General features: G+C 38.5%; 1 protein-coding gene across 2 annotated transcripts; it reads right to left on the bottom strand.

Moving 5' to 3' along the window:
* Positions 1-8,340: 8,340 nt before the first annotated feature.
* LOC127423288 (anti-sigma-I factor RsgI2-like) lies at positions 8,341-51,491 on the bottom strand. Of its 2 annotated transcripts, none has more exons than XM_051667467.1 (5): positions 49,856-51,491; positions 47,516-49,741; positions 42,384-42,459; positions 41,007-41,105; positions 8,341-16,213 (listed from the first exon to the last, which is right to left on the bottom strand). In XM_051667467.1, exon 5 carries the CDS (start codon positions 11,457-11,459, stop codon positions 9,939-9,941), a length of 1,521 nt encoding a protein of 506 aa, XP_051523427.1. In that variant the 5' UTR covers positions 11,460-16,213; positions 41,007-41,105; positions 42,384-42,459; positions 47,516-49,741; positions 49,856-51,491; the 3' UTR covers positions 8,341-9,938. The 2 variants fall into 2 exon arrangements, with proteins under 2 accessions (XP_051523427.1, XP_051523426.1); XM_051667466.1 differs by having other exon boundaries at positions 47,516-49,720; positions 49,856-51,489.
* Positions 51,492-64,305: the final 12,814 nt, after the last annotated feature.

The raw sequence follows: 64,305 nt of genomic DNA, 5'->3' as shown, positions 1-64,305 counted from the left end.
GAGCCGTGACCGTAACGTTCTGATGGGCATGTTCTTGCAATGAGAACATAACCCTCCACGAAGGCTGCCTCGGAGTGCTGGCACCCCAAGCACTCGAGACAGATTTCATGGCTGTCTGGAGGGGAGAGATAACGGCCACATCCAGTAGCGCAAACGCGGAAGGACATCTTTATAAAGACAGCAAGCGTTTGCACAAGCTCTTTTAGAAGGAAATATACTCTTTTGAAAATACTCTTTTAGCACCCGCAGACTCAGCCGCCGAAGCGTCCAGGGGAAGCACTACACTCGACCGTGCCAGGGTGACCGCTGATATGTGCCGTAAAATCCAGCAGTGTAAGTGAAAGGACAAACACATTACATGCATTCGGCTCCGAATTCTCCTTTTATACCCGTATGTCCAGTGGCGGAGAGTGGCATGCAATTCCACTCACCAATTCTCATTGGCCTTTTCTAATTAAGGCAAAGGTGATTGGGGCTCTCAAGATCGAACCCCTAGTGTCACTATATCGACACAACGTCGAGTGAGTGACAGACAGGGAACACAACATTAGACATTGAAATGCATCTATTCTTCCACAACAAAATCTTCAGACATGTTCTGTTCTCTGGTTTGTGTGTAGCTATGTTGTGTTTTCTGTTGTTAATATCGCTGGTGGTCCTGTTGAAGTGAAGCAACACAAGTTTTTTCTTGAATGCACTATCTCGCGTGTGCTGCATAACTACTGTTGCTCTCGTGCAAAGAGCTCTAAAGCTCTAGTGAACTATCCCTTTAATATTAATACAAGTGCTCCATCTGGGGCTAAATAGTCTCTGGTTAAACCCAATTAAAACTCCATTGAGAGGCAGTTTCATTTCAGAATGCCCAGACACCATCACCTACAGTTTGCATCAATGGATTTAACATTAGATATTGATTTGTCTTGCTAGTAGGTAAAGGGTGAATACTGTCATTGAAGAAATGAGTGGTATGTGGTATCACACATGTGGTATCAGAAAACCTCTGTTGTGTCTTGGATTTTAGCAGTCTCTGCAAATGTATCATTACCTTAGATTTTGGGGTGCTTCACATAAATTGATCATGGAATACATAAAAATACATTTTATTCAGCTACAATAAATATATAAAATGAGCATGTGTTTGACTAGAATTTAATTGATGGGAAATGTTGTCTCTCTTACTTTACCCTGCTTTTAGACAGTTAAACATAGATGCAAGCTGTACTATGTGAAATTTTAAACCATGGACCTCACAGGAACAATTGTGATGTTTACCGAGAACCAGATATAGAAAAAGAATATTGCAAAATGTCAGTGGGGTCGAGGTGCAGAGGGTTAAAATTTTCAGAGTTAAAAGTGCAGACAGAAATACATTTCTCCATTACCAGCACTCGCTGAAAGCACTTTCTAAAGCAATACCAGGCACCAGTGTATTACTCTATAATACAACCTGGAAAAAAATATGGAAAATGGATACTGTGTGATGATGCACACACATATACACACCCCATTCCCCTATTATTTCTTGCAGTTTGTTTGTTTGCTACAAGATGGGATCAATATGTCTTACTTTGTGTTTTATTACAAGAATATGGAGTTATTGTAACACTAATAGCACTTACCAGGAATCCATTAAGAGCTTTGACTTTGTGCTGTTCTACCTCAAAACATCAAAAGAGTGCAAAGAAACCAAACACACAACTGTATTCATGTGTGACCCTGAGCCACAGTTATGATGCTAATGTAGTGGTGACCCTGTATTATTAGGAGTGTGCCTGAGCAAGATTATTACAGATATGGAATCTGTTAAGTATTAAGCATATATAACGTATGTAGTAAATATATACTAATATATAAGACTTCAAAACAAACCCGTTTACTGTGTAAAAGAGACAGCACATCAAAGCTATGTAATTATTGTTAAACATAGTTACATGTTAAGACCTAGGTCACCATTACATGAAAGTTTGAATTTAATGAGCTGTTTTAATTTACAGTGTGCTAATTATAAACAGCAAGAGTAGCATGTAAAGTGTCACTCTCTTTTCAAATCATATACTTGAATGTTTTTTATAATGTGCAGAGATAGTCTTATAATAGAATATTAAAAGAATCTGCATTTACTGTGCGATCCATAAAATAGTGATTTCTTCATAAAATTCCAAATCTCCCAATTTGGAATGCCCAATTCCCAATGTGCTTTTAAGTCCTCGTGGTCGTGTAGTGATTCGCCTCAGTCCGGGTGGCGGAGGACAAATCCCAGTTGCCTCCCAGTCTGAGACTGTCAACCTGCGCAGTCAACCTGCGCATCTTATCATGTGGCTTGTTGAGTGCATTGCCATAGAGACATAGCACGTGTGGAGGCTTCACACCATCCACCAACCATGCTCAACTCACCAAGAACAAACCACATAGCGATCACGATGAGGTTACCCCATGTGACTCTAGCAACCAGGCCAATTTGGTTGCTTAGGAGACCTGGTTGGAGTCACTCAGCACGCCCTGGGTTTTGAACTAGTGAACTAGCGAACTAGCGAACTCCAGGGGTGGTAGCCAGCATCTTTACCATTGAGCTACCCAGACCCCCATAAAATTTCCAAAAAACATTTTGTTTAGCACATGTATAGCACTGTACACATACTGTACATTATACATTGTTATGTACATTTATACATTGATATATACATTACACATTGTTACTTTGCCATAGTGAGCCTTTTTAATGGTGCTCACATAATTATATATATTAATGAGCATTTATTAGGAATTTAGATGGGGGCATGGGGGCATAAAAATCCACTTATTTTCTGTAATTAGGAACCCACGAGTTAATGCATTAGGTATGCATTAGGTGAACTAAGAAAGAATAAAAATGTTTACAGCATTTTGTAATCTTGTTTAATGTTAATTTTTAACCTTGTGTTCGCTATACAAAATGCATAATTGAATTTAATTTAAACTGACTGATCTCAGTTCAGGACACTCTGGGCTGTCAGTAAAGGGTCGTGTGACAAAACAACATGGCACCGATCATAGCGGAATTTGTCTTTGAGAGAAACACCAACAAAACTACATCTGGTAAGAAACCTAATTACATTTTTATATTGAAACCTATATTTTCATCTGATATGCCATTTTTTTTATTATTTGAGCAATTTATCAGGAAACGCCACACTGCTTAACACAGTGTACACTAATGTGTACTTCTTTAGCACATTTTTTGCTTAGAAATCCTATATTTACTGTGCATTATCAAACTGAGAAAAAATGTTGCTTTCAAAGGCTTTATATGGAGTTAGGATGAAATTACAGTGCATTTCAAACTGTTCTGAGACTAGTGCAGACAGACAGCACACTGAAGGTTAAGTCATACACTAATTAGGGAGCATCCTATAGCTTTCCTATGAAACCAAGTACATTCAATCCAAACTTCCTATCAAAAGTTCAGTTTCAGGCTGCAGATAATGTTTGAACCACTCAATATATTTGGCAGACAAGGGGCAATGGTAATCAGTACATAGATTCAGAGTTTATAATGTTGTTTTAACATGGTTTGCAGTGACTGGACGATGCTGGCCATTACTTGTATCAGAATTAATTATGCTAATTTCTGATTGGTAAAATGCTTCAGCACTGGCTATTACTTGTTTGACAATGCAAAGACAGAACATTGAGATTTTGTTGCCAAAGTAGAAAAAAAAACATTGTAACATAAAAGTAAAATCAGGTCAAATCATTTAAATAATACAGAAAATCAGCTGTAATGTCTGTAATGTCACAAAAACATGAATAACCAAAACTCCTTGAAACATAATAAACAATTTGATTAAAAAAAATCAGACTTTCTATTGCTTGGTATTATTTAAAATTTCATAGCTTACAAATCAAAAAGGGAAATGGAAAAAGCACACAGCAGTCACGCTCAGGTCTCAGGAGGATAAATATACTATTTTTATGTTTGTTCATAAAGCATAATGCTCATGTTAACATACTTTCTAGAACTTTTAATGTTGAAAATGCATAACTATATTCAGAAATTAACATTAATCAAGATTATTAAATTCTGTAAAAGTATTTTTCATTGCTAGTTAATTTTAACCATTGTGTAAAGGAATGTTAATGTATGCAACCTTACTGTAATGTGTTAACAAGAGGAATTATATATTTTGTATGTTATGTGGTAAACAAATTTTGATGTGATTGCTTGCATATGCACCCCAATGGTTTAGTTGATCTTAGTTGGTATTCTTGATCAGATTATCTGTATTTGCCATTCTGGCATTAGATTGAATGGCCAATATATATCCTTGGTCTTTTTTAATCAAACACAGAAGAGAAACTATTATGTTTAAACTTCAAACTGATTTCACAAATGGTTTGAATGAATCTCTGCTTGTCCATCTGAGTGTAGGATGAAACACATTTTTTTTTTTTTTACCATTTATAATGAATAGCATAGGTCCATTCAGTGACAGATGTGATAAGTCTGTATACATTTTTGTGTTTCTTTCCCAAGGTGTGTTGTAGTTGAATATAAAGCATATGATGAATTAGTAAATTAAAATGTGTATTGCTCACTACAATTGGCAGGTTTTAATCTGTTCTGAGCATCTTGTGTCTCCAAGGCCCAATATGGTTGACTGATACAAAGCATATGATGATGCTAAGATAGGAATCCAGTGAATATATGACAGCAATTTAAGAGCAAAATCCTCTTAGAAATATAGCCCACATTAAACTCTGACAATGGAGAAAATATCTATATTAATGGGGATCCAGAGAGCAATTGTTACTACAAATATAAACTAATTGAATCTACTCTAAAGCAAGCATCTATGTTGGACAATCATTATAATAATTTGAAATTAGTTAAATCCTTTTAATTAAAATATGTTCATAAGCTGTTAAGTCAAAAACTCAAATAAATACAATGAAACAATATTAAACATTTTAAAGATTAAATCTTTTAATTCAGTCATAAATAATTTGTGTTACAATTACCCCCAACTTCACATCTGTGATAAAGTCTTTTGTGGTAGCTATACCAGCATCAGTGTAAGCATCATGTGAACCTTAGACAACAACTTAAAAGTTTCTGATAAAACAGAAAGACATTTAGTGTAACAATTGCCTCCAGTCTCCCTATACTAACAGGTTAGATATTTGACTTTGAAACTGTCACGATCGTAGGGAATGATAAGGCTCAGGACCCAAGAGCAGAGATGAAAAAAAAAACAAGGAATTTATTTATATATAAAAATAAATAAAAAAACAAACCAAAAACTCCCACTAGGGGGAAACAAACATAAATAACCCTGTAGGGGGAAACATATAAACCAGGGCTGGGGCAGAGAAAAATGGAGAACCAGGACCAACCAGACCAGACAGGGATGGGATGAAGAACAGGACCAACAAACAGGCAAGACCGACTAACTAGACCAACTGGAGACACAAGACCGACTGAGTAACACAAGACGAACTGGCACTGGATTGCACACATGAGGAGGCTAAAATAGGGAGAGAAATCAGCAGGTTAACAAGACAGGGCAGGTGTGACAAATAAACTAATAATCGGCAAACAAGAAAGCGGGGTATGACGTAAGACAGAGAGACACGCGGCGATACAGAAACAAAACAAAGACACGTGCTCTCACAAGACAACAAAACACCTGAATGGCATGAGCGCACATTGCCAAGACAATAAGGCAATACACGCTCATGCCAACTGACAAACAAGACGAGAGAATACGTAGCAATGCCAATCAAAGCAACACCACGCACTCTCACACTAAATGAAACCTGAGCATACATTGTGAGGCAAAAGCCACGCAATGCACACAACAGGTGACAAAAACAAGACAGGACAAAAACAAGACAGGACACCTGTGTGAGAGTTCGGCCACACAAACCCGAAATCTCAGACCGAAATGACTAAACCTCAGCACCACGTGAAGACAGCTCGCAACCCGGATGTGCAGCGCAACGCAAGCACAACGCGAGGTGCACCCATGTTCACGAGAGACAGACATAAACTATTGATGCGAGTGCATGCTGCCAAGATGGCATAAGCACGATGCACCCAAGCCAATAACAGACAGAAAACGGAGCATGAGTGTCCAGATCCCGACACAGACCAAAACCGAATCAGACAGGAAGTCAGGATCCAGACACCATGCTCTGGACATGAAACAAGACAGACCGAGAAGCACACGGCAGGAAATACAACTGAAACTGTGCGCTCACGCAAAGACATACAACGAAACACAAGACAGACATGGGACGATGATGCCACAGTTCTGTCAGACAAAAACCCAGACTGACAGAGTGACAGGACCATGACAGTACCCCCCCTCCCGGCATTCCAAAATGGGAACATCAAACAATACACAAGACAAAATAAGCACTAACAGAAAACAAAACAGAAAGGGAGGGAAGGAAGGGAGGAAACAAGGGAGGGAGCCTGGGGTGAGGCCTCAGTGTGGAGGCAGGGTCTGGCAGACTGGAAGGAGGCCTCAGGGTAAGGGCAGGGTCTGGCGGCCTGGGAGGAGGCCTCAGGGTGGATGCAGGGTCTGGCAGGCTGGAAGGAGGCCTCAGGGCGGAGGCAGGGTCTGGCGGACTGGAATGAGGCCTCAGGGTAAGGGCAGGGTCTGGTGGACTGCGAGGAGGCCTCAGGGCAGAGGCGTGGTCTGGCAGCCTGGGAGGAGGCCTCAGGGCAGTGGTGGCACAGTACTAGGTGGTGGCTGCTGGACAGGGGACAGAGAAATGGACGGTGGCCGCTGGACAGGGGCAGTGAACTGGACGGCAGCCACTGGACAGGGTTCAGGAGGGAGTGGCTCAGGGGGCGGAGCCGTGGAAGGCTCGGGCACTGGCCACAGCAGGGGAGTGGCCTCCGTGGCCATGAATGCTGGTAAAGACTGGGGAACGGCCTCTGTGGCCATGAGAACTGGCAGAGACTGGAGAACGGCCTCCGTGGCTGTGAGAACTGGCAGGGAAGGGGGAATGGCCTCTGTTGCCATGGGCACTGGCAGTGACAGAGAAATGACCTCCGTGGTCATGGGCACTGGCAGTGATAGGGGAATGACCTCCTTGGTCGTGAGCACTGGCAGTGACAGAGGAACAGCCTCAGTGGCTGTGAGCACAGGCAGTGACAGGGGAATGACCTCCGTGGTCATGGGCACTGGCAGTGACAAGAGGAACAGCCTTTGTGGCTGTGAGCACAGGCGGTGTGGGCACTGGTAGTGACAGGGGAATGGCCTCCATGGCCGGGAGCACTGGAAGGGACTGGGGAATGACCTCCGTGGCCGGGAGCACTGACAGTGACTGGGGAACGGCCTCCGTGGCCAGGAACGCTGGCAGAGACTGGGAGCAGCTCTTCTCTTCCTCCTCTTCTGGGCGGCCAGGAGCTCTGCCATGGGAATGACCTTCGTGACCAAGGATGCTGGCACTGGGACAGCCGTGGCTTCAGGTGCTGTTTCTGGGACAGACGAGGCTTCAAGCGCTGGCTCTAGGACAGACGAGGCTTCAAGCGCTGGCTCTGGGACAGACGAGGCTTCAAGCACTGGCTCTGGGACAGAAGAGGCTTCAGGAACTGGCTCGTTAACCGTGGCAGGCATGGGCACTGGCACGTTGACCGTGGCAGGCGTGGGCACTGGCTTATTGATCGTGGCTGGCGTGGGCGCTGGCTTGTTGACCATGGCAGGTGTGGGCACTGGCTTGTTGACTGTGGCAGGTGTGGGTGCTGGCTTGTTGACCATGGCAGGCGTGGGTGCTGACTCGTTGACCATGGCAGGCATAAGGCGCTGGCAGCGGCAGGGGAATGACCTCCATGGCCGTGAGCGCTGACAGTGACAGGGAAAAGGCCTTCATGGCTGTAGATGCTGGCAGTGGCATGGGAACGGCCTCCGTGGCCGTGCACGCTGTCAGCGACTGAGGAGTAGGTGCCCTCTTCCTCCTCCAGGTGGAGGGAAGTACTGTTGCTGTGACAGCCTCTGCTTCATAGTGGTCAGCAGCAGGAACGACCGCCGTCTCATGGCAATCAGTAGTGGTGGAATCGGGCAATGGCCGAGGCATCCACCTCCGAGTGGGGAGTGCCCTCATCCTCAGATTGGGATGAGGATGGGAAGTCACCCGAGGCACCAGCTGTGATAATTTCTTTCCATTTAAGGGCTTGCCTGACTGCCTTGAGAAAGTACTCATCCTCACCCCGTTCTGGGACACAGGATCTAATAGGTTCATTCAGACCTGCCCAAAAAAGATCACTTAGGCATGTCTGATTGTACCCGAGGACAGTGACAAAAATTCTAGGGCATATCCCCAAATGGACTTGTCCTCCTGCCTTACCCCGCGCAGCCTCTTGGCGTGCTCTGCATGCTGGTGAGCAGGAGAACCATAAAAAAAAAATCTCTGCTGGGTCCATCTTGGCCAGTTCGTTCTGCCATGATCGTAGGGAATGATGAGGCTCAGGACACAAGAAAGATTCAAAAAATGTATTTATATATAAAAATAAATAAAAAAACAAACAAAAACAACCCCGTCGGGGAAAACGAGTAATCCAGGGCTGGGGCAGAGGGAAATGGGAAACCAGGACCAACTGGACCAGACAGGGATGGGATGAAGAACAGAACCAACAAACAGGCAATACCGACTAACTAGACCAACTGGAGACACAAGACTGATTGTGTAACACAAGACAAACTTGCACCGGATAGCACACATGAGGAGACTAAAATAAACAGAGAAATCAACAGGTTAACAAGACAGGGCAGGTGTGACTAATAATTCTCAGGGCCACCAAAGCCTTCTCTGCATCTAATAAACAGATATTTTTTCATCCATTCATTCTCATTCATCTTTTTTGCTCATTTATTTTCAATAGATTTTTCACTCCTAATTCATATAAAAATTAATAGCAAACAACGAATAGTTTATCAAATCAGAATTTATTCCTTGATCCTTACAAGTGAAGCGTGATGACTGTGTCACAAATCTCATGCCCAAAGCAGAGCGCTTCTGTAGCAGCGCGTGAATCTGAGCTCGTAACGATGCTGGCAATGACAGGCAGATGATGAAGACGATGATGTGTGATGAACCCAAGTGCAGTTTATTATCAATCGTGAAATCCAAAAACCGTAACTCCCAATGTGAAAAAAATTACAAAAACATGAACTTGACTTGACTTGACATGACATGAACAATCCAACAAAGTTACATTCACAATACCTGACAATGGACAATGGCAAACATGAGGCTTAAATACATGGACAAGGGAGAAACATGACAATGATAACCAATGACAAGACAGAACTGATAACAAGGTAACAAGGCAATAAACCAATGAAAGCAAGACACATGAATATGGAGGGAACCATGACATCACATGATCTGAACAGGAACAGGAAATAAACTTTAAAATAAAAGACATGAACAAAAACACATCTAGACGTGACATATCCCCCCCTCTAGGGGCGGCTCCCGACACCCCAAAACAAAAACACAGAGTTCAAGATGGAGCTGGAGGGAGGGGGGCATGGCGACTTGACGTGGCTACATGGCATGACGTGGTAACATGGTACGGCAGTATCCTGACTTGGCTATGGTAGGCGTGGATGCTGACTCGTTGGCCGTGGCAGGTGTGAGCGCTGGCTCGTAGAGCAGAGGCGGGCCTGGACCGTGGAGCAGAGGCGGGCCTGGACCATGGAGCAGAGGCGTTGCTGTGACATAACATGGAGCAGGCTGAGGCGTTGCTGTGACATGGCATGGAGCAGGCTGAGGCGTTGCTGTGACATGGCATGGAGCAGGCTGAGGAGTTGCTGTGACATAACATGGAGCAGGCTGAGGCGTTGCTGTGACATGGCATGGAGCAGGCTGAGGCGTTGCTGTGACATGGCATGGAGCAGACTCTTGCATTGCTGTAACATGGCATGGAGCAGACTCTTGCGTGGTTATGACATGGAATGGAGCAGACTCAGGCATGGCAGTGACATGGCATGGAGCAGGTTGAGGCGTTGCTGTGACATGGCATGGAGCAGGCTGAGGCGTTGCTGTGACATAACATGGAGCAGGCTGAGGCGTTGCTGTGACATGGCATGGAGCAGGCTGAGGCATTGCTGTGACATGGCATGGAGCAGGCTGAGGCATTGCTGTGACATAACATGGAGCAGGCTGAGTCGTTGCTGTGACATGGCATGGAGCAGGCTGAGGCGTTCTGTGACATGGCATGGAGCAGACGCTTGCGTGGCTGTGACATGGCATGGAGCAGACTCAGGTGTGGCAGTGACATGGCATGGAGCAGACTCAGGTGTGGCGGTGTCATGGCATGGAGCAGACCCAGGCGTGGCTGTGACATGGCATGGAGCTGACTCTGGCGTGGCTGTGACATGGCATGGAGCTGACTCTGGCTTGGCTGTGACATGGCATGGAGCTGACTCTGGCGTGGCTATGACATGGCATGGAGCTGACTCTGGTGTGGCTGTGACATGGCATGGAACAGGCCGAGGCATGGCTGTGACATGGCATGGAGCAGGCTGAGGCATTGCTGTGACATGGCATGGAGCAGGCTGATGCGTTGCTGTGACATAACATGGAGCAGGCTGAGGCATTGCTGTGACATGGCATGGAGCAGGCTGAGGCGTTGCAGTGACATGGCATGGAGCAGACTCTTGCGTGGCTGTGACATGGCATGGAGCAGACTCAGGCGTGGCGGTGACATGGCATGGAACAGGCCGAGGCATGGCTGTGACATGGCATGGAGCAGACTCTGGTGTGGCTGTGACATGGCATGGAACAGGCTGAGGCCTGGCTGTGACATGGCATGGAGCAGACTCTTGCATGGCTGTGACATGGCATGGAGCAGACTCAGGCGTGGTGGTGACATGGCATGGAGCAGACTCAGGCGTGGCCGTGACATGGCATGGAGCTGACTCTGGTGTGGCTGTGACATGGCATGGAGCTGACTCTGGCGTGGCTGTGACATGGCATGGAGCAGACTCAGGATCCGGGGCAGAAGGTGGCACAAGCTCTGCGACCATGACGTGGGACCCTGGCTCGGCGACAATGATGTGGGACCCTGGCTCGGGGACCATGACTTTGGACCCTGGCTCGGCGACCATGACGTGGGACCCTGGCTTGGCGACCATGACATGGGACCCTGGCTTGGTGGCCATGACGTGGAACTCGGGCTTGGCGGCCATGATGTGGAACTCTGGCTTAGCATCCGTCTCCCCCACAGTGAACATAGAACAACTTATCTGCAGGGCAAGGTCAATATACTGAGCCAGATTGAGGGGACTGTGACCACCAGGCATCAGGGAAGAGATTGGCTCATTCAGTCCCACCCGGAAAATGTCCTTGAGGGCGACTTCATTAAAGTCCACCTGGCAGGCCAGTGCGCAGAAGTCCTCCACATAATTTTCCAGGGATCGATTCCCCTGGTGAAAATGAAGAAGCTGGATTGCTGGGTTCATTTTGGTTGGTCAGGTATTCTGTAATGATGCTGGCAATGATAGGCAGATGATGAAGACGATGATCTGTGATGAAGTGCAGTTTATTATCAGTCGTGAAATCCAAAAACCGTAACTCCCAACATGAAAAAAATACAAAAACATAAACTTGACTTGACATGACATGAACAATCCAGCAAAGGTACATTCACAATACCCGACAGTGGACAATGGCAAACATGAGGCTTAAATACGTGGACAATGGAGAAACATGACAGGACAGAACTGATAACAAGGTAACAAGACAATAAACACATGAAAATGGAGGGAAACATGAAATCACATGACCTTAACAGGAACAGGAACTAAACTTTAAAATAAAAGACATGAACAAAAACACATCTAGACGTGACAGAGCTCCACCCCGTTAAGCCTTCAGAATTTCTACAGAATCCCTCAGTAGTGCAGTGAAGAGGCGTCTAAAGTCAGATTGTCAGATTCATCAGCCAGTCAGATTGATTTATTTGTTCTTGTGGGTGAGGTCTTTAGGATATGTCCCAGTCCAGGGGCACGTTCAGCCCCGACAAAACATAGCAAAATGTTTATTTAAACAGAAACGGTGGTGCATTGAACACCCTGTTGTGTTACGCAAGTGTTGCAACTATGGCAGCTGAGAAGGCCATTCTTTGCATTCTTTTTGAAAAATTTTCGGAGCCTGATGAAATCAATTTAAATACGTGTTTAATACTACAAAATATGCTCGATGTTACAGTCACTGCCCTTGCCATCCAGAATAGCAGAGAACATCCCAATCGAACATCTACTTCAATGATTAAACCACAGACAGTGAAGATAGACTAGTTGAATGCACTGGAACATCGCAATGTCATCAATCAAGCTATTAAATAAGGCCATTTAGAAAGAGATAGAGGAACATCACAAGGAGATTTCTTCCTCCTGGCAGGGGAAATTTCAAACTCCTTTCGTGGAGTCTTTAGTTTAACTGGAACTTTATTCCAGAAAGTGTCTGGGTTTGTTTAATCAGAGAGTTCAATTTCTGTGCTCTTTTCATGAGCGCTGAAGTCGGCGTTCAGCCTTTAACTTATAACAGGGAGGTAAATATGAGCTCTAGCTCTCTCATTGTCATGACAACAAACCAACACATAATATATACGTCACAAACGCGGAACTTCTGTAGTTTCTCTGTTCTGTTTCTGGATTCAAAGGAAAGAATGACTGTGTATATAAAACGACAAATAACTAATTTAGATTTTTCCCTGCATTCTCCACCATTATTATGTAGGGAATATTGGTATGTGTAAGTGTACACGGGATAGGTTAAAATGCCCATGTACCTTCACCAATATATGTAGTAATTTTCAAAGAAAATAATGACTGTATAAATGTACACGGGATGGGTTAAAATGCCCGTGTACCCCCACCATTATATGTAGGGAAACCGTATGTGTGAGCTAGGAATTAATTTAAACTGTTCGTATTCTACATTATTATGTAAGGAAATGTATAATGGAATTAGTCACGTTCGACAACCATTATAAATTAGATAAATGACAAATAAATAGATTATTTGTCTGAATAAAATTCTCCACCATTAAAATCGTAATACAACGTTTTGTTGTATCTGCTCACAATTTCTATTGTAAGGAATTAGCTTTAATAAGGGAATTATGATTAATTATCTTATTGGAGTAATATTATTCTCATGGCTTATTGAAAATAATATTACACATATTTAGGTATGGCTTTGAAGCGAAATCTTTTAAAAACAGGGATGAGATTATTTATCAAAATATTCCACAGTCAAATTATCTTTGAACACAGACAAACTTTATTGCTATTCTAAATATAAAACTAATCTAACACATATAACATGAAACAGGTTGGTGAGTAGTGACAGAATGTGAAATAAATGATCAATACAGAGAAAATGAACTTTATGGAGTCTGTTGACAATGCCTTAAGAACCATTTACCCTTCTTTGAGTCTACATCGATTTGCAGTCAGATTACCCAAAGTATTTAACTAATACACCAGCACTTTGAGCAAAAGTCTGGAGATGTACTTGCATGTCTTTGCGTTTCCTTGCGTTGCTTGGTTCTTTGGCTCTTTGTAGAAAGTTCGTTCCGTCGATGCTTTGGACCTCTGTTATGAATGCTGATAGTTGTTGTCTCGTTGGATGATGAAGTGGGCTTTGAAACGAGGCCTTATGCAAGGAAGACTCGCAACTCATGTTGGGTGTGTGACCCGTAGAGCAGAGAGTGAGAGGCTTCCTCGGGACGTATGTGTCCTGAGTTTTCCTTGGACTCTACATGGCACGGAGGATCTGGAAGAAGCACAAGGGCCGAAGAAGGAGGAAGAAGAAGGGCAGGAGCGGCAAGTGTAAGAGAGAGCGTGTTCTTCCTGTTTAGGACTTTTGAACTGAAATTGGCTGCACCCCAAAAGGTGTTCTGAGCCAATCAGAAGTGGCTGTTCAAAGTCACATGGTCAACTGGTCTGTCCTTTTCAAAAGTGATTTACAGTCCTTTGTGTGGAGAATTTCCGCTCAAAATAGTGAATGTTTAATCATGAACTTTTATATCTTGAAAACGTTACAAGAAACATGACATTTGTTGACATCAAAATTCTCTATGTTAACAAGCAAACATTTACATACCAAACATAACACACTTTCATAAATATTATACCTTGAATAGTTACCATTCTTAGTAGAATGAGATGAATCATACAAGATTGATGATTATAATCACCGATTTGTTAGTTTGAAGTGATTACAAATCACTACATATATTTTAAAAAGGTACATCAGGCTATAATCATTAATTTGTCAATTATAAAAGTAATCACAGGTTAAAGTAATTATCTAGCCAGGTGTATATCTCGGTCCAAATGCACTCTGTGCATTCCAGAGGGTTAACTTCAGTAACGTACTGTGACTTTGTGTGAAATGTTCCTGGATTAAGATGAAATGTCTTAGTATTAGAATCATGCAAATCTGAGGGTCTTTGCAAGGAAACCTTTCAAAGTGAATCCTGTTTTAGCTCTGTGTGGAAGTTCAGAAGGTCATGCTGAGGGGCCTCTCTGACCAATTACCTTTTTTCTTTAAATCATGCCGTTTCAGTCTCTTTGACCATTTTATTGTCCAAAGGCAGGCTTCACTAGGTTTGTTGGTGCCTAGTCCTTTAATTTATGACATCGAGGAATTTCAGGATTAAAAGGCTGATTTCCCTAGATTCAAATCATATTGCTGCAATTATTCTGCCTCTCATATCCTACACTGCTGATTGGGTAACACCTTTGACACACCCACCAAACGAGAGAAAACGTACCTCAAAGCTCTTTGCACACCGTTTCACACCGTTTCAAGGAAACATGTCTTTCAACCCAGAAACCGTAGTAAAACGGTGCACACAGTTTTGAGATTGAACATGCCCCAGGCCTTCTAGCTGGCATTCAATGACACAATCACGCTTTAAATGATGCAAGTAATTTGAAAGCGAAGAGCGCGAGATCTTGCTGACAAGTCGGCTGTCATCACTGCTGCTATCATCATTGAGAAAGAGATCCTTGTGGATTTAAAAACCTGAGATGTAAACAGGAAAGGAGGGCTGATTTTCTCTTCAAGTAAATTGGTAAGTGCTTTGTTATAGCAACATCAGGAGTTTTCTAAGTGTAAATTAGGCTGCTGGAGCATTCAGTGTCGGATCAAGTTTTGAAAAGTAACCGTGTACCCTGACGAAACAAAATTTATTGCAAGCAACATTTAGATCGCAAATATTTTTAGAGCTTTTTCCTGGAATTAGACCTTCTTGGTTTTGGCTTTAGTGCGTGGATGTTTTAAAAAAATGTCAATTGGTATTATTATTTGGCTGCGATGTAATGTATGATGTCCATAGGCATAGGGTGTCTTATTCATTGTGAAACAGTTTTTTCTTAATGGCATGAATCACACTGAAGGCCAAGATTTAAAATGCATGGGCCACCACTGTAAACTAAAAATGGGCAAACAAGGAGGCGGGGTATGACGTAAGACAGAGAGACAGAAAAATGTCTTCTGTATCGAAAGGCTGGTGTGATCAGGTGGTATGACAGAAATATCTGACATGTGCTTGTTGTAAATCATGTTGACACAGATCCAAATTCTGTTCCCTCAGTGGAGCTGAGACAGGACTGAAACCAAAGACACATTAACAAAAATCAACCTACATTACAGAAGCCATGAGAATTTTAACTTCGTTCTTTTACTATGGATATTTACTATGTCCTTTTTTCTGTATTCTACAGCAGTTGCATCAGACCAAACAAGCAGTTAAATTCGGCTGGATGAAAAAGAGTCTTTCTTTCTTCAAACCTAGCCATTCACTTTAAACTTAATTACCTCAAAATTTAAATATTCTACAAGTGTGTAATTTAATTTATCAAGACAGAATCATCTGTAATCATAACAACAGTTTCCTGTTGAGTGAAAGATGAGAAGATAAAAGGAGAAGGAAAAAGATTATGAAATACAGTTAACTTTAAAAGGATTATAATAGACGCAGAAAACAGGCAATAATGTGTGCAAAGTGAGTACCCAAGAGGAAGAGTGTAGTTTATTCAAAGAGAATAGGCTTACATTATTCCATTAAGATTCACATACATACCATAAAATTACAATTTGGTGAAATTCCCAGATTTAATAAAGTGCTAACTATGACACAGCTCGCTGATTCATTCACACCTGTGTAGGTTTATTAGGGTCTGCTCCCACAGCCATGAGTCTTAAAGAGAAATTAAAATAAGCTTTAAAAAATAAATAGACTATTACAGCCATATGCAAAAGTTTTAATAGATATATTTCAAGGGTATAAAAGAAAATATACATATTTAAAAGTATTTATACAATATACACTGAAAAAAAAAAAAATGTGCCTTATGTGATAAAATGTTATTTAACATCAATGAATAAACCTGAATACTTAAGGTTACACCAAAAAAACTAATTGTAAGGGTTAGATCAAGTAGAAAAAGCTCTTTAAGGTAACAATTGCAGATTACCAATTTTACAGTATTGTCTGATAAAGCATATACTAATATAAGTATATATTATATATAAGGTCATTATTTATTTGCATTTATATAGTGTACTTTAGGTCTCAATTTTCACACATGTAAATAACTTTCTTTTTTTTTTTTCTGTTTACTCTGCCTAGCTGTTTATCTTATAATGTATGTGTTCAGAGCTTCTGTAAACCTAAAATTCCATGTACAGTTCTGTTCTGATTCAAAATTGATAAAGTTAGCAAAATAATACAATATAAATAAAAAAAAAATAAATAAAAAAAACATACTTTATTCAAAGGTTTCTTTTGTCTCTTTATTATATATTTTTTATATTGTCTCCATACACCATTCGGGTGTTTATTTGTGAACAGTAGAGTATACAGTATGTTAAGAGTCAGTCACAGACAGTTTGGACAGGCCATGAACTGTTTATCAGGAGAATTATTCATGATATTTCTTCTCTTCAATCTGTCCTCTTATGAACAATTCTGGTTTAATTTCTGCCAGCTACCAGAAGGCAGGAAACATGGTGTTTTGACTATATATCATCATGTTCCAACACTTTTAACTAAATCTTGATCAGTGGTCTAAATACGAATCGGGATTTAATCATTATAGTATGTATACAATTATTCTCTGGTATTAACACAAAGTTTTCAACTGCAGATGTTTGTAAATCTTACAAAAGTAGTGTTAGCCACATATGCAATATGCACTTATTACTTGTGGAGTGTGTGTGTGTGCGTGTCTGTGTGGGCAGGTTTAAGTGGTTTACAAGGACTTTTTTTTTAGGTTACAAACTAATAATTACAAGGGTATTATGCTATAAATGTGGTTTATGAGGACATTTCTAGTGTCCCCATAATTCAAATCACTTAAAAAAAATACTAAACGATGTTTTATTGAAAATGTAAAAATGCAGAAAGTTTTTTGTGAGGGTTAGGTTTAGGGGTAGGGTTAGGGTTAGGGGATAGAATCTATAGTTCGTACAGTATAAAAATCATTATGTCTATGGAGAGTCCTCATAATGATAGCTGCACCAACAGGTGTGTGTGTATGTGTGTGTGTGTGTGTGTGTGTGTGCGTGCATATTATTTAAGAATAATGAGCAACAACAACCACATGTCCAAATAATGCCAAATCAAGAGAAAAAGTGAGTTTAGTAGATTATTTTGTTTATTTATTTTGCAAATAGAAGATGGCACTCACAAATCGACTACTGGACAAATATTTTGGCCAAAACAAATATATTCAATAAAACCTTTGTAGTGCTATGCAGTAAAGTAACATTAACTCAGTAGACCAGCATTAGAAGTCTGTGTGCTTGGTGTCTCAAAGAATATCCTAGACTCTAAGAATGAAGAGAGTTACATTCATAATTCACATAAAAGCCACTCATTTGTGACCTTTATCACTGCTTGGTAGTCTGTGCTTTCTGCTACCCTCAATCAAAGCCACAGCTCAATCAAAATAGCTTAAAAATAAAAACATTCTCAAAACATACTTGATTAAAGGAACATGAAGTGATACATTATATTGGAAGCTCCAATAATTAGTTGGACTGGAGAAATATGACATTTGGGACTTGAAAACATTTTGCACCACACTGAATATCTGAGGGATGGATGAGTTGGGGAATGAGGAGACAATACCGAGCCCATAATGCTTCCATAGCGTATTGTTGAGAGCTACAGAAGCATTAGGATTTGACAGCTGCAGTCTGTCACAGTATAAAGACAAAAAGCCAATTAAACAATGAGCAATAGTTAACAAATGCAAAGTCTACCCATTTTGCATGTCCTTTTTTGTGGAGTAATGAGATGCATACAGTGTGAGTCAGGCTTTTCAGAATGTTAGTCTTTAAATACTTTTAAAGTATGGGGCGGTGTTGCTGGCTGGTGTTTTTGTTTCTTTGCACACTGAAAAGTGTCATTAAATGTCTATGTGTTTGTCAAGTCGGTCTTAGCTTCCTCTTTATCTTCTTAATTGCTACAGAGACCTTATATAGACAGGTGTGTGCTTTTCCAAATTATGTTCAATCAGTTGAATTTGGACTCCAGTCTAAGTGTAGAAAAATCTCAAAGATGATTATTGCGAAAAGCATTATACAAATAAAAATAACTTGACTATATAATATTGTAAAGTAATTCTGGTACTGCTGTGAATGGTGGAATAGGGAGGGGCTTAGTTGTCATGAAAATAATGTCACAATGTCCTGAAATTCTCTTTAAGCAAAATATAATTTCTTATTTCTTTCTGCTGATTTTAGGGTGAAATATAACCCATAATGTTCTTGACAGGTTTCATGAGATTCACCCAAAGAATGAAGAGTGTGTACTGTGTAACTTTATGCAGAACGATATAACAGTTGCTGTGCATTCTGTGCATACTTGGCCGGTGTCCAAGGAGATGAGATGAGAGCAATACAAGATAAAAGCCCTGTCATTCTGTGTTCTTTCCCTTATACATGAAAGAACACAGAATGCAGAAAGGACATTGTAATAATGACTGAAAACACAATGTAGTTGATATAATGTAAAATAAGGTCAAGAAGCTCTCAAGACATTGCAATTAACTCACGGTCCAAGTCACTACAAAACCAGAACAAAGAAAGCATTGAGTGGTAGTGAAATCTGAGCCAGAGGAAAAGTAATTTTACATCGAGCTGATTTAAATGCACACTTGTTGCTTTATTGATTCAAAGAGAAGCAGGGGCTTCTCTTAAAACCCTTTTAATCTTATTTGCTTCTTTTGTTGTGGCTATGCCAGAAGCTAGATTGACTCCTTTTCAATTCAGTTGGCCTATAGCACAAGATAAGGAGAGAGGCAAGGAATACAGAAGAAAATCCAATCCAGTAGCACCATATATCAGCTCATCCTACAAAGGAGCTGGAAGTAATGTGATTGACTGCTAATGCCTGGGGGCTGGACAGATTAGATCAGTGCACTTACAGGAGTTGGAATGTGGGAGGCTAGATTGGCTATCAGCACTGTTTAACCTGTGAGTCTGCCCATCATCAGAAATCATTACACCACCACAGTGAATATTGGCAATGGATGTGAAAACACATTTCAGATGTCTTCTTGTAGTTTTAACCCCAGCATGCATAACAAACTTTCCACTATATTATGCATACTGAATAAAATATAGATGCATATTTTCTATACTTGTTCTGTCAATGAAAATCAATTCTAAATTTAAATTGTGTGTGTGTGGGTACCCCCACCCACACACACACAATTTAAATTTAGATTTTTAGTAAAGGGGTATAGTAATATAATATTTTTTTTAATGTGATAACAATGTTATGTATTCTTATTCGCTATTTGACAGCATGGTATTTACTTTCTTACTAAATATAAATCTGAACATAAACATGATATTTAACATTGCAAATATAGGTAATTAAAAATATGAAATGTACAAAATTAAAATTAAAAGATACAAAATTAAAACAAAATTTACCACATATTGTATGTAAATTAGGGGTATTAATATAAACTTCTCTACAATTTAAAAACAGGAAAGTAAATGTGAAAACAATTAGTTTGTATAATCAAAGACCTTAATTGAGGCTTTCCTAAAATGTCAGATAAAAACACCACTTCATGTAAATAATAGTCAAATAGCCCCTATATTTTGATCCATCCATGCATTTTAGGGTTTTATAAAAGTTTTATACTACAAGAAGACATGTGTTTTATATATTGTAATGTGCTTTGAAAAACCTAGACAGATTGTTTTCATTTTCATCCAGAGGTATCGCTGAGTAATGGCTTAATAACACAAGATCATGAGATCACTGATAAGCAGGGGTGTAAAATTGCATTGATGCATCATGATGCCTCAGTCTTACAATACAAATTCAATGCAGCATCAATCACGGAATTTAAAGGTGAAGCGTGTAATTTATTATTATTATTATTTTTTTTAATTTTTTTTTTATGTGTTCTCTTATCCCAGCTTAATATGTAGAGACAACTATAGATAAGCCATTCATAGGTTGATTCCCCCGAAAAGTGTAAACTTGTAATGTATTTGGTGGCTTTGTGTGCTTTTGCTTTTTGTGTATGAACTCTTATTTATAATATGGACTCTTATTTTGATAGTCTTGTGTTAACTGTTCCCCGAGTTCCTGTTTCCTGTCTTTCCATTGCCCAGGTGTTTCTAGTTTGTCATTAGTTTCATGTGTATTTAATCCCTCTTGTTTCCGTTGTTCATTATCTGGTCTTTTCTTTTATGGCTGTATCGTTGGTGTGTGTACATTGATTATTGTTTAGTTCTTTGTGTTGTTGATTATTGTCTTTGTGTAATAAAATCTACTGCATTTGGATACTAACACCCTTCTTTCTGAATACCCATGTTACAAAACTGTGGCACTAACAAAACATCGCTCTGTTTGTTAGAGCATCCCAGCCAACGCCACACTATTACATTGGCTCAACCAATGGCGTGAGTTTTGGATGGGATTTGTTCATCCAATGGGAGAAGGGGAAGATTATTTGGGAAACTGGTTTAAAAACATGTTTTATTTTTGCAATTACATTAGTGAAGCCAGTGACACAGAAATTACACACTTCACTTTTAATAATAGATTATTACTATTTGTAATTATTATTATAATCAGTTACAGTTATTAAAGCAATATTACATGTGCTATATGGCCCTATATCAGCACCACTGCGATTACCTGCACGATTGTGAGTGTGATATTGCTTTTATACAACATTTCAACAAACAATTAAATAAAAAAAAATGAGGAAAAATGCACTTGTGCATGGAACTACTTTCTTACGCCATGGATCAGGATCTGCCGTTGCTAATTCAAAAGAAGTGTGTGTTTGAGAGAGAGCGATTTTAAGCATGTGCGATTACCTGCAACTGTCGCAACTCCCAAAGCTTTAGCTGTTTAACTCTCTTCCTCAGCTGTAGTATAGTGTTAGCCAGCTTGCAGAAGATAATGGAATTTTGGTCAAATACATCCTATTATATCTGTCTAAAAATAGCCGTCCACTCTGGGGGTCCCCCCTGAGTATTTCGCCATAGCCGGTTTGCAGGTGTCATTCACTATACAAACCATTCTCCGCCATGTGTTTAAAGTTTGCATCTCCTCCAAATGCAGAGAGTCCTGAATATGTCTGATTACTTAATCTGTTGTGTCTCTCAGCTGTGATAAGCATTAATGCTAAAGCTGTTAATTTAACTCTATTTCCCAGCTGTAATGCAGTAGTAATCGTAGCGATAATGGAGAGTGTGCTGAGGTGGGTAGGAACGCCTTTCATTTACTCCATTACATTTACTCGAGTAATTTTTGGTGGGTACTTTTCACCCTTACTTTTTTAATTTTTATTTTCGTTACAATGGGCGACGTTCCTGTCGTTACATTACTGGTTTTCATTTAATTTTAATGGTTAATAAATGCGTAATTTATTGAGAGATTTTTGAATGGGACTTTTACAACAGCGGAACTGTACAGCTGTGCTCTGTCACTCCAGTCGAGCTCATCACTGCAGTTGGAGCAAGCGCTTAAAACAAGCACTTTCTTTGTCACGCGATGCTTTCATTTTACACCGAGACAAGTGGATATTTCAAGATTTAAATTGCAGCGTGGTAAGTGTTGGTGATTAATGATAATGCGGGATTGTCTGTGTCATGGTCATTTTTAGGGTGATTCTGTAACTATGGGCTCTTATGACCTCGGTTTATAAGTATACATTTTACATCAGTGCTGCAATATATAAATTCCTACTATATAAATCCATGTAAACATCCGTGTTGAGTGTAATGTCGTTTGCTCTGTCGATTGCATGTTTGACTTATGGAGAGCTGACAATATCTGCGAGTGCACAGCATTCCTGCTTTGACAGATGCGGAGTGTTTTTCTTATGGACAACGGAAAACAAGCTCTGAACTTAAAATAAGCCTAATACGCTTTCAAACACGAGATAAGGTGTAGTGTACAGAACTAATTATCTAAATTCTTTCGACACCAAAAATACTGTAACTACACTGAACTAAGATCCAATTAAGACTTTAAAAATGACAGGACTTATGAAATAGTGGCAGTAGGCATTAATAAAGCATGATCTTGCTACTTTTTTCAGCATTATATATTATTGGGCCTGTGGGACATTGTTCATGTTTTTCACCATAATAATGACTAGAAACTGGTTTCCAAACTTAACTTCTAATTGACAGATTCGTCCAAATCTGACAAGTGTCCTCAAAGTAATAGTTCAGCTTAAATTAAAGCTGCACTATGTACAATTTTTAGGTTAAAAATGAACAAATTGCCATTATTGATTGAGTACATCAATCAGTGTTCAAAACAATGTTCTTACCTTACCCCAATTTACTACGGTAAGCCTATAAACATTTTTTGTATTTTGAGCTGTTGGGTTCGATTTGGCAGAAAATCGAAATCGCTGGCTTATGAAGTACATCCTTATGTCATTACGTCATGTCCGTGAACATAGGAAAGAAGAGCCGGCTATCTCGTTCCCATGTAAACAGTAGATGGTGGTAATGCACTGTTTTAGTTTACGAGCAGCCATTAAAAAGAAGAAAGAAACTACAGGTCAGTTCATTCACACTCACACTGTTCTGGACAGCATCGCAACAATCTGGGTGTATGTTTACCTGTTAACCATTTGGCGAACCTGTTATAATGCTTGGATATTTTGTCTGGTAGGGCTGTTGAAGCTTATATTGCTGCTTATACTTGTATGAATCAAAGAATACTCATGTGTTAACTGATCGTGTTGCATCTATGTTGTCGGGGAAGTTACTGTGACATGTTTACTAATATATATGACTTCTGAAATTGACTGTTAATTGTTATATTGCCTATTTAAGCATATTATTTTCATGTTTAATAAAGTATATTTTATCCCCATCATTACTGAATCCTCGTTTTATGTTTTTTGTTTACTATGTTATTATGAGCATTGCATAGACATACTATTTTAGTATTACGGTTCACTTGTATTATCAACTGAGGCTGAACAATATAAAAATAAAGTCTTCCATTGAACTCGTATTAGCCATATCACAAGTTTCACCTCTTAAATTTATAAGTATAGTACAGTACAAACATTAATAGTAGATAAAACACTTGAAAATCTTTATTAAAATATACTTTTATTGATTGAGATGATTCTTTATGTAAAAGCGCTTTGAGTGTTGTGTCAGAATATAGTGGCACTATAAGTGTAAAATTCATCCATTCAAAATATGTAAATAAAAGTGTGATTATCTTCATCAAAGCAATTAATATTTCAGTGTTTAATCATATAACATTATATCAGAATCAGAATGAGCTTTATTGCCAAGTATGCTTACACATACAAGGAATTTGTCTTGGTGACAGGAGCTTCCAGTACACAACAATACTAAAACAGCAACAAGACTTTTAAAAAATAATTAAAATTGAATAAATATATAGAATACACAATAGACAATATATACATATATATATATATATATATATATATACATACACATACATACATACATATACACACACATACATACACATACATACATACATATACACACACATACATACATACATATACACACACATACATATGTAGGGCTTTACTGGTTGTTTAGATCAGTGTTACTATCAGAAATAATTAATAATTATTTCTGTAGTTATTAATCAATATTTAAATTAATTAATTGGATCTAACTCATTAAAACCTCATATAGGACTCCAGTAAATGTAGTGTGCTACGTTTAGGAGCAAGTTTGGTTATTAGCAATAATTAATAATTATCAAAGATAATTATTAATTATTAAAATCAATAGAACATTGATGAGAATCAATGTTAGCTTTTTTTTAATCCTTTAAAATCAACACTTATCAATTGTTAACATCGAAGAAACATTAAAATTAACACTAGCTTATTGATCATTCTAATTCAATCAAAGATAATTATCAATTATCAAAAATCAATAGAATATTAATAAGGATTAACATTGACGGGGCACCACCCTGAAATCAGGGGCTAATAACCGAATATTAAAACAGTCTCAATATTAGATTGTTTTCTTAGGAAAATCGACATCCGAAGAATATCGATTTTCGAATAAAAAAAACAATGAATGAAGGTTTGAATCCGAGCACTGACATCCCGTCAGCACGACACAGGCGTATGCAAAACAAACCAAAACACTTCTCTTTGTAATATAAACAAAGTTTATTTATGCAGTAATATCAATTAATAATTAATACAATGCAGTCAATAAACTTCCGACTTACAACTACAAACTAAACAGTGATATGATTAGATATGGAAACAAAAATAATCCTATAACACAAGGTGTGTGTGTGACAGTGTGTGTGTGCGTGTCAGTGTGGTTAGTGAGAGAGAGAGAGAGAGAGAGAGAGATGATTAAGTGACAGCCCGAAAGCTGATTTCGCGATAGCTGGAGATGAAGCAGCCGTGTTCATCACTCAGAGACGCGGTTTTACGAGCGGGGCTCGTAAAATTCCCTTGTTATTTGACTCTTTAATAGATGAACTCAGTTGCTGTCTCACCCGCGATGGCGAAAATGCACAACAGTCCAATTTGGTTGGACTACAATACAGCAAAACAAATTCGTGATAATTAATACCCTGAGTATTAATAATTAGCGGACATGGCGGTCCGTAAACTGTACAAGCAAAAACCTTGAAACACAAGAATAACACGCTATAATATTCTATCTCTGCCCAGACGTAAACCTCTTACTTGAATCGTATGAGGACACAGGTAGAATGTGTTTTCCTCCGTCCTTTAACTCTGACCCGGTTTCTTGAGGCTCGTGTGATGACTAGAGCCGTTTCCTCGCGCTGTCGGCGGCCGGTACGGCTGTTGATTCTCAGAGGGCGGTACGGCTGTTGATTCTCAGCGGGCTGGCGGAGAACTCAGAAATGTCGACTTGATTGAAGATGGAAGAGAAATCTTTAATCTCTTCACTTCTGTAGGCCAACGGATGAAGATGCGAATTGCTCGGCGGTCTCCTTCGGATCCGTTAGAGTGTTTGGTTGAACACAGAGTAATCTCAACTCGTCCAGCGAGATGGAGATTGTATGGCTACAGTTTCAAGTCGGACATTACTTCCTTATGCCACGAGGTTACACCGGAGAGCAGCAAAAAGCTACGTCCGTATTCGGTGAACGAAGTAGCCGGAAGCAACTTTGGAAGCATTTCAGAATTATTTGAAGTCCGGATGATGTCATGTTCGAGGGACGTTCTGTTGTGTGCCTCATCCAATAGGAGTTGAGTGCTCGATCCTTTAGTGGGCAAGGCTTCATGGATCTGTAGTCTGTTTAGGACTCCCTTTGTTTGATTTTGGCGCGATTTTATCAGTAAGATTTATGACTTAGAAGGAGGGGGCTTGAGGAATGTTTTTTATGACTGTTAGGCCTGCCTTTGTCTTCTATCTGAATACATGAGGCCCAACACATACATATATATATATATATATATATATATATATATATATATATATATATGAATATATATGTATATATACATACACACACACACACACACACATACACATACGTAGTGCAAATCTAAATACAAATCGGTTATATATAGTGCAAGGGAATGTAATGGCAGAAGAGGTAGGATGTGTTGGATAGTATAAAAAGACTAAGCTGTGTATTGCACATTAATTATTGCTCAAAGGGGCAGTTTTAACTGTTCATGAGATGGATAGCCTGGGGGATAAAACTGTTCCTGTGCTTGACAGTTCTGGTGCTCAGTGCTCTGAAGTGTCGGCCAGAAGGCAACAGTTCAAAAAGGTAGTGGGCTGGGTGAGTGGGGTCCAGCGTGATTTTTCCATCCTTTTTCCTCACTTTGGAAGTGTATAGTTCTTGAAGGGAGGGCAGGGGGCAACCAATAATCCTCTCAGCAGTCCGAACTGTCCTTTGTAGTCTTCTGATATCCGATTTCATAGCTAAACCAAACCAGACCGTTATAGAAGTGTAGAGGACAGACCCAATGACTGCTAAGTAGAACTGTATCAGCAGCACCTGTGGCAGGTTGAACTTCCTCAACTGGCGAAAGAAGTACAACCTCTGCTGGGCCTTTTTTGCAGTGGAGTCAATGTAGGTCTCCCACTTCAGGTCCTGTGAGATGGTAGTGCCCAAGAACCTGAATGACTCCACTGCTGCCACAGTGCTGTTTGGAATGGTGAGGGGGGACAGTGTTTGGGGGTTCCTCCTAAAGTCCACAATCATCTCCACCGTTTTGAGCGTGTTCAGCTCAAGGTTGTTTTGACTGCACCAGAAAGCCAGCTGTTTAACCTTCCTTCTGCATGCAGACTCATCGTCATCTCGGATGAGGCCGATGACAGTGGTGTCGTCTGCAAACTTCAGGAGCTTGACAGAGGGGTCCTTGGCGATGCAGTCGTTGGTGTAGAGGGAGAAGAGTAGTGGGGAGAGCACACATCCCTGGGGGGCACCAGTACTGATTGTACAGGTGCTGGAAGTGAGTTTCCCCTGTCTCACAAGCTGCTGCCTGTCTGTCAGAAAGCTGGTAATCCACTGACAGATAGACGTGGGAACAAAGAGTTGGTGTAATTTAGTCCAGAGAATAGCTGGGATGATGGTGTTGAAAGCCGAACTGAAGTCCACAAAAAGGATCCTTGCATATGACCCTGGTCTGTCCAGATATTGCAGGATATGATGCAATCCCATGTTGACTGCATCATCCACAGACCTGTTTGCTCAATAAGCAAACTGAAGGGGATCTAGAAAGGGTCCAGTGATGTCCTTCAGGTGGCCCAACACCAGTCTCTCAAATTACTTCATGACCACAGACGTCAGGGCGACAGGTCTGTAGTCGTTAAGTCCTGTGATTTTTGGTTTCTTTGGGATCGGGATGATAGTGTAACGTTTGAAGCTGCATGGGAATTCACACTGCTCCAGTGATCTATTGAAGATCTGTGTAAAGATGGGGGCCAGCTGGTTAGCACAGGATCTAAGCCATGCAGGTGAAACACCATCTGGGCCCTGTGCTTTCCTTATCCATTGTTTTCGAAAGACACGGCACACATCATCTTCACAGATCTTAAGTTCCATTTGAGTAGCAGGAGGGGGGAGGAGGGGGGTTGCAGGAGGTGTTGGTGTTTCTGTGAAGTGAAGGTCAGAGTGGGTGTGGGGTGTGAGATTGGGCCTTTCAAATCTACAGTAGAATACATTCAGGTCGTCAGCCAGTTGTTGGTCCACCACAGGGTTGGGGGTAGGGGTCCTGTAATTCGTAAGTTGTTTAATGCCACTCCACACTGATGCAGGTTCGTTAGCTGAAAACTTGTTTTTCAGCTTTTCAGAGTATCTTCTTGTAGCCACTCTGATTCCCTTATTCAGTGTGTTCCTGGCCTGATTGTACAAGACTTTATCCCCAACTCTGTAAGCATCCTCTTTGGACTGATGAAGCTGCCTGAGTTCTGCTGTAAACCATGGTTTGTCATTGTTAAATGTTAAATAGGTCCTAGTAGGAATGCATATATCCTCACAGAAACTGATATATGATGTTACAGTATCTGTAAGCTCATCCAGATTGGTGTCTGCAGCTTCAAAAACACTCCAATCAGTGCAGTCAAAGCAGGCTTGTAGTTCCAGCACTGCTTCATTGGTCCATCTCTTTACAGTCCTTACTACAGGCTTAGCAAATTTTAATTACTGTCTGTAGGTTGGAAGAAGATGAACCAGACAGTGATCAGATAGTCCCAAAGCTGCCCTAGGAACAGAGCGATATGCATCCTTTATTGTTGTGTAGCAGTGATCCAGTATATTTCTGTCTCTGGTTGGGCATGTAATGTGCTTTTTGTATTTGGGCAGTTCACGTGTCAGGTTTGCTTTGTTAAAATCCCTAAGAATAATAATAACTGAGTCCGGGTATTGTTGTTCTGTGCCTGTGATTTGATCAGCCAGCTGTTGCAGCGCCGCATTCAAACACGCATTTGGCGCGATATACACACTCACCAGAATAAACGACGAAAACTCCTGCGGCGAGTAGAAAGGCTTACAGTTAATAAAGAGCACGTCCAAATTAGGACAGCACATCTTCTTTAACGTTGTTACATCTGTACACCAACTTTCATTGATGTAATAGCATGTTCCACCGCCTCTCGTTTTTCCCCGTTATCTCCACAATGCGATCCGCTCTGAACAGCCGAAAGCCCGGCAGATGTAACGCGCTGTCCGGAATGGCTTCACTCAGACAGGTTTCTGTGAAGCACAAGGCAGCAGAGGTTGAAATGTCCTTGTTTGTGCGGGTGAGGAGATGTAATTTGTCCGTTTTGTTAGGGAGAGAGCGGAGATTCGCTAGATGAATACTCGGCAGCACTGTTCGAAAGCCGCATCGATGGAGTTTGACCAGCACGTCGGCTCGTCTCCCTTGCCTGCATCTCATAGCGCGTTTAAACAACACATCCATGCCTCTGACTAAAATGTCCAACAAAACGTCTGAATATTCAAAATCCGGGAAAAGATTGACTGGTATATGCTGTCGAATGTTCAGCAGTTCGTCTATGGTAAAACTGACTGGAAAAAGATTACTAAACACAGGACAAACAAACAAAAACTACAAAACAATAGGAGCGCTCCATACCGAGGCGGCCATCCGCAGTGCCATCATGATGTAAATCTAAATATCAACATGAAAATAGCACGTTATGACTCCAGCTCCAGTCATGATCACACACAGGCGATGTCCAGTGTTGGACCTCATGTATTCCGACAGAAGACAAAGGCAGGCCTTACACAGTCGTAAAACCTAACACAACCCCCACACACCAAGTCGTAAATCTTACTGATAAAAATCGTGCCAAAATTAAACAAAGGGAGTCCAAAACAGACTACAAATCCCATGAAGCCTTGCTCACTAAAGGATCGAACTCTCAACTCCTATTGGATGAGGCACACAACAGAACGTCCCTCAAACCATGACATCATCAGGAGTAGAAATACCTCTGAAATGCTTCCGGGATTTGCTTCCAGCAACTTTGTTCACCGTGTATAGACGTAGCTCATCGCTGCTCTCAGGTGCAACCTCGTGGCACAAGGAAGTAACGTCCGACTTGAAACTGTGGCCATACAATCTCTATCTCGCTGGACGAGTTGAGATTACTCTGTGATCAACCGAACACTCTAACGGATCCGAAGGAGACCGCTGAGAGAAGAGATTAAAGATTTCTCTTTAAGATTTCTCTTCCATCTTCAATCAAGTCGACATTTCTGATTTCTCTGCCAGCCCTCCGAGAAACAGTCAGCCGTACGCCCGCCGACAGAGCGAGGAAATGGCCTCCCGTCATCACCCGAGCCTCAAGGAACCGGGCTGGATTTAAAGGACGGGTGAACACACATTCTGCATCCTCATGCGATTCAAGTAAGAGGTTTACATCTGGGCAGAGATAGAATATTATAGTGTGTTATTCTTGTGTTTCAAGGTTTTTGCTTGTACAGTTTACGGGCTGCCATGTCCGCTCATTATTAATACTCAGGGTATTAATTATCACGAATTTGTTTTGCTGTATTGTGGTCCAACCAAATTGGACTGTTGTGCATTTTCGCCATCGCGGGTGAGACCGGCAAACTGAGTTATCCATTAAAGAGTCAAAGAACGCGGGACTTTTACGAGCCATCCACCGCGTCTCTGAGCAATAAACTAACTTTATTCCGCCGTCACTTTATTCTCTCTCTCTCTCGTACTGACCACACACACACACACACACACGCACTCGCGCTCTCACACACACACACACACACACCCTCATGTGTTATAGAATTATTTTTATTTCCATATCTAATCATATCACTGTTTAGTTTGTAGTTGAAAGTTGGAAGTTTATTGACTGCATTGTATTAATTATTAATTGATATTACTGCATAAATAAACTTTGTTTATATTACAAAGAGAAGTGTTTTGGTTTGTTTTGCATACGCCTGTGTCATGCTGACGGGATGTCAGTGCTCGGATTCAAACCTTCATTCATTGTTTTTTTTTCCCCGAAAATCGATATTCTACAGATGTCGATTTTCATAAGAAAACAATCTAATATTGAGACTGTTATACTATCTGGTTATTAGTCCCTGATTCCAGGGTGTTGCCCCGTCAATGTTAATCCTTATTAATATTCTATTGATTTTTGATAATTGATAATTATCTTTGATGATTGTTGAATTTGAATGCTCAATAAGCTAGTGTTAATTTTAATTAATGTTTCATCGATGTTAAAAATTAACGATTATCTTTGATAATTGTTGATTTAAAGGATTAGAAAAGCTAACATTGATTCTCATCAATGTTCTATTGATTTTAATAATTGATAATTGTCTTTGATAATTATTAATTATTGCTAATAACCAAACCCACTCCTAAACGTAGCACTACATTTACTGGAGCCCCATATGAGGTTTTAATGAGTTAGATACAATTAATTCATTTAAATATTAATTAATAACTAAAGAAATAATAATTAATTATTTCTGATAGTAACACTGATCTAAACAACCAGTAAAGCCCTACACCAGGTAAGCTCAAATCATGAGATTCATCTGCCAGAAGAGCAGTGCCAAAGCATGACTTACATTTAGTGTTCTTCTGCAAATTGCTTGCAATTAACTTTCAAACACAGATGTGGCTAGAGAGCACAAAGTTACTAGTGCAGCTTTAATGTTCTTTCATCATTTCCCTGCCCTGATGTTGTTCCAAACCTGTGTGACTTTGTGTATTTTGTGGAACCCAAAAGATGTTAGACAGAAAGTTAGGGACTGACAGTCTCAGTCACCATTCCCTTTTAAAATATGGTGGAAAACATGCAGTGAATGTAAATGGAGACTAAGGCTAACATTCTGTCTAATATCTCCTTGATTGTGGTGCATGGAAGAAAGAAAGACATATGGTTTGAAACAACACGAGGGTGTATGATGACAATTTCCAATAATAATAAGAAGTAGTAGTATTATTATGCAATACATGTTAAATGTGTATTATGTAATGGAATACTGGGGTGTAAATGCCCATTATGGTATATGTGGAAGTAACTAGTTACTCGCTACTTGAATTTTCTTTTAATTGGATACTTTCTTACTCCTACTAGTAATTTTTAAGATTACCACTTTTACTTCTACTTGAGTAATTTTTTTAAGTAATTGTACTTTTACTTGAGTAAAGATTTTGACTACTCTACCCATCTCTGAATGAGAGACAATACCATGACTTCAAAGAAACCGCATGCTGACTGGAAGCACTGACTCCATGAAGGTCAGTCGTCAACTCAACTGGCTCATAACACAAAAATGGTCTTGTCGCCACCTGTTGGCTAAAACCTTTAATGTCACAGGAATAAATGAAAAGACATCTATGCAGCTCTTACACTTTAGATTAGAATGCCACGAACACAAGCGGAATGATACAAACAGTAAAGCTAACAAGTGCTGCTGTTCTGAGACATCAGCACTTTTGGAAAGTCTCTCGTCCAATCAGTTTCAAAGACTGGATCTAACTGTTGTATAATAATCATATAATAATTCCAACTGTATTAAATGTTCATATCTTATCTGCAATACAATTCTTGACCTTTATTTAAGTTGTAAAATCCACTAAATGTAAATCCTTGATCTACTTCAGATGCAAATGCATTTGATTACCTCCATTAACATTTGTGTCTTCAGCATAGTTTTGAAAATAATTATAATTTGTACCACAATAGTCAAGCAACACTAAACAAATTGTGTCTAAATTTCAGATTTCATTATGCATTAGTATTATTATTTAGTAAAGAGTCGTAAAAAATAAAAATAAAATTACGAATGAATCACTGAGCAAATTTACACTCCTATTGATAAGCATGTCATCAATGCTAACATGTGTGCCTCTCTTCTGTGTCTCCCACTGCATTTTCCCAAAATGCCCAACCCACATCCACCCTTTCTTCCATGCTGCCAGCCAGCCATGTGACATGGCTAGCTATACAAAAAAAAAAAAAAAAAAGAAAACACTCAAGTGTGGGTGTGATGTGGAGAAAGAGCTGATATGGCTTTTAGATCAATGTTCTAATAGTAAGGGTGAGCAGTGGTGTGAGGGTCAAAATAAAGGAGACTTTAGTGAGGGAGTGGTCTAACAATCTGGCTGGAAGATTGCTGTCATAAACATCCATAAACTCGTCACCATCTAGAGTAAATGGCAGGGGTACACCTTGGAATGATTGCGTACAGGAAGATATATTAATCTGGAGAATGATATGGATATTTTTGCAAGGCTGTTAGACACTGGCCTTTGTGGAGATTTTCAGGGTCATGAAAATGTTAAGATGAATAAAGCATGAAATATAAACATCAGCTGTAAACTTGAGAGACACTAATTACCTCTTTCCTGACAATCTCTCTCATTTTATTCACATAGATGAACCATGGGCTCATGAAAAGCAACTTCCTGTTGCTGCAATTGTAGGGACTGAGCCTGTATGCTTGTGTGTGTGAGGGTGTTTTTGCACGCAACAATGGTTGGTGCGCTTTTTCTGCCTTAATTACTAAAATTACAGCAGGCATGATTAGTGCTGTGGTAATTTTGATGGAAAGCAATCTTTTTGCAGTAATGTTAGCAGTATCCGGTAAGAATTTGTTTATTGATTAATTTAACAGGGCACTTTACATTTCTGCACAAACTCATAAATTATGTTTTTTGTTGTTGTACTTTATCAATTAAAGATGCTCATTCTACCACCTCAAAATGTAATAGCTATCAAGTTGAAAGTATGAAAGTTGTGTAATGTCTATTCTCCAAGCAATAACCACTCTCCTAAAATTGATGTCAAAACTATAGCTCAGTTATAGCTCAGTGTTTCCTCATTCTGGTCTTGGTATTCATTGGGAGCACAAAGAAAATAAAGTTACTTTTGGTTCTGGTATTAAAATGCTGTAATAAAATATGTAATGAAAAAAAAAAAATCTCATCTGTGCTGCATCTGAACAGCAAGTTTTACCCTCTCAGTAGCTGGTGCAGTCTCTGAAATTGCTATATGTAAATGTATTTGTCTAGAAATGGCTTGTCCATCTTTCTTGGAATCAAATGTATCTCAGCATTCCATATGGCACATGCTCAGACTTGCTGAGGCTTCCACTCTGTGAAAGTAGGATGTAGGTAGTAGTTACTAGCCATTCCCATGGGTCTGATCTGAGCTCAATGGTTCAGGGCATTTCTGTTGTGGCTGATAACAGGCTAGTACTTAAAATGTAGATGGTCAGCATAAACCCATGATCTTGTGACTCTTGCTGCTAGTTCTTTGAGTTACAAAAACATCTATATTTTGGCAGCTGGAACCAGCAAATATTAAGTAACATAAACTGTTCCACTTGACTTCTATAATTTCAGATTTGAACTGATACATTTTATTGGTGTTTCATTTCACAAAAGTTTGAAGCTTTGTGAACAATAAAGTCTCTTGAATATGTGAGCAAACAACGTAAAATATACGTCTTCCACATGTAAACACACGTATCAGATAGACATCTGGGTTATGAATGTATGCTATCAGGGTATTAAAACAGGAATTTGGGGTGGAACACAGAATCCATTCATGAATCATCTGCAGTATGTCTATAAGACGTATGTCAATAAGTATGTCTCGGACGTAAATAAGACATTCAGCAGCTTTTAGATGTTTCTGATTTGGAATGTTTGTAAATCTGATCTTTTTAAGATGTTTAGCAGATGTTAATTAGATTGTGATGCTTTCAAATGAAAAAATCAAAAACGGATATCTTGGAGATGTGCGTGTGCAATCTGGGTAGGAAATATGTCAACACAAAAAAACGGGTCTTTAAATAAGAAATAAATGTATTTCCAGATTAAAAACAAATAGCTAATAGTTTATACTGTATATTGATTTTGAACAAAATCCTGACAAAAAGGTGTTTTTGAGTTTGTTGTGGTGGTTCGAAAATGCTTGCCAGCGTGAACTTTCAGGAAAACAGTCGGTACAGAGTTAACACCTTGCTGCCATTGGTCTACTACACGTCATTGGTGGGTGTGACCTGGTGCTCCACCTACTTTAACACCAACATTTTTTTCCATTTAATTACTTCACTCAGTCAAAATCAGTCTGTCTAAAGAAGAATAAATTGTTTTTCTGTAGATGGACTAATGGGAATTTTATGGGAGTCTGATTTTATGAGACTGATTATTCTCTCCCTAACCAATCATGCTGATGGATAAAAAAAAAAATCAGGACAGGGATGTAGCGAACACAGACAGAGGGAAATAGCGCAGTAAAAGTAAAGTTACTGCACTTAAAATGTACTCAAAGTACCAAAAAAATCTATTAATTAAAGTAATGAGTATTTGTAATTCATTACTTTACACCCCTGATCATACCAGTCAGGACTGCAGTTTGAAATACATGAAAAAGAACTTAAACCTAAAAAAAAAAACTGAACCATCCATATTGTTTTAGGAACATAATCAGCTGTCTCACAAACAATTGCAGCTTCAAATCAAGAGGGAATAAAGGGTCATTTTAAGTAACTGTATTTAGTATGCAGACATTGAAATGAATGCTCCCCAAAGTTAGTGACCTTATGTGCTGAAACACATCATGTGCAGAGGGGGTGAAAGGATGGGGACAGAGGCGAGACAGTTCAGCACAGACGACAAGCTGTTTTGTTTGAAATTCAATGGAAAACCTAAACCAGGTACGTCATGACATGTGATGTTGATTCAATGTTAATTTCAAACCCGGAAGATGAAAATAGCCCGAAAAATCCATAAATTAACACTTTTCCTCTTTAAATTTAAAATAACGAATGTTGACATTCTCTGCCCCTGTGTGCAAGACAAATATACCTGTTAACATCTCAAAAAATTTGTTGTAGTGTTTCATGACCCATTATGCTCAATTGACAGCTTTTGTGGCATAATGTTGAATACCATAAAAAATAATTTAGACTCGTCCCTCCTTTTCTTTAAATTAAGCAAAAATCGAGGTTACAGTGAGGCACTTTGGAAGTGAATGGAGCCAATATTTGGAGGATTTTAAGGCAGAAATGTGAAGCTCATAATTTTATAAAAGCATACATTAATTCTGTTAAAACTGGTTTATTATTTGAGCTGTAATTTTGTTTAAATCATAATTTTTACAGTTATTTTATGGTTTGTTAACATTTCATTGCCATGGCAACGAAGTTGTGACATTGGCCATAACTTTACACAGAAAAGATTTGTATGTGATTTTATCACACTAAAATCATGTTAACATGCATATTGTTTGTCTTTTGGCTATACTTTTAAAACAGCGAGTATTTTAACGTTAACAGATTGGCCCCATTCACTTCCATTGTAAGTGCCTCACTGTAACCCAGATTTATTTTATTTTTTTAAAGAAAAGGAGGGGCAAGACAAAATTTATGTTTGTGGCAATCAACATCATGGCACACATGCTGTCGATTGAGCTTAACTTGATTGAACCCGTAATATTCCTTTAAATGTATGTGTTCATACAGAGCTATATATATAGTGCATTCAGAAAGTATTCAGACCCTTTCATTTTTTTTCAAATTTTTTTATGTTGCAGCCTTATGATAAAATTCTTTTTTTTTTTCACATCAATCTACACTCCATACACCATAATAACAAAGAAACAACCAAATTTTTGATAACTCTATTTAGTTGAAGCACCTTTGGCAGCGATTATAGCCTCAAGTCTTTTTAGGTATGATGCGACAAGCTTTGCACAAGCTTTCTCTGCAGATCCTCTCAAGCTCTGTCAGTTTGGATGAAGACCGTCGGTGGACAGCCATTTTCAGGTCTCTCCAGAGATGTTCGACTGGGTTTAAGTCTGGGCTCTGGCTGGGACACTCAAGGACATTCACAGAGTTGTCCCTAACCCACTCTTGTGTTGTCTTGGCTGTGTGCTTAGGGTCATTGTCCTGTTGGAAGGTGAGTCTTCGGCCCAGTCTGAGGTCATGAGCGCTCTGGACCAGGTTTTTATAAAGGATATCTCTGTATTTTGCTGCATTTGGTTTTCCTTTATCCCTGACCATTCCCCCAGTCCCTGCCGCTAAAAAACACCCACACAGCATGATGCTACCACCACCATGCTTCACCGTTGGGATGGTATTGCACAGGTGATGAGTGGAGCCTGGTTTACTCCAGACATGACACTTGGAATTGAGGCCAAACAGTTCAATCTTCATTTCATCAGACCAGAGAATCTTGTTTCTCACAGTCTGAGAGTCCTTTAGGTGTTTTTATGTGTCTTGCACTGAGGAGAGGCTTCCGTCTGGCCACTCTGCCATAAAGCCCAGATCTGTGGAGTGTTGCATTGATGGTTGTCCTTCTGCAAGTTTCTCCCATCTCCACACAGGATCTCTGGAGCTCAAGCAGAGTGACCATCGGGTTCTTGGTCACCTCTCTTACCAAGGCCCTTCTCCCCCGATTGCTCAGTTTGGCCAGGAAGCCAGCTCTAGGAAGAGTCCTGGTTGTTCCAAACTTCTTCCATTTAAGAATTATGGAGGCCACTGTGCTCTTGGGAACCTTCTATGCAGCCAAAATATTTTTGTAGCCTTCCCCAGATCTGTGCCTCAACACAATACTGTCTCTGAGCTCTGCAGGCTGTTCCTTTGACCTCATGGCTTGGTTTTTCCTCTGATATGCATTTTTAGCTGTGAGACCTTATATATCATGTCCAGTCAATTGAATTTGCAACCGGTGGACTCCAATCAAAGTGTAGAAACATGTCAAAGATGATCCACGGGATGCACCTGAGCTAAATTTCAAGTGTCATAGCAAAGGGTCTGAATACTTATGTCAATGTGATATTTCAGTTTTTTATTTTTAATAAATTTGCAAAGTTATCAAAAATCTAGGTTTTGCTTTGTCATTATGGATTATGGAGTGTAGATTGATGTGGGGAAAAAAAACAATTTAAAGCGTTTTAGCATAAGGCTGCACCATAACAAAATGTGAAAAAAATGAAGGGGTCTGAATACTTTCTGAATGCACTGTAAATATCTAAACATTACTTTATTGAAGCAGTACTTCCTAAAAATCTTTGTAAATTCTAATCATACTCTACATGGCTGAAAGTATGTGGACATCTGAACACCACACACTTATGTGCTTGTTGAACATTTGGTTTCATATTTGAACCATCGGCTTTATTCCATCCCTATGTTGCTGTGTAGACTGATCACACTGAATTCAGTGACAAGAAAATTGCGCTGCTAAAATTGGTCTGTGTTTACCGAAATTCAAACCACTGCCTCCAGTGGCCGAATCTGAATGTGTTGCAGAGGTGAACTGTCTACAGGGTGGCACCAAAACCGAGTAGTATTTTTGTTGTAAATGCTGTAATACAGTCAGCAGGAATGCATATTTTATTAACCCTTCTCCCTAACTCAAACCCCAACTCTAAACATAACCATCACTGAAGTACAAAATGTGATTTTAGAGCAAAAATGCAACTTCCAAATCACTCCCACCATTGTTTATGTAAATGCAATTACTTCCTGGTTCCCAGGAGACTGAGGTCTCTAATGCCACTCACACAATGTGTTAGTACCAAAGGGAAAGGTGAACATCGGAATTTATGTAATAATGTTTGATAGGTTATGGTCAGTAATTTCAGAAAAATAGGGATAATTTCAGGACACATGAACATTTGTAACAAAATGTAATATAAACCTGCAGTAGGTCAAAACTACTCTGGCTGATACACAAGATGACAGAACAGTGAGTGCGTGTTTTTAATTTGCAATGTGATCAAGGTCCTAACTAGAGGCATCTCTTCTGTAGCGTGTGTGTGTGTGTGTGTGTGTGTGTGTGTGTGTGTGTTTGGCTCCCCTGGAGGCTGATGAAGGACATTGCTGCTGGCTTATTGAACTGTCTGAACGACTTTCTAAAGGCAAGACAAGATGGAGTCCTTGATTGCAAAGACATTAGAGCCCATCTGCTCACCAAGAACTCTGTATTCTAAAATCATCTTATGTCAACTTCACACACATGCTTACATCATTATGTGAGAGGATGCCCACTGACCATTTTAATGTTTGGAATTTTAATTTTTGGACTGTAATGCTCTATTTAAAGACCAGGCACACAACCATGCCAGAAAAAAAAAAAAGAAAAAAAAAGACACTAGGTTTCCCAAAGGGAAAACTAGCAACCAACGTTCGAGTTTCCAAGTAACCAAGTTATCAAATTTCCAAGGCATATGCTCCAAGAGGGATCCAGAAACAGCAATTTGTTGGAATGATTTCACTCATATAGAGCTAATATAATTATTACACATCGAAAATGATATGGAGGTGATAACTGATAATGTTGTGTAACTTATTGCCAATGCTATGTTTGGGAATTTTATGAAAAATGTTCCATATGCAATACATTTTCTGCTCTGGTTTGTATTTAAAGATTGCCTTGTAAATACTCTAAGTTCAAGATATCCTTGCGTATTGTTGAAGATAACAAAACTGATGTGAAATTCTGTAGCAAATTGAAGCACAGCAGAAAGACCATTTAAAGTAACTCAGGATTTTCCATGGTTACAAGGAATTGAATAGATCCTAAAATACATTAGTATTTGCTTTGTCTAACACACACACACACACACACACACACACACACACACACATGTTGGTGCAGCTATCATTATGAGGACTCTCCATAGACATAATCATTTTTATACTGTACAAACTATAGATTCTATCCCCTAACCCTACCCCTAAACCTAACCCTCACAAAAAACTTTCTGCATTTTTACATTTTCAATAAAACATTATTTAGTATGTTTTTTAAGCGATTTGAATTATGGGGACACTAGAAATGTCCTCATAAACCACATTTATAGCATAATACCCTTGTAATTACCAGATTTATTACAGATCAGTAATAACATATTCCATGAGTGGTAAAGAAAGTATGATCCCCAGAAAAAATGAGGTTAGTGTTTAAGGAATAGTTCACCCAAAAATGTCAATTCTGTCATTATTTTCTCACACTCATTTTGTTATAAACCCATATAACCTTCTTCTGTGGAACACAACAGGATATATTTTAAAGAGCATCGCAAAAAGCAACCACACGTGTCAAAAAAGTAATACATGCGACTCGTGCACCATATTCAAAGACTTCTGAAGACATACAATCACTTTGTATGATGAACAGAATGATTTTAAGATGTAATTCACTCTTAAATCAACTCTTCAGTGATTAACACAGCTTTTGTGTCATGACATCATTACATTCACAAGGTCACGGGATGCGGAAGAACCAATGAGTTTTGATGTTATTGACATGTCGCAATATTTTATATTTTATGTCTTCAGATGATTTGGAATATGAAGCATGCGTTTCACACTTTTGCAGGTTTTTTTTTTTTTTTTTTACTTTAAAGTGAGTCACCATCAACTGCTATTGTTTCAGCTTTTGCAACATTCTTTAAAATATCTTATTTTGTGTTCTGCAGAAAAAAATAAATTTATACGGGTTTCACATGAGGGTGAGTCATGGCCCTGTGCCTGTACAGCAATGACTGGGTGTCACACAAACATAATAATTTCTTTAAAGGAATTTGCTATAAGTTTGATCGATTTTGAGCAGAAGCAGAACTCCGTGGGTGTTTACACACTCACATCTCTGTGCGCTAGTAATCCTGTCATTTCATAAAATAGGGATTATGAGCAGTTCCTGTGATTGTTTGTGCTGCAGAATGATAGGTGGTCACACTTTTGATCTATGTGTATTCTGTCAGGATTGAAGAAATGATCCCAATTACAGACAGTAGACTAAGTCATTTATTTTAAAAAGTACAAACAGAAAACACTGGGCAAAAGAACAAAAACAGCCCAGAAAACGGCACAACACTGCTGGCAAATAAAAAAAAGCCCACGAGGGGAACTAGATAAAAAAAAAAAAAAACAACAGACTAAAAGCTAAACACGACAAGACCGGATAGAGCACTCCATGGGAACAGAGAGGAAACCCCAGGAATACCGAGGACTAAACAGATGAATGAACCAGCACAGGACAGAGCACACAAGGGGAATATAAAGGGAAATAAATAAATAGGGTAACGAGGAGAGCAGGTGGGGACAAATCAACTAATAATCAGACAGATAACAGGGCAAATGAGGGGTCAGGGTCAAGACTCCAGACAGAGCACATGGAGGAGAAAAATCACAAAAGCCTAAAACAAAACAAAGACAGGTGACAGGATCTCGACACTGAATAAAAACTCAAGAGTGTCAGGAACCTGACAAATTCATGCAAAACAGCCAACAGCAATAGCCTCTTTGATGCTAACCTGTCTCAGTGGTTCATAAATATGTAAAAAAATCATATATTATTTCCCCTATCTAAAGGAGCCATATCCTACTTTTTAAATACATTTATTGTATTTGAACCAAAAACAGTTTTACATATCCATTGTTCACCTTTTCTTTGACCTGTGCTTTTAAGATTTAGATGTAACGTATAATTGGTACATGTGAAATAAGTAAAAACACTTACATGTTTCAGGTTGGCTGTTGGATTCAAGCGTTGGCACTGCTCCATCCTTCACCAAAAGCTTGTTTGCAAAGACTGCATTAAACCGTGGCATATTCTGTGCTGAAATGTGGCACAAACAGAATATTGCACTTCATATTTTACTCAGCATTTTCAAGAATAAAATCATACTTTTTACTCCTTTAAAGTACAAAGGACATATTTCAGTAAATATTTAAGTACTTAATCTTTCTTCTCATTAAAAATAGATATTTACTGAGCCAACAAGCCAATCAAATCATTTAACTTAACTTTTATTTTCGACAGCCAATAGAGCTGGGTAGGTTACTTCTAAAATGCAATTTGGTTTTTACAAATTACATGACTAAAATTATAATCAGTAACATAATCTCTTTGATTGTATTTTTTGGTATTTCAACCTAATTTCTTGCTTTTGGACTACTTTGGATTACCTCTGACCAAACTCTTGTTTATTTTGTCATGCATTTCATCAGGATAATCTATACCATTAATGCTGCTTAAAAGCATTTAATGAATCAAAATATGAGAATTGATGTTTTGTGTGTGTGTGTGTGTGTGTGTGTGTGTGTGTGTTTTTTTTTTTTTTACTCGCTATTTGTCTGTTACTGAGTAAAATAAAAGGGCACTTAAAGGGACATGAAACACAAAAACACATTTTAACTGATATGTATGTTTTGTCCAAGATGGCATAAAAAGATTGTGTGAATTATTCTTAATTAGAGAAGGATGTCTTCCAGGTTTTACATTTTTTTGGTCCAGACTTTCAGAATAAATAAACAGTGAAGATCACTGAATAAAATGTATACATAGTACTTCACAGCTGTGAGAAGAATTAGGTAATCATCCATAAAAAATAACTGTAATCTGATTACTGAGTATTTTAAAATGTAATTGTATCAAATTACAATTGCTTGATTTTTGTAATCTAATTATATTTAAAGAATACAAGTAATCTGTTACTACCCAGCACTGGCAATTGCTTTACTTAATGCATCAATGCATTTTAATTATAACCATTGTTGATGATGGGCAAACTTGACTTGAGTCAACATTCAAAATATAAACAACTTCTGCAAAATAGTTTTTGAATGTAAGCTTCAGATTAACTACATTTGGTATGATTTAGATCCTTACAAAGCCAGGACACTGGTAAAATAGTGTTTAAATAGGTTGCTTTTACAAAGTTTGTGCATCAAATGTACTTTGTAAATAAAATAAAGAACTTGAAGGTGACTGCAATCATAGTTAAAGATGATGTGTGTAATTTTTTCCACTGTTAAAACACTTTCTCCTACCAGTTTAGACATCTACTGTATAAGTAAGCCACAAACATTGTGGCGCTTTCAAAATATTACTCACTTTTGTTTGAGCATCCCGAACACCCAGGCACACCAACATTTGCTCAACCGATGGTGTGAGTTTGGGGAGGATCTATCTGTTGGAGCATTTGGGAAACATATATTTCAAACATCTTGAGCTTTAATGAACAAAACCAACATGATCACATGCAAAATCGACATGTTCCTTTTGAATATTCATGTATGAATTTTCAATTCATGACAAGTGCCATCTTCCATCAGACATTTTTACAACAATTTAATCATAATCATCTTTTCCTCTAGCTCTACTGATAGTGTGTAGCGTGAGCAATCTCAGAGACATGGGTTCTGGTCCCATGGAAATCAGTAAGTGAGTTCACATAAAAAATGGCATAAACAAACCCTAACCTCAGCCGTTGCATTTTCACTCTAAAATGTAATTTGTAATCAACTGATGGTTAAGTTTAAGGTTAGGGTTTTGATTGGGGTGTAGGGTTAATGAAATATGCATTCCTGTTGAAAAATGCAGTATCACGACATTGCACCATGTTGGCAGGTCTTCGGAAGTCCCCCCTGAGGCTTTGGCACTGGTAGAAGTATGGACTGAGCCTAAAGATATTGCGTAATCTGTCCTCATGGCGCATGGGGTGCAATGGCAAGGATGTTACATGGCTCTTGCCACCCTCACTTTGCGGTTAACCATTCTAATCAATGCCCGCTAACAGTGTTGTAGTACTCGAGTTCCCTAGTCCAAGACCATATTTTCATGGTCTTGGTCTTGTCATGGACTCGTGAGCAATTTGACTCGGTCTTGACTCGAACTTGAACAAGTGTGGACTTGGACTTAACCCAGAGTCCAGTCGAGTCCCTTTTAAAAAAATATACAATGAAAAGCTTCGACTTATCTGACAAAATATTTTGACTGATAATATCAGAGATCTTGACATCTTGTGCCACATTTCAATCTGATGAGTAGAATCTGAACTAGTGATGCCCAGTTTACAAATAAATAATTCTAGTGAGTCCGTTCTTTTCAGCAAATTGGCCAAACAGGTTAGCAAAAAGGTCTGAATCGATTGGCTATTCAGCCCGATTCATCGTTGGATAAAGTGGATATTTACCTACAGTCAACAAAAGACTGCTTTTTTGAGAGGTAACTTTGAGAAACTTCCATTGGTGCTGTGTCTTGTTAATAAGGTGTTGTTCACACCAAGCGTGTTGTTGCGTCCACACATGCTGTTTTTCAGTTGTTTTTCTATGTAAACATGCTAAACAGATGTCTTTGACCATTGCATTATGTATTGCTGTGTTTTTGGCATCTCGTACAGGAACACCACAATTGTTTTTTAAGATCTTTTGTCAAGTTAAAAAGAACATCAACTGTTAAAATGTGTCTTGAGACATCTTTGTTATACTCTTTTCCCTGATAGCACACATACAACACCCAGACATCTATTTGATGTGTGTGTTTACATCTGGAAGATGTCTATTTTACGTTGTTTGCTCATCTGCATTCCATCTATAAGACGTATGTCAATAAGCATGTCTCGATGTCAATAAGACATTCAGCAAATGAGACGTTTATGATTTAGAATGATTGTAAATCTGATATTTTTAAGATGTTTAGCAGATGTTACATGCTTTCCAGATGAAAAGGTCTAAAACAGACATCTCGAAGATGTACGTGTTCTATCTGGGTTCATTGCACTGCGTTGGTCTGAACAGCCTCTAGTCTTTTAGAAATGCTTTAGCCATTAGTTACATGAATGCTACACATACTGAAGAAAATGTAAAAATACTTCTGAATGGCATCTAAATGTTTAGATTCACTTTCTGCATAAAAATTGTCATATTTAATACATTATTGTTAGGTTTTTAGGCCCATTTTAGCTATTGCACAGTTATTCTGTATTTTGTAAAGCAGAAATTTTAAATGTTAAAATAATAAATTAGGTTTATTTAATATATGCACCTATAGTTCTTTAAACTATTTAATACAGTCATAAAAAACATTATTCTTAGGCTCAGCCTTTACTGGTATCAGTCTCGACTTGGACTTGGCCCTCTCCGGTCTTGGTCTTGACTCGTACTCGACCCTCTTCTGGTCTCGGTCTTGACTCGAACTTAACCAGCTCTGGTCTCAGACTGGACTTGGACTCGTTGAGCTGGTCTTAACTACAACACTGCCTAAACGCTAATTAGCTGAGATGCTGGAACAGTGAGTCAGAGGCCACAGATGACAGTAAGTGTTGATAAGCTCACATTGGTGTGCAACATTAGCACCTAATTAATCTCTTTGACTGTCATCTGCCTTTCTCTGAATCTCATAATTGAACTCTTTGAATGCTTTAGGCCTCTAATTCATGTCTGCCCAAAGAAAATTATATTATTGGTTCAAAACAAGTTAAACTCATTTGACAGCATTGGTGGCATAAATATCATTACCACAAAAAAATATTTCTACTCATACCTCCTCTTCTTTAAAAAAAGCAAAAATCTGGGTTACAGTGAGGCACTTGCAATGGAAGTGAACGGGGTCAATGCGTAAACATTAAAATACACAGATGTAAACAATATGCATGTCAACAGGATATTGATACACAGGTTTTTAACAGAAACACTAATGTAAGTGCTTTTATTAAATTTTAAGCTTTACATTTCTGCATTTAAATCCTCTAAAAATTGGCCCCATTCACTTCCATTGTAAGTGCCTAGCTGTAACCTCGATTTTTGCTTTTTTTATCGATTTGTTTTTTTTGTTTTTTTGTGGTAATCATCATCAGACCACAAAGACTGTCAAATGACTTTAACTTATATTAAACCCGGAATATTACTTTAAGTCATGTCTGATTAACATCAACGTGCTGGGCTTGTTGTACATTATGAATGAGGTAGATCTGACAATAAATGTCTAAGAGAGGGTGAACTTTCATGATTCATCTAGTTTCCGGTATCACAGCATCTCTGATAATGAGTCCATTATACAATCGTGATAAAAAGTGTTTGCAAATAACTAACTTGAAGAAATTTCTGGATCAACTGTGCTACGTCATATGAAACACCAAAACGCAAAGGCTGAAACTGATGCACTTTGTATATTTTGCTGTTTTCGAAAATGCAAATATACATTTTTGTCATATATGAGTCATAGTTGTAGCAGGCGCCACACAGCACCTTCTTCGAGGGTGAATTTTATGAAGTAGCGGTGCACTACAACAGCTCTCCCAGATGTATTATTCTGAGCACATAGTGCTGCTTCCTGGCATTTTTTCTTAATGAATCCTCTTGGAGGCTTCCTTCTCCCTTTTACCTCCCGACCACTACTCTACCTCCCTCTCACTACCTATTTTTTCTCTCCATTTCTTTGTCTCTATTCTACCTTGACTAAATGAAAAAAAAAAAAAGAAATTATATTGTCATTTCAACCTTTCTCTTTCAAAACACAGTAATATTAAAACTTACAGTGATTCTAGGTTTGTTTATCACCATACACATAAAATATATTTTTTGGACAGAAAATTAAAAAGGTTTCTACAAAGGGAACCATTTTAGTTTTTTTTATAAACCCGGTGGTGGCTGATACAAAAATACTGTTATACGACAGGCACTCAAGAACACACTATAAGGATAGGCTACAAATAGCTGGCAATTCTTCTCACAGAGAAAAATACAATATACTATATATATATATATATATATATATATACAAACTACCGGTCAAAAGTTTTGAAACACTCATTCTTTATTATAATTTTTTTCACATTTTAGAATAATAGTAAAGTCATCAAAACTATGGAATAACATAAATGGAACTATGGGAATTATGTTGTGACTAAAAAAAATCCAAAATAAATCAAAACTGTGTTTTATTTTAGCATCTTCAAGTAGTCACCCTTTGCCTAGAATTTGCAGACATGTACTCTTGACATTTTCTCAACCAACTTCTTGAGGTATCACCCTGGGATGCTTTTTAAACAGTATTGAAGGAGTTCCCATCTATATGTTGGGCACTTAGTGGCTGCTTTTCTTTATTATTTGGTCCAAGTCATCAATTTCAAAAACTTTTTTTATTTTTATTACATTTTAGTTTTATAATGAAATAAATTAATATGGTGGCACAATTATATTTTTGTCTACAAAACTAATTTCAAACATTTAAGCATACGCCTTCAGATCAAAAGATTTTTACGAGCATGTGAAACATTTCAGTCAAGTGTTTCAAAACTTTTGACCGGTAGTGTGTGTATATATATATATATATATATATATATATATATATATATATATATATATATATATATATATATATTGATATTGATATATATAGATATAACACAAAGAAAAAAAAAGAAGAAAAAAGAAAACACCAAATCGTACGTACATAAACAGTGCAAAGAGAACCAACGTTATATCCAAATATTGATAATTTTCACATATGCTGCATATTCTAAATGTACCACTTTTCACAAGTCGTGTCAGCAATTTTGTTTCTTGTTCAGCTTTTCTTTTTGCTTTTTGCTTAATCTACGGCACATTCAGTTGTTCTTGGACCGACACTCACATAAACTAAATGTGTTGTGAAAACTGATTTACTGCTGACATGTCAATAGATATGATTCATTTCCCTACTGCTCTACTCTGTGTGCTACATTATGCAGGTGAATTCATTTATTACCTCTATGCTCATACACACATTCAGACACACAGGTTTTACTGAAATAAATGCAGGCAATAGGTAAATTGTGATGTACACAACACTGTCCCTCTAAATCACCAGATATTTCTTTGCAGAAGTCACTTGACAGACAAAACCTCAAGCAATAGTTAACAGCAAATTAACAGTCAAGAACTAGAACCACCTCTTTGATGCAACACAAATACTTAATCGTGCACAGATGTCAGTATAAACATACTCTCTAATCATACTTAATTTCATTCAAACATAAAACGTCATGCAAAACGTAAGTTCACATTTGCTTGTTCTTCTACAATTAAAGTAGTCACCCTGTAATGTTGTGGCAATAAATAAATAAATAAAATGTTCTGGGAAACTGTTTTGTTCCAGTGATAAATTGTCTGCAAGTGACTTGTTGAAAATGATAACACATTAGGTAGGTGCCATTCTTTTATCATTGAATGTGCATATCTATTACAAAAGACTTCTTTACTGACCTGCAGTCAGTTGCTCAGAGATTTCCTTTGTTTTGCTGTGCATCCTTATGACCTCTGATCAGTGTTCCCCAACTCCGAAAATGTATTTTCTCTTCTCATAAATGCCTAAAAGGGATAGTTCACCCCAAAATGAAATTTATGCCATTATTTACTCATGTTTTTCCAAACATGTATGCCTTTCTTTGGTACGTAAACATAAAAGATGTAAGGCAGAATGACAGCCTCAGTCACCATTTACTTTTATTTTATGGAAATAATATGCAATGAATGTGAATGGTGATTTTGGCCCTGTTTCCACCTGGTATTAAGATGCGTTTCGGGTGATCAGATCACATGTGGTCAGCCCTAAATACAGGTCTAAATGGGGTATAAAATGTTTTGTGATTGGATCACTGAAACCACATACGAATGTGGTCAAAAACACATGTGACCACATCACATTTGAGGTGTAAACAGTAATCTGTCCTGTTTGCATCCCGGCAGCAGTGAAGTGTCACCCCTCACCTGTCAATCAACTGCTGCACTAAAGCAAGAGTTTAAACTTGGCCATTTACAAGCGGCTTTAAAATCAAATAACCAACCGATTGGAACATATTAAAAAGCGGATACATACACAATAACGAGAGGTTCACAGATCTTCTTTAGTGTGTCTGATATCAAGTCAGATAAGAAGCACAAACACCTGAAGCTCCTTTAATACAGGTAATCCACTAAAATAACAGATAAATCTGCTTGACATGTTGCGTTTGTGCTTAGATTCAATTTCAACCGCATCTAGGAGAGCGCGCTGGTTTTTTTCCCACTCTTTTTTGTCTTTTCTAACATTGTTGCACTTTAATATCATGAAGTAACACACTGACGTAGTGATTGATGTATGTCGTCATGAAACAGAGACCCTCCCCTCCAAATCTGAACACAAGTGGTCACAGGAGACTTAAAGTCTCCTGTTTCTCCGATCATCTGACCATAGTTCTCCAAGTTAGGATTATTATACGCACAAAAGCTTACAGTCAAGGCACAAACCAATACAAGGACCTCCTTGGTCTTTGTCCCATGTTTGACGAGGAGGAAGTCATGGCCGGGCCGTAACGGTGGACGCCCGGAGCTGAATCAGCCTAATCAGCCGGGATATGGACAAAGAGGAGCTGGGGATGCCAAGGAGAGAGAGAGAGACACACGCAACCGCTCTGTGTGTGTGTTCGTCGATGTGTCATTATGTTTTGGAACTGCTGCCGTCCGCCAGGGGACGGAGGAGCAGCTGAGGACCAGGTGGGCGGCATGCCCGCGGGAGCCGAAGAAGGGCATTTTCTTGTCTATGTCTGTCCTTTCTCTGTCTCTCCTGCTTGCTCTTTCTCTCTCCCCCTCCCTCCCGTCATCTCTCTCAGATTCTCAGGAGACGGGAAGGACCATCGGGTGGCGGAACGGGTGGAAGGGCAGCATCTCCCCTCCAGAGATGGGTGGGGGGGAGTAAGCCAGCAAGTTACACCATGTTTCTTTATAACATTTTACTGAACAGAATGAACATATAGAATGCAGGGAAGTAAACTCTCTTTCAGCAAATGTGAAAGGGCAGATAATGTTACAGTTCGACAGTTTAGAACTTACCCTTTAACTGAGACAAGCTACATGTATTCAGAAAAACAGTCTTTTTCCAGAGCATCATAAAAAGTCTTCATACTTTGTTAAGTGCTTCATATGTTTGGGATGAATTAATGTGCTTTTTTACAGAGTGCACTGCTCCGAGCTGAAGATGCCTCCTTCCTTCTTCTCTCTCCTCCTAGACCTGTGCACCTTCCAGCAGGCAGCTGCTATAAACAACATGACAAATCCCATAACCAGCAGTACCAGGGACACCACTTTAGTCTGGGGCAGCGTGTTGAATGTGAACGTGACACCGGTGCCTGCCATGCCAATCACCAGAGAGATGACCCCGAAGGGAAACACGCAGCGGTACCAGGACTTCTCAGTGCCACCCGTGGCCTGGGCCAGCCGCTCCAGAGTGGAGAGGTCCTCCGGGGCTTTGGGTACAGGCATCGGTCCTGTGCCATCCTGGGGTTGGCTGCAGTCAGGGTCCAGCATGGGCAGTTGTGCCAGGGTTGGAGGCTGGCAGGGCAAGCGGCCAGATGAGCAGCCCATCTCAGAGCTGCAAGCCAGGGAAGCCACTGGTGATTTCTTGTTGGTTTGCTTTTCCTTCTTCTACTGGCTCTGTCAGGAGTAAATATTTGCCTGAGAAGAAGGGATATTTCTGGCAGTGATCTATATATAGAGCTGGATGAGGACAGGGAGAGTCATAGAGTAAGAGAGATGCTGGCATGCTAAAATAAAAGAAGATTTACTTACCTCCTCTCTCAGGATTTGATGTGTTCCTTGCTCTGTTGCATTGGTGTATCTGCTCTGCTTGTATCAGCAGTACATTGTCTGTTTTGCTAGCAGAGCTGACTGGAGTATACAAAGCTGGCCAAGGAGGAGATAATGAGAGGACAGGGGTTGGTCACAGGCATCTGATTGGCTGCCTTTCTCCTGTGACATCATGAATGGTTGAGAGGGCTCCAAACAGGAGTGTGATTAATGATGTTGATAACCACACTATATGCCACCTACACTCATGCCCATCTCTTACCCTCTCTCTATCTCTTCCTTTAAATACCTACTATAATGACTGAAAGCTTTTCTCTTTAAACACTATAAAAAGTGGATAGTGTAGTTGTTATTTAAAGGGATAGTTCGCCCAAAAATGGAAATTCTTTCATCATTTACTCACCCTCATGTTGTTTCAAACCCATAAGACTTTCTTCCTTGGAACAAAAAAGCTGATGTGATGCAGAATGTTAGCCTCAGTCACAATTCACTTCCATTGCATCTTTTTCTTTTTTTTTTGCATACAATGAAAGTGAATGGTGATGAGAACTATCTCTTTAAGGAGCAATTTCAAACTGAAGATTCTTATAAATTACTTTTGTTGGTGAAAACTGATGTATTCATCAGTCTAATTCAGTCATATTCAAAATTGTTTTTATTTTTTTTTACAGTGTAATATATTTAAAAGGAATGTTAAAGCAAAAATCCCTGATTTTATCACACTAAAATCATGTTAACACACATAATGTTTACATCTTGTGGTTATGCATACTTTTGAAAGAGTGTTTTTTTTTTCTTTCTTTTTTTTCTCTCCAATTTGGCATGCCCAATTCCCAATGCACTCTAAGTCCTCGTGGTGGCGTAGTGACTTGCCACAATCCGGGTGGCGGAGGACGAATCTCAGTTGCCTCCGTGTCTGAGACCGTCAATCCGTGCATCTTATCACGTGGCTTGTTGAGCGCGTTACCACGGAGACATAGCGCATGTGGAGGCATCCACGTCATCCACGCACAACTCACCACGCACTCCACCGAGAGCAAACCACATTATAGCGACCACGAGGAGGTTACCCCATATGACTCTACCCTCCCTAGAAACCGGGCCAATTTGGTTGCTAAGGAGACCTGGCTGGAGTCACTCAGCACGCCCTGGATTCGAACTTAAGACTCCAGGGGTGGTAGTCAGCATCTTTACTTGCTGAGCTACCCAGGTCCCCCTGAAAGAGTGTATTTTAATGTTTATGGACTGGCCCCATTCACCTCCACTTTTCTTGTTGTTAAAGTTGCACTCAGTAACTTTTGTCTTTGTGTCATCTTGGACTTACACTGACACCTAGCGGCTTGGATGCAGCATCATTTAAAATCAAAAGTTTTCAATTTTAGATGCCATTGTATAAATTTAGCATTCACAGTCAGCCATGATTATTTAATCAATGAGTTAAGGTGTCAAATAACAGGACAGTTACTGAGATTAAGGGAGCAGTTTTCGGCTGGTCATCTGATTCTAACACGGCAGCCCCCATGTGTGAACCTTTTCCATGTAGAATAAAACAGCTTTTATAAGGTTACTGATATGACTGGAGTCTTCATTTTAATGTGAGTGGTCATGATTTCCTACATATATTGCAAAATAACAATTAATGTCTTTAGGAGTCAAACTTTTTTAATGAGGAAAAAATGACTGAATGCACCTTTAAATAACAAAGGAAGAGTGGAAATAATTTTTTGTGGTAACCAACATTATGCCACAGATTCCTTTAACTTGCTCTAAACCCGGAAAATTATTTAAATTGACTACTTGCACAACTGCTTCCACATTGTACTTAATGCGGCTCAGGCATTTCCGGTAACAATGTTCAGCGCACCTACAGTAAATGCAGAGTTTTACTCATGGGAAGGCTGAAGGAAATGAAGGCAGATTATTTCTACTTTATAGGGCTGTCAGTTGATTATATCATTAAATCATGTTTTTAGCCTTAATGTGACTGATCTCGAGTCCCTTTATTCTATATTTCTTTCTTTCCAAATTTAAACTCAGCTCCTGAATACAAAATGAAATATATTTCAATTTAACCTGCAGCAGTCAACTGTGGACCTTCTAATTAATAGCGTATTTCATTCACTGAAGATATTTCTTATAAGCTTCAATGATAATTATATTCCACCATAAAATGATTGCAAATGACTTGACTTTGGTTAAATGTTCCATGTGGATTTGATTTATAAATAAATTAGCCATTCTCTTACTCTGACCAGAGTCACTCCTTAAAAGTCACACAGAACAGAATGAAGCAGTTTTAAAGTCAAAGCGAATAAATACTTTAACTGTGCTAAAATATATTTAACGACATTAAACATATTGACTTAATCTCAAATGTTATGATTCGTTATCTTTGGCAGCTCTACTACTTTTTACATATAGCTATAATCAAAAAATATATTTTTTTATTTCAATATATAGTCTAGCGATTTACAATTAAACAATGACACAAAATAGATATTAAAACATACATTTAATTCAAACATATAAAGGAGTGATGCATACATTAGTCAGGTCTCTAATGGAGAATTGCTCTATTTGAAGCATATGAGCACTGGTACTCAGGGTTGGGAGGGTTACTTTTGAAGTGTATTCCACTACAGATTACAGAATACATGCTGTAAAATGTAATTTGTAACATATTTCATTAGATTACTCAAGGTCAGTAACGTATTCTAAATACTTTGGATTACTTCTTCAGCACTGGTAGATTTTTTTCACTTGTTTTGACTATAAAAACTCTGCCAGTACAGTAAGACAAAATACATATGTTAAAAATACATTCTCTGAAAAACCTAAATATCTTATGCAGTGTTGTTTCTAAAACAAGATCAATCAAATTTATCTTGTTTTAAGGATTTTTAGATATTTTTACAGGAAAACAATACAAAAATTATTATCAAGAATATGATTTTTGCCCTAATATCAAAGGTATTACTAGAAAAAAAGAAATTATGATCCAACGTGAATTTTCTTGATAAAAAATATGAACATGCCTGGTAACGTGCATGTAAAATGGCAAGAAATAGCATTTTAGATAAGCTTAAAGCTGACAATTTACACAAGATTTATTTCTATTTCTTCTGCTCCAAACTTACTTCTCTGTCTGCTCGTATGAATATAACACATCATAAGAAAGTGTTTCACCGCTGTTCAAATGCACTTTGGATCGCATCATTTATATGTATAAATGTTTTCCATCTGAAAGGACTAAATATTAAATGAAACAAATGACAATAAAATGCAAAGTAATCTCTTCAGTAATCAAAATACTTTTTGAATGTAACTGTATTCTAATTACCAATTATTTAAATTGTAACTGTAGTGGAATACAGTTACTTATATTTTGTATTTTAAATACGTAATCCCGTTACATGTATTTCATTACTCCCCAACCCTGCTGGTACTGACACCTTTTTACTAGTCTCCTTCATCCTTCTGTGATGTGGGGTTCAATCCAATCTGTGGTTAAATGTCTGCCACAGACCTCCATGTGAGGAGAAACATGAAATGCTCTGAGTGTTTACCAACCATTTCTTTCTCAAATCGGCTCGGGCTCAATTAAAGCTTTGAAAACTGTTATTCAACTGAATTTTGAAGACACTATTCACAGTAATGTTTAGAATATTTCCTCTCCTATCTCTGAAAATGTCTGGAATTTATCATCTTCTTCCGAACACACACTTTAAATGGAGCTTCGGGAACTAGGCAACTTGTAAACACATTTATTTAGATTATTTCAGAACGGAAGTACATCAAGAAGCTCAGTGCAAGTAGTCCATTGAACTCATTGGTTAAAAAGGGCTAAATAACCTGGGCAGCATTTCCCAAAAGCATTGTAAGCCTAAGTAGATCGTAGAAACCACTGGCACCAATGGTCTCTACGATCAACTTAAGCTTGCGATGCTTTTGGGAAATGCAACCCTGATTTTGTATAGATGATGAAAATAGATTTTCGTTTGTTTCTTTATTTTTAAATACAAATTTGTTTATTTTAAAAATTTGAAACCCCTCTGATTTATCAAATAATCTATTCACTTTGTGTGGTGTGAAATGTTTAATACAATAAAATGCATACCATACATCCACACTCAAACAAAAACAGGCTCTTTCAAGGCACACAGCAATGTAATGCACATTGTTATATGGAGCATTATGCAAAAGAGGATAGCTATTCATCTGTGAGGAGCTTTTTGATTAAATGAAAAAGTTGTCCATCTGCATCAACATCTGCAGTCCATGTAGTTAATTGCATGCTTGCTGCTATTTATATTGCCACAAGTACCAAACCGAGTGACTCAATGTAACAAGCTTCAGAGTAAGAACAATGTGATCTGATTTGCTATCAACTTTGCACAAATAGAGAAATTACAGAGTACTAAGAACATTTGGTCAAAGGATAACATCTTTAAGAAGTGCTAAGTGCTTTGTTCTGTAAAAACGTGCTCTTTATGTTATGTATGTATGCTCTGTAAAGGTAATGTACAGCTGTCTGTGTGTGCAGCATATGTTGCTTCAAGAATCTTAGAACTTGCATACAAATCTTTCACACATTTACATCAATGACTGTATTTTTTTTTCTCCTGATGTGGGGTTCAGGTTCATGCTGTGGGAAGCAAAGTGCCATCTGTGGGGTTTAATCAAATAACAATGAAAATCCCCCTCTAATAAATGTTGGATGTGACTCAACACAATTTGAATGAGGAGAGGAGAAGGAGGAGGTGGAAGAGTAAACATATTAAAGGAATAGTTCATCCAAAAATTACAATTCTTCTATGTTTGTTCCAAACCTGTTTGACTTTATTTCTTATGCAGACCACAAAAAAAAGGTGTTTTAATGAATATCGTGGGCCGTCTTTTCAATACAATGGCAGCAGATCAAAAATGGCAGTGGAACACAAAGGAAAAAAAAAGAAACAACCAGAAATTTAAGTACTTTTTCCAGTGAAAATGTTGATGTCTTAATGAGTGCTATGAAATAAGCTTATTCACAGTTGCACGTGTTCCCACGAGAACTTAAGTTGATTTTAGCACTAGTGCTAAAAACATCACAAGTTCTCATGTAAACATAATCTTCTTTCATAGCTTCTTTCATGAACATGAAAAAAGTTAGTCACAGTCATCTGCCATTGTAATGAAAATTACAAATACACAAAATACTTTTGTGTTCCGCATAAGAAAGGAAGCCAAATGTGTTTCAAACGACATGAGTGAGTAAACAATTTCAGAATTTCATTTTTTGGGGTAAAATATTATTTTAAAGCAGACAGCTGGATATAGAAACTCACAAACCTATGGTTGCATGTTGCATGTCTCTTTCAAAACTCCTGATCTAGGGATAAATTGTATAAAAAGAGCATAGGAAATTGAAGGAGGATATCACATGAACCTAAGAAGATGCCATATGTCTACAGTTATATGACCTCAGAATGGTGACTCAGTGGTGCCTGGAGAGGTACAACTGGCAGGTTGGGCACACTGAGACAAACCACGCAAGCTCTGCCATAAAGCCAGTGGGTGGACAGCTCCACCTGTCACCCGGTCTGGTGTCACTTGTGCCAGCCTATTAGTCGCCTCCAGTCACTATTGCATTTCTTCCAGTGAGCAAGCCTAGAATTACATACATATTAAAGGGATAATGTAGTTTTTATCTGCTACTTTTGGAAAATTGACATGCCCTGCAGTATGTTTTATATGCAATACTCCCAAAAAAAAAAAAAAAAAAAACTATTTTAACAGCATTAATAATAAATAATGACTTATATAATTAAGCATGCAGCTTTAATGACCTCGTATTAATTGAGAGAACATGGAATATTTATAGTTTCAAAAATGTATTTGTCAACTGCAGGACCATTATAAATGAACTATTGAAGACAAACAGGTGATCAAAAGTTGTGAAATCTTAATAGAAATTATGACCATTTACAGGACTGAAGATATACACACTTTGACAATCTTGAAACACGTTATTTTTCAACTACTGTTACGTCTCCACTGAGTCTGCTTAAAACCCACCCATGTTGTATGTAAAGACTGGGGTAAATTGGCTGGAAAGTGCGGAAGCCTTTGTGCTGGATTCCCCACAGCAGCTAAGGCACACACTAGTCACAACCTAGAGTCTTAGGGTGTGTTCACACTTGGCAGGTTTGGCTTGATTAAAACGAACTCTTCATTTGAATAAGTGTGAACGCTGTCACCCGACCCTTGGTGCGCACCAAACAAGCGGACCAAGACCGCCTGAATAGTGGGTCTTAGTCCGCTTCCAAACGAACTCTGGTGCGGTTCGATTGATATATGAACGCAACCTGGACCAAAGACGTCTAAACGGACCAAAAACAGGAAGTAATTTGCCTAATACTGACCTCAAGCATATCTGGTTCTTCTCATCATAGGAGCTATGTTGCCCATTACAGTTCGGTACAGGCGTCGGAACCGCCGTCAGCCATCCTTGCAGCATATCTTCGCTTGTGTGTGCAATGGAGGAATTCCTGGCGCTGTTTTGACTCCTTTACACATTTTATTAGCTCTTCGTTTGTTCCCAGCTGGTAAAAATACCACCATATATACATATATCAATATAATGAGCGCATTTCGCCCAGCAGCCAGCATTGTTTTGGATGATCATTAAGTTCCGTCAAAAAATATACATCATAAAAGCTGTCCAATCAGGTTGTGACTTTTTCCTGATGCCTTTGGTTTTGTATCTTTAGGTTCGGTGTTAAAAATGCCAGTGTGAATGCTAAGCGAACCAGGATTAAATGTATCAATTTCTTTTTTGGTCCGGACCAAGAGGACCAAGAGAACCGAACTACAAGTGTGAACACACCCTTAGATGCTGCTGATGGTTAATTAGCCCAATTCTGCAGGAACACGTGGGGCGTGCACTATAGTGGAATGAGGAGTACAGATGGATTGATTTGAAGGAAAAGAGCAAGGATAATCACCCCTGTTGTGTCTTATCTTATTTATATTGTATGAACTGAATCTGGGGCTGACAGAGATATGCTTTCAAAAAGCTTTAATACATTAATCTGAGGAAAAGTGCTGAAAGTTTCATTGTCTAAAAGTCTGAGCAATCATCTAAATGAGTTGGGGCACAGTTGAGTTGGTCTTACATTGAGAATTAAGTACTCATGACTCAACTAACTCAACCTGACCATTACAACTACATATACTACAAGAACTCTGATGTGTCACTACATTTGAGTGAAATACTTACATTTATTCATTTAGTAGACGCTTTTTCCAAAGGGTTACTCCACGTCAAATCAATCAAATTTCAGAAACTTCCCTGGCTGATGTTTTTGGATCAATATGTACTCTGTAGTCCATTATTTTGTATGATTTTGGTCTAAGATTTTGGGGCAAAACTACAAGTAAAATAATTAACCCTAGATAGTTAGCTGTGTCATTAATTTATTTTTACACAGAGACAGGTGTGTTTCTAAAATCAGTTGACTGATTTTAGATCAGTTGACCTCGTCCCTCCTTTTCTTTAAAAAAAGCAAAAATCAAGGATACACTAAAGCACTTACAATGAAAGCAAATGGGGCCAATTTTGGGGGGTTTATAGGCAGAAATGAGAACTTGGCTTAACTTGTATTGAAGCTGGAATATTCCTTTAAGAATAAGCGACACAATTATTGATTCATAGCATTTAATTTTTAGCTTTCATCATTAAGAAAAACAAAACAAAAGCAACATTTTTAGCTGAGGACCTTTGGTTGAGTTGACATGGAATGACCCAACATATACTACATGGCCAAAAGTATGTGGATACCCGTAAATAACACTCATATGTGCTTGTTGAATATTTAATATCAGAACCATAGGAATTAATATGAAGTTGGTCCTTTTCCCTAACAACTTCTACTCTTCTAAGTTGTTTCCACAAAATTGGAAAAATACAATAATATAGATTTGTCTGCACTGGAATTAAGGGGCCAGTTAATTATAATATAGTGTTCACTTACTTTTGGCCATATGTAATTTAAATCCAAGATTGCTAAATATAAAGCACTGAAAGTGTAGTCTCCTTAAACGTGTGCTGAGAGCAACTCAATCTAACAAAGATAGAAATATAAACTGAATTGAATTAAAAACCAGAGGGGGGCTAAATGTGAAACAGCACTGAATCACAAAAATTTGTAATGTAATGCTTTGTAATGTAAATATCAAGAACAGAGGAGAGAGAGACAATTTAATAAAACATTGAATTCCCACAATGCATTAAATTATCATACAAGTTCTTTACCTGGTGAGAACTCTTCTAACAAAAGACCCCTGTATGTCCAATATTCCCTACAGAAACTATTAAATCCTCAGAAGAATTAAAGAAGATGACCTGAGCAGTTGTTATAACAGTTTAGTCTTTTCTGAGCTAATGTACTGTGTACTTAGTAAATACCTCACAAAGCTTCGTCATTTTTGACAGTAGGTGATGTGATTGTGATAGGTCTAAGTTTTTTGCTGGATGCATAATTGCATCTCCGTGGCAATGGAGTTAATCACAGCTTAGTGCACTTTAACAAGCAATATAATTTCCAATTATGGTTAAGCTTCTGGGATTCAAAACAAGTGCACAAATGTCATTATTAATAGCAACATATAGATATCTCTGTGGAAACTGAGCCATACTATCTATAACAAAAGTCATCACTGTGAGTCACAATGTGCCCACTCACATAAATGCTTGATGCTCAAGGGACAGCAATGCTTCATTTTCAATTAAATAGTTCTGTATATAATTTAGCCAGTGACACATTCAAGTTCATCCAGAAGGCAAACCACAAATATGTAACACCCGGATCTATGAAAAACTGGAAAATTTGGGCTTAATTGCTTATTTAGGACAGTGCACCCAGGCAAAGCAATATTACTATAAAAGTTACAGTGTCATAGGCCAACGGCAACTTCAAATGACATTGTTCTTGGGGAGACAGAAACTTCAATTTATGCTCCAAACATGCAGCCAAAGTTTAAAAGATTATCTGATGTTGTGGAATTGTAAAATGTTTGCAATTTATTCCCCCTGGGCAAAGAACTTTAAAATAACCATAAACGTTTTACAGCATAAAATAGCAATGCAATTGTACCCTACCTCATCCCTTATACCCCAGATAGCATGCCTGCAGAAGAGGATACATAATGCAAATAGAACTTGTGGTCTTTCTCTGTGGTGACTCATATACTTTTGGGAAGAAGGAGCCCAGATAGTGCTGACCTGCACAGAATGAGGGGTGACTTGCATTAAAAGTGCACAATTACAAAGTATAGTCTTGATTAATTAAAATACACAGGCATATGTAAACAAAACATGAATGTTTATTTTGGGACATGTTGTGTGTTAGTTGGGTATTCATGGAAGAAAATAGGCTACTATAAGCTGACAGTAGATGATAATTTTATTGTGTAATTAACATGGAACTAAAACTTAGATTGTATGTCAAACGCAATCAGTACAATACAACATGGCAGTTTCTGATATCAGTAGGCTAATCATTTCAGTAGTATGGGATCGAGTAGTGTGTGTGTGTGTGTGTATATATATATATATATATATATATATATATATATATATATATATATATATATATATATATATATATATTATAATAAGAATTAAAGAATCTTCGCCTACTTTTTCCATATTTAACAGAAATGTATTGGATAAATGTAAAATGTAAATGTGAGATGAACAACACAGTAGAAATGGGCAAAACATGAATATTAAACCATGTTTGGCATTGTAACCAATACATATGGACATGTTGCTGGAGAATACAATTTGCCTCTTCAGGTCTATATGTATTCCGATCTGAGGGACATGAGTAGTCACCACAAAGCCACACAATATAAACAATTGCAGCCCATAGTCTGTGTCATATGAGAATGTCTCAAATGCAAATCATAGTTTATTCATATAATTGGTCTTAAAGGAAATCTAAAAATTAAAAGCTGTTTACTAAAATATTAAAAAGCTGACCTCCTTTTGCAGATCTATTTATCTCTATGTATATATCTATTTACTGTATATAAGTGAGGCTCTTACAATAGAAGTACATGGGGCCAATCCGTAAACGTTAAAATACTATTTCAAAGTATAGCCACAAGACAAATGTGTGTTAACATAATTTTAGTGTGATAAAATCGCTTAATAACCTTTTCTGTGTAAAGTTATGGCCAATGTCACAACTTCGTTGCCATGATGATGTAACAAACCCTTAAACCTAAAAAGACAGTAAAAATTTGGATTTAAACAACTTTACAGCTCAAATAATACATGAGTTTTAACAGAATAATGAATGTAAGTGCTTTTATAAAATTATTAACTTTACGTTTCTGCCTTTAAACCCTCCAAAAATTGGCCACATTCACTTCAATGTTAAGTACCTCACTGTAACCTCCATTTTTGCTTTTTTAAAGAAAAGGAGGGACGAGTCTAAATAATTTTTTGTGGTAATCAACATAATGCCACAAATGCTGTCAAATGAGCTAAATTTGTATTGAACCTTGAATATTACTTTAAGAATTATAGTCATATATTTTGTCATTTTTATTTGTTATTTTGTGTCCATATATGTTCAGTGTGAGTAATAAAAGTGAATAAGAGAGAATAAGACAACGTGACATAGTAACTATTTATTTATTTATTCATTCATTCAAGTGATTGACATGCATTCAAGATTGGTCATGAATCCCCATGATAGTTTCTTGTCACTTTAGTTTAAGACATATTGACCAGTTTGACTGAATTGGAGCAGGTTAGTCGGATGTCCATGGCTTAATATGCACTTAATATATATGTTTTATGGCATGATAGCAAAATAAAGTGTCTATTTTCAAACCAAATTGTATTTGCAATTGTATTTTCTATTTTTGGACGCATAAATTGTGCCATAATCCAAATGCAATTGCATATTAGCATTTGCATTTTCATTTACACAAACATACAAAGTCTGCCAAATTTTAATTGCAAATGGACTTTGCAATTGCATTTCATATGTCTTACGAGTTATGATCCTGTCATATTGAAAAAGCAATATTAAGTACCCCGTTTGCTATTTCACTTCCTCTGCCAATGTATGGAGCCTGCCAATATTCAAATGGAATCACAATTCCCATTGCACTTGCATTTCTGATGCCTTACAGAGACACTTGTCAACCAGTTTTGGGGGTAGGAGTTTATACTGTGGGGCGTGTTTGTAATTGGAAGTGACATCAGTCACAATCAACCACATTTTAGAACACCTGCCGCCTTGCTGTCGATAGCCAAGATCAAGATGTGCGTTTGTGTACATTATTTTATTTAAACTGTCCACTAGGAATGAGAAATTATGTTGAGTGAAGCTCTGATGCTTTCTACTGAGTATTTCAGGAAAATTTTCAAATGCTCGGGAGGGTCAGTGGTTGGTGAGACATAAAGCAGTCATAAACCCATGTGCGCAACTCCGTTGGATGGAGCACCTGTTAAAGTTTTAACCCATTATGCACAAATAAAAGCCTTACAATGCTGAGTGTGTTAATTTTAAGCTTCTGATAATATGATTCACACATTAAAGTGTGGCAAACATTTCAATAAGAGTGAATATGATTTAATGTACTAATAATAATAATAATAATAATAATAATACATAAATACGACTAACAGAGTTGTATGAGGCAATTAAATAGTGTGTTATAATTATTTTGTGTTTTTATACTATTTGTAAGACAGAATATATGATGATGTAATATGAAAGCCGTTTCTAATTACACTTAAACTTGAAGTGCTCACTAGACTGCAGTTAGGCCAGAGCCCTCCTAAAAAAAGGAGCCAACAAGGTTAGCTTAGAATAGCGTAACTCGGCATTCCCATAGACATTCTATGGGCGGTACACTGGCGAGTAGACAAGAGGACGTTCTTTTTGAATGGATGTTATGATGCTGAATACACCACCTTTGTAAGGAAACAACTCATCACTTAATCTAATCCACGCTTTGATACAGGGGTTCATTAGGTTGACTTGAAAGAGCCAACCTACTGATCTACTATTTAAGCTTATTAGTGGTGCTTACGAAGCAAAGCATCACTATTATAATCTCACATACTTATTATTATTCTTCCATACACTTTTTCGGCACCTAACTCCTCCCGCATCGTTTGTCATAGACCCCAAATGAGGTGTCAAATCGACCAGCCTATTTACGACAACGGATCAGAATTTCGTAGAGACATGTGGGTGGACTCATTTCATATGGCCTAGCGAGCTGTTTTGGAGCATTACATGAGATTGGGGGTTAAATGTACCCCTGGGGGGTAAAACTGGCCCAAAAATGCCCCATAGGCATACTATGGTAAGGGTCTTGCCCATGAAAACAATTGTATTTTTCCTACTATGACAAGAGACTGAATTTTGTGGGATCATTTCTCCCAACCAGAATGTCGTAGAGACATGGGGGCAGGCTCATTTCACTCGGGCTACCAATCAATCTTTAAATATCATACGCCCTAGCAACCATTTACAGCACCCTAGCAACCACCCCATAGACTTCCATTCAAAATGGCTCAGAAGGATACTTTCAGAACAGAATGTCGTATGCACTTGGGGATTGGCTCTTTTGAGTCAGTTTAGTAAGCAGCCAACACGAATCACTCTGGTCACTGGCTAGCCACGCCCTAGCAACCATTTAGAGCACCCTGGCAACCAGCCCTATTGACTTCCATTCAAAATGGCTGAGAGTGATATCTTCAGATCAGAATGTCCTAGAGACATGAGAGTTGGCTTGTTTCACTTGGGTGAACAATCAGTCTTCAGGTATCATCATGAAAACTACTTAGCCATGCCCTAGGAACCATTTAGAGCACCCTATCAACCAAACCGATTGACTTCCATTCAAAATCGCTTAGATCGGTATCTCTGCACAGGAACATCATAAAAACTTCCTGTTTGGCTCGTTTGACTCAGTCTAGCAAGGAGCCTTTTAAGTATCATCCTGGTAACTGCCTAGCAACCAGATGGGGTTACTCTAGCAACCAATTTACAAAACATATATCTCTGCACCAGAACATGGTAGACACTTCAGGGTTGGCTCATCTGACTCAGGCTGGCAAGGAGCCTGTTGAGTTTCACCCTGGTAACTGCCTAGCAACAAGATGGGATTACCCTAGCAACTAAATAACAAAATACATATCTCTGCACCAGAACATCGTAGACACTTCTGGGTTGGCTCATTTGATTTAGGCTGGCAAGAAGCGTTTTGAGAATCACCCGGGTAACTGCCTAGCAACCAGATGGGGTTACCCTAGTAACCAAGTAACAAAAAACATATCTCTGCACCAGAACATCGCAGACACTTCCAGGTTGGCTCATTTGACTCAGGCTGGTAAGGAGCCTTTTGAGTATCACCCTGGTAACTGCCTAGCAACCAAATGAGCTAACCTTGGCAAATAAGTAACAAAACATGTATCTCTGCACCAGAGCATCGTAGAGACTTCCGGTTAAATTTATTTTACTCAGTTTAGCAAGGAGCCTTTTGAGTATCACCTTGGTAACTGCCTAGCAACCAGATGGGGTTACCCTAGCAACCAAATAACAAATCACATATCTCTGCACCAGAGTATCTTAGAGACTTCCGGTTTCTTTCATTTGACATAGGGTAGCAAGGAGCCTTTTGAGTATTACATTGGTAACTGCCTAGCAACCAGATGGGGTTACCCTAGCAATTAAGTAACAAATGACATATCTCTGCACCAGAATATCGTAGAGACTTCCGGTTTCTTTCATTTGACTCAGGGTAGCAAGGAGCCTTTTGAGTATCACCTTGGTAACTGCCTAGCAACTAGATGGGGTCACCCTAGCAACCAAGTATCAAAACACATATCTCAGCTCCAGAACATTATAGAGACTTCCAGTATGGGTCATTTGACTCAGGCTAGCAAGAAGCCTTGTTAGTATCACCCTGGTAACTGCCTAGAAACCAAATGCAAAAGCCTAGCAAAGCAACATGCTAGCAACATGCTAAAACATGCTATCAATGTCTAGCTAAGTGTTAAAACATGCTAGCAACATGCTAAAACATGTTAGCAATGCCTAGCTAAGCATTCTATACATCAATAAACTTTCAGACTAGGCTTTTTCAAGCCAACCTAAAGTTTGTCCTGATGAACTTTACTTCTCTAGTTGGAAATTGCGCTGCATACTTGATATACGCCTTGAACTGTCTTATGCAACATCACTAGCGTGTGTTGTTTTCAGAGAATCTTCATGCAGCTTCATTTCCCATCTCTAGTGGACAGTTTAAATAAAGTAATGTACACAAATGCACATCTCCTTCTTGGCCGTTGACAGCAAGGTGGCAGGTGCTCTAAAATGCGGTCGATTGTGGCTGATGTCACTTCCAATTACAAA

Source organism: Myxocyprinus asiaticus, chromosome 32 (assembly GCF_019703515.2).
Source record: "Myxocyprinus asiaticus isolate MX2 ecotype Aquarium Trade chromosome 32, UBuf_Myxa_2, whole genome shotgun sequence".
In the NCBI taxonomy this organism is placed as follows: Eukaryota; Metazoa; Chordata; class Actinopteri; order Cypriniformes; family Catostomidae; genus Myxocyprinus; species Myxocyprinus asiaticus.
This window is presented reverse-complemented; position numbering and strand designations above follow the sequence as displayed.

Excerpts from the sequence above, each read along its gene's own strand:
- LOC127423288 (XM_051667467.1), bottom strand. The coding sequence starts at position 11,459 with ATGAACCCAGCAATCCAGCTTCTTCATTTTCACCAGGGGAATCGATCC.